Source organism: Pinus tabuliformis, chromosome 8 (assembly GCF_031772625.1).
Source record: "Pinus tabuliformis cultivar Carrire ecotype Pingquan chromosome 8, CPIR1, whole genome shotgun sequence".
NCBI classification, from domain to species: domain Eukaryota; kingdom Viridiplantae; phylum Streptophyta; class Pinopsida; order Pinales; family Pinaceae; genus Pinus; species Pinus tabuliformis.
In genome coordinates this window covers 1,933,664,259-1,933,736,347 of record NC_142294.1, presented here as the reverse complement: position 1 = coordinate 1,933,736,347, position 72,089 = coordinate 1,933,664,259, and the positions used below count along the sequence as shown (strand labels likewise).

Below are 72,089 nucleotides of genomic sequence, written 5' to 3'. Positions count from 1 at the left end.
AAAATGCTCAAGTTGAAAATCCGTTACCTTTAGAACAAACATTACAAGAAGAGGATGTGGTTAGACAACAAACTCATGACCAAGCAACCACTTCTTCTCCCCCATTCCCAAAACGACTAATCATACCGCGCCCAATAGAACATCCTGACTTTGATCTTCTGGGAGAACTAAGAAATTTGTGTATAAAGATCCCACTCCTCTAGGCTATCCAAGATATCCCGATCTACGTGAAAACCATCAAAGAGTTATGTATAAAAAAGCCAAATAGGAGAATAACAACTAACCCAACCATCCAAGTAGTCGGCACCCTATCTGACTTACTATCAGGAAGAGAGGCACCCGTAAAATATGAGGATCCAGGAAATCCTATAGTTACGGTGCAAATCAATGGACACTCCTTTCAAAATGTCTTAGTTGATTTAGGAGTTGCAATCAATATCCTAACAACCACCACTTGTCAAAAGCTTGGTATTACATCATTAGATCCAAACCAAAAACTTATTGGAGCTAGCTGACTGATCTATAGTCAGACCAGAAGGCACACTACATGATGTAACGGTCTCTGTAGACTCCTAGGAATACCCTGCAGACTTTCTGATAATTAATCCCAAAAACCGGCTAGATGGACACCCTTTAATCTTAGGTAGACCTTGGCTAGCAACTGTTGATGCTTACATTGGCTGCCAATAAGGAAGTATGACTATAACTAGAGGGAGTAATGTCAAGAATTTAGCTTTATACCCTCTAGCACAACCAAGCATAACAATAATGAAAACTAACAAACAACCTGTCTCATACCTCACAGACAATATTAGATCACCTTTAACCATAGAATATGCCCTCGAATTTAAAGACCAAACAAAGGACGACATCATTAACAATTTCATTAACCAACCAGAAACCAGATCCCATGTACAATGTCACATGATAGAGGCAGCATTTGATAATGAACTAGAAGAAGATCCCCTCAAAGACACTCATGATCAATCAATACCTACTACCTCTGTTTCAAACAGCAAAACTATAGAGATTGAGCCAGGAAAAACCTTGAACATTAACAAAAACCTAACTCCTGAACAAGAAGAAAAGTTGGTCCAACTACTGAGAAAATACAAGGAAGCTTTTGCATGGAATTACCCGGACATGAAAGGAATTGATCCCTAGCTGTGTACGCACCACATTTATACAAAAAATAATGCTAGACCCGTTCGCCAACCCCATCAGATACTAAATCCTCATCCTAAGGATATTGTGAAATTTGAATTACAAAAAATTTGAGATGTAAACTTTATTTACCCAATATCTGACAACAAGTGGGTCTCTCCACTAGTAGTGGTGCCAAAGAAGAATGGAAAGTGGAGGATATGTGTAGATTATAGATAATTGAACAAAGCAACTCAGAAAGACTACTTTCCCCTTCCATTCATTGACTAGGTATTAGACACATTAGCAGGAAAGAAATTCTTTTCTTTCCTAGATGGCTTCAATGGATACAATCAGATTCAGATTGCCCCTAAAGATCAAGGATAAAACTACTTTTACCTATCCTTGGGGAACATTTTCTTACAGAGTCCTACCCTTTGGCATATGCAATTCCCCTGCCACATTTCAGAGGGCCATCCTCAGCATCTTTTTAGATTTAATAAATGAAGGGCTCGAAGTATATATGGATGATTTCACACCGTATGGAGATGATTTTGAGCCAACACTAGACACATTGGAAAAGGTGCTGCAAAGATGTATTGCCACCAGGCTTTGCTTGAGCCATGAAAAGTGTCATATGATGATGACCGAGGGACTCATCTTAGGTCATTATATCTCAGTAGCTGGAATACAGGTAGATCTAGCTAAAATTCAGATAATTTTGTTAATACCTACTCCTACCACACAAACAGAGGTACGCAGTTTTCTGGGTTTTTCTGGTTATTATAGGAGATTCATAGAGCATTTTTCTCAAATAGCTGCACCTCTATACGCACTAACTAGGAATGTTGATTTTATTTGGACAGATAAGTGTGACCATGCTTTCGAGGATCTAAAAAAGCTTGTATCGACAGCCCTAATGCTAAGGGGGCCAAATTGGGATTTTCCATTCCAAATTTCATCTGATGCTTCAAACATAGCTATTGGAGCAGTCCTTGGGCAGGAAGAAGATAAAAAATCATATGCAATTTATTATATTAGCAAGAATCTATCTCATGTTGAACTAAATTATACTGTAACTGAAAAATAGTTTCTAGCTGTAATACATGCTGTAAATAAGTTTAGACATTATATAATTGGGTATCCTGTAGTTTTATATACAGATCACACTACCATAAAATACTTAGCAAATAAACCTCTTACAAATGGTAGAGTAACAAAATGGTTGATTTTATTGCAGGAATTTGATATCACAATAAAGGATCGACCTGGAAAAGAGAATCTTGTAGCTGATTTTCTCTCACGAATGCCAAAGCCAGTGAATGCAGCAGCAGTCAAAGATCAATTCCCAGATGAACATTTGCTTGTTGTTACTGTCAAGACACCATGGTATGCTGATATTGCAAATTATTTAGCAGTGGGCAAATTACACAAGCATTTAATGCCCAATGAATGGAAACAGATAGTACAGTGCAGTACCTAATTCTCTTGGATTGGGAGCTACCTATTTCATACAGGGGCAGATATGCACATCAGAAGATGTGTCTGTGAAGACAAAATATTTGACATTCTGAAAGCTTTCCATGATGGACCGTGTGGTAGACATTTCGTAGACCGCAGGACTGATCACAAGGTTTTACAAACAGCCTACAATCTTTAAAGATGCTAAGAATTTTGTGAAAGCCTATGATAGTTGCCAAAGAGCAGGATGCCTTGGACAGTCTGATGAAATGCCTTTAAATCCACAGTTAGTAATCGAGCCATTTGAGCATTGGGCGCTCAATTTTATTGCTCCAATTAACCCATCATCAAGTCAAAAAAAATAAATTCTAGTAGCAACAGAGTATGTTACCAAATGGTTGGAACAGAGGCACTTCCAAGAGCTATAGAGGATTTTGTAATACATTTCTTCTTCCAAATATTTGTGCGATATGGCCTCCCGAGGGACATAATCACGGATGGAGGACCGCAATTTATAGGTAATAAAATCACTGCAACGTTAAAAAATTACAACATTTGGCACAAAATTACCACCATGTATCACCCACAGGAAAATGGCCAAGTAGAGACCACGAATAAAGTGATAGAAGCAATACTGACAAAAAAAGTTGCATCACACAGGCGTGATTGGGCTTCAAGATTGCCAGAGGCCTTATGGGCATACTGAACAACGTGGAGAAATACCACCGGCCATTCACCATATCAACTAGTATTTGGAAAAGAACCCATCTTTCCAATAGAATTCGAAATACAAACATTAAGAATAGCACAGGAGGTGGGTTTGAATTTAAATGAAGCCCAGACTAGCAGATTACAGCAAATCAACGAGCTAGATGAAATTAGGCTCTCGGCTCTTCAACACACTGCATTAATTCAACAGCAGAGAGAAAAATGGCACGACGCCCTTATCAAAAAGAAAATCTTCCACGAAGGAGATTGGGCACTCCTATACGATTCCAGGTTTTAGGATTTCCCAGGAAAACTCCAGACACGATGGCTTGGACCTTATGAGATACAGAAAGTGCACGACAATGGCACCATTACATTGACTACCATTGATGGATCTGGACATTCGTTCAAAGCAAACGGTCATCGAGTGCAACTTTACCACAAACTGCTCTCTTGGGAATCCTTTTACCAGCAATTACGGGAAGATTCCACAATGCAGATTCTTGCTGAGTGAGATAACCCCTCCTCAGCAGTAGTTCACTGAATAATTCTTTTATTTCTAAATTTTGTATAAAACTTTTTTTTCTTTAATTTTGCCTGTATAAACTATTTTTTTTTTAAATTGTTACTGTTGTTCCTCTTAAGGAACAACAATTTTGCATGCTTGTATTTTTTGTGCTATTCCTCTTAAGGAACAGTTGCTATTCCTTCGAAGAAATAGCAGTCGCTCCTCTTAAGGAATAACAGTTTCAAGTGCTTACATTTGTTTGTTGTTCCTCTAAAGGAACAGCAGCCGTTCCTCTTTAGGAACAAGCATTTCTGCGTATTTCATAATTTTTGTTGTTCCTTTCAAAGGAACAGCTGGTGTTCCTCTAAAGGAATAGCATTTCCACACCCGTGTTTATTTTTGTTGTTCCTCTTAAAGGAACAGCAGTCGTTCCTCTTAAGGAACAACACATTTGCGTGTTTAATTCTGCTGTTCCTTTTAAAGGAACAACACTTTTGCGTGTTTATTTTTGTTGTTCCTTTTAAAGGAACAACACTTCTGCATGTTTATTTTTTTTATTCCTTTTAAAGGAATAGGACTTCCGCCAGATTGTTTTTGTTGTTCCTCTTGAAGGAACAACACTTCTGCCAAATTGTTTTTGCCATTTCTCTTAAAGGAACAACACTTCCACCAGATTATTTCTGTTGTTCCTCTTAAAGGAACAACACTTCCACCTGATTATTTTTGTTGTTCCTCTTAAAGGAAAAGAACTTCCACCATATTGTTTTTGTTGTTCCTTTTAAAGGAACAACCCCCTTCGCATTTGTTTATCTTTTTATTTTCTGTTGTTCCTTCTGAAGGAACAACAGTTTCAATTTGGAATGTTCTTAGGTTGTTCTGCTGAAGGATCGGTATTTTATTTCACACTTGCTTTATTTGTTGTTCCTCTTAAGGAACAACAGTTTTGAGTGTATTTTTTTCTTTTGTTTGTTGTTCCTCTTAAAGGAACCGCATTTTTGTGTGCAGATGTTCTTTTTGCTATTCCTCTTAAGGAACAACAACTGTTCCATCTAAGGAATAACACTTTTAAGTGCATTTTTTTTGTATGTGTGCTTCTTAAAGAACATCATTTAGAGAATTTTTGTGAATGATGGTTCACTATTCATGATCCCTTCAAGGCACAGATATAAATTTATGCAAGGATACAAAAACTAGAGGATACTGAAATCAGCAAACCAAAGAAAAATCGTTATCTTTAGAGAAATTACTTTGTATCGATAAGAAAAGAGAGGAAAGGACACAACTATTTATATCACTTTGCTATCTTTATTTTCACTAAAACTAATTTGATTGATAACTTTTATTGTGTTGGATCTTCCCTAATCTTCATAATTCTCTTTGATCATTATTATTGAATAAGAATAAGGGCATATTTTCCTCTATTGAGATGTTCAGACTTCTTCCACCATCCCTACTCTTAAGGAGTGTTGAGCCATCCTCTGTATATAAATAGGAAAGTGCTATATAAAAGAAAAAGTAGAAAGAAGAAAAAAAATATATCTATATGATTACTAACAATTCTATGATTTGTGAGATGAAGGATAGGGGGTCTCATCAAGAGCCAGCCTACCATGATCATAAGGAAGCAATGAAGTGGCATTCCCACTATGGCCACCACACCAGGGATATGATCCAAGAGGCACATCAGGAAATTAAAAAAAACCCTTGGAACAAGAGGTCTCATCATGAGCCGGCCTACCCACCTTTCACTCCTTCCTGGTGAATGGCACTGTGATTCATCTGGTTACCAAGCCAACACAATGACCTCCATTATGACATTACAAAGCACTTTCCCAGGCATACATAAAGGATTATGGTTCCAAGGGTGAAAAAGCAACTTTGTCAAGGTTATGAACACCTGTGGGCAACAGAGCTCCGCTGATGGTATTGCATTCATATTTCTTACACATCAATAGTCATTATAAACACTTTTCTTATATCTTTATCTTGATTTCAAATGAGATTATGTTTTAAAACCCTTTCGAACCTCTTAGACATGAACTATTGTTTGAAAATCAATCATAATGGGTAAAGTGGATAATGACCGCATAAGCATTTTTACATAAGACAATTGTCCTCTTCCCTATTTTTCACATCATTTCATAGCATTTCCATATCTATTCGTGATTTTGATCATAAGCTTCGATTTCAGTAAATCACTACTTTTTGCAATCATGTCATGGATCTATACGTCATTCCTTATTTTTTATTGTACAATCGTCGTCTAGTACGCTGCTCCTTCATTTGCTGGTAGAGGACGACCTATCATATTTCCAGGGAGCATAGGTGACCTCCAAAATACACCACCATACATGTCAATTCCCTATTTTGAGGTACTACAATTCCATCAAATCTCGAGAATAGCAAGTTTAACGGTATTGATATTTTCCAATATGCACAGCTTTGTTGTTCCATTGTCATTTCTGTGTTTTTCTCTGTAAAATTACAGTGTGCTAAGCTTAGACGAAATGGGAGGCAGACTAGTATGCAACAAACCGCAGGTGCTAACAATTTCCGACGCTGCACGAGAAATTATAGAGAGAGCAGGATGGATTGCCTACCTTACCCGACTACAGCAGTCCCATGAAACGGTGGCCATTGAATTTCTGCAGAATTTGCAGGAAGATCGTTCCATGGTGAGGGGAAGCAAATAACAGTAACAGATGCAGTAATTGCTGAAGTATCTGGACTACTAGCTATTGGACCAATATGGACCCAAAAAAAAGTAAGACTTTAAGATGCCATAGCTATCTTTTGGGACGAAGGACAGAACCTTACGGTTAAAGGAAAAGGAGTCTTGCCTGAAACCTTGGAAGAACCATGGGCAGAATTAGCTAGAATAGTGGAAAGCTACATCACATGCGATGGGAGAAAAGATATGGTAAGACCACACCATCTCAAATTATTAGCAATATTAAGACAAAAATGTGTTGTAAATTTGCCTGCATATTTAAAATTTTTATTGCATGACGCTGCTCGGAGCATAAGGAAATCACATCATACAGAAATGGTAGTAAGTCATCATGGTTTAATTCGATTAATAGTCAGTTATAGTCTTGCTCAGCAGCAGACTAGTTGGGAAGAATTGGTATTTTCAATAGACGGGGGATTGGCCTTACCAGCCCCGAAAAGAAAAAGAACCACCAGCACATCAACTAGACCACAAAAACGCAGACAGCCCTCCAGATTGAGGAGAAGCAGGGGAATGTTGGGAAATCTCCAAGGTAACAGTAGCCAACCCTTAGAAATACAGGGCTTCGAGGATGAGCAACCCCCACAACTCGAAGGAGGGGAAAACGTGGAAGAAGAATTAGAAGAGGAATTGGAGGAAGAGACTGAGCGCTCTGGTTCAAGTCCACTACAAATTCCATTGCAGGAAGACAAATTGGCCCAAATGTTGGCCAATATCGGTGATTATATTCAACCCCAGAGCCCGCTCAACCTCAATATTGAGGCAGGACAATCACAGGAACACTCTGCTCACAGTAAGAGTGCATCCGAGGAGATGAATGACAAGGAAGAAGAAGAAGCAGAAGTCACTCAAGAAGTGGTAGATCAAACCAGGGTTACCTCCCCTGGAGGACCCAATCAAGATGACGAGAACACTGAAGAAGTGTTCCAAATAGAAAATATGGAACCAAGCCAGGGCGAGGGCACAGTCCCTAAAGAACAAAACCCAGCTGAGCAACCAAGTCCAGTCAAGGAAACAGTTGTTCCTCCCAGGAAAAAGAAGAAGAAGATGAATGAAATCAAGAGGCTACGAAAGGAACATCAAAGGCTACTAAATGTAATAAAACAACTCAAACAGTAGATAAGAGCCCTAAAAATGGGGAAAATCTCAAAAATAACTCTAAGAACAAGAGATGCAGCCACCCGAACGAAACCCCATAAAATAAAGGCCATGGGGACTCAAGTCGAGCCCATATCCATTCAGGACAGTAAGGAACAATATGTGGTTGTTACAGACGCAGTGGCCCAAACAGAAGATACACCAATCTATGATAAGGACATCTAGATAGAGGAACTGTCCTCTAGCGTCACAACCGACCAGATAGTTTATGATAAAGAGACAGAGACTGTAGGAACCAGATGTCGCAATAAGAAGATCCAAGTAGATCTTCAACCCAAAAGTGTTTCTTCAGAAAATGACCCTAAGGTAGTAAAACTCCAAGAGGAGCTGGCACAAGCTCAACAGACTATAGAAAAGCTTGAAGAAGAAATTGTTCCTAAGAAGAAATACCAAGAGCTACAACAGCAATTAAAGAACATCAATGCATTGGAGAGTGAGGCCTTCGATAAATGTCGAAGGGCAGAGGAAAAAGTCGAAAAGGTAATAAATAGACTAAACACAGTCAGGAGTCAAATGGATATTCTCTATTCTCTATATACAGATGTCCTAGCATGTAGGGCCCCTACCAAGAATTATGCTTTGTTTTTATTAGAAAGATATTTGCAATTAAAAATTAAAGTTGTTAAGGCAAGAAAGCCTATAGAATTAAAAACTGTTGATGATTTTATAAATTGTTGTAAACATTATGGAGTCAAAGTTCAACGTTTACTCTGTGAATTTTATTTGCATAATTTTATCTTGGAAGAGGAAATGGAGAAGAATCCCAGTCCTTTTGTGGGAGATATCTAGTTTCAAGCATTCATTTTGTTTGCTACCAACCAGTTAAAGTGGCTCAAGGCCCATAACACCTTTCAGAGACAAGAAAACAGGTTAGACCTTTGGGTTAGGGGTGAACTGAAAAACCCATTACAACTGTGGACTAAGCATAAAAGCCTAATGAAAAAGGAGGGTGTGATCCAAACATTGGGACCCATCCACAAGAACATTGTCCAGCAAGGGGTAGAATATTTCCTGTCTATCAAAGACTATGTCATAGCAGCAACTAAACTCCGATGGAAGACCTCCAATCGAAATATTTAGTACAGAGAGCCGTTCAATTAAAAAAAATTTAAGTTAGTTACCGACCGCCTGGTCATATATAGTAACCTCATCTTGAGGGAAGGATCATATTGGCTAGGTTGTATATTTCGAAGCCCTATTATCTGGTATCCCGCAGCAGAATATAAGGCCATCTATGAATTACCTGAAGGGCAGATAGGATGCATTTTTGAAGTTTTAGCTACACATCATTGTTTTAAACCACTTCATGAAAATCCCTCTCTAGCGTATTCCCTAACTACCTTCCATGTAAATTACGTGGTTTTCATGAGGGCATGAAAAAGGGTAAGCAAGGGGGTGTGTTGAGCGATGGAAAAGGTATGTATTCACAATTTATTTCTTTATCTTTTCCTTTGAATCATAACTCCTTTACATTCTAAAATGGTAATATGTTAAATAATTATGGTAGAACTAAGGAGATTTGTGATTGATACAAAATAATTGATTATTGTCTTTTTCTATACAGAAAAATGAAGGAAATGGAAAACCACTATTCGTGAGGAAAAGACAAAGCAGAAGCAACTACTATTCCTTCCCCGGGAAACCGTATCCAGACAAGGAGATCAATATCGGAGCGCATAGTCTAGGAGAAGAAAGGGAAAGCACGGCATCAGCACAAGAAGACAAAATGATAAACTAGAGATAAAAGATAGAGCGAATCCCTCAGGATCCTTTGATCCTGAGGTATCGCTACTTCAAAACTTATCTGTACTCTTGATATATCCTCCTGGCCATTATAAAAAGGGACAGTGCTTGTAGCCCAGGGGGCATATATTATCATTTTGCAGAACTTACTGTTGTGTTGTTACTTTGATCATCGACTCTTGTTGGTTAAAACATAATACGATTGCTTGTAAACTTTTTATACATGACTAATACATAAATCAGTTGCCATTCCATTCCTTCCTACTAAATTAGCTCGGCGGTGCTTCACTAGCGGTTAAGGACACGACCTTGGTGGATCCACTTGCTACCTGTACCATTATTTTACAGTTCCAGTTGTGTGATGGTTTGATTTAATTTTCATTGCTTTGGATTGCATTGATTTCTAATTTCTTGTTCCTTTACATTTCCTAAAATCATTTCATGCATGAAATCATAATTGGATCGCGTTGCTATTTTCTTCCACCATAACAAGATTATTATTCATTACAACTTAAATTGTTATGCTGTTCATTCTGGTTATAAAGCTTCGCTGTTCACTTCAGACTCTACCATTCATTACAGATTGTTGTTCATTTGGCTTTGCTGTTCATTTACATTAAGATAGCATCGTTGTTCATTTCCATTAAGTTAGCACTACTGTTCATTCATAACTAGATAGGTGTTATTTCTTTCCTGCAATTATTTGGTTTTGCTTTTAAGTATTTTGCAGTGAGTGTTTTTACTACCTTTCTGTTAATAGCATTAGTGATCTATCATTTCTAGTTAATTGCTTTAGTGTGGAGTGTAAGATCAACAACTATAAAGGACATTGATTATTGCTACCTAAGTTCTTAGATTGTGGATCTTGTTTATATTTGATTTCATTTATATCAGTTGACAGAGGAAAGAGTTATCACTACTGCATCCTTGACTGATAAATTGTTGTAGTTTTATGAGTGAATGATTTAAGTTTCAGAGCATTAAGTTTCTTTTAATTGCAATTAGATTTCATTTCAAGCATCTGTTTACTCTTGTATTTAGCACTGTACTGCAAATTAGAAAACATTACTCTTAAAATAAATTGTCTGCCTCAGACTGAGTACACTCTTGAAATAAAAAATCGTACCTAGATTGATAATTAATGTAGGATAAATAGGAGTTCAAAAGACACCTTTTATACCTCAACAATAGGCTTCTCATATGACGGTCACTTGTTTCAGGCATCTATGGTGCTATGATTTTTGTGAGTAGGTGGAAAGCATTCAACATCATCCTGAGTTGACCAGGCATTTTTTAGCCAATCTCCATGATAACAAGGTAACTCTTGCTAGGGTGACATTTACAGTTTCATCCTCCATCATTGTTGATGCTACAGGGATTCCAAATGTGGGGGAGAAATGCTATAAGGCATGAGATTTGGATGAACATTATTATGAGCCATATATAAAATCTAGGTATAGAAATGAAAAGAAGAGGAGCTCTCCTTCCAAGTTCCTTGAAGATAAATATGCCCCTATGATGAGGATCATTATGAAATATTTCACATGTGAGGGTAGATTTTCTAGATTGTACACCTATCACATTAAGCTTCTTATGCATTTTACAAGAGTGAAAATGTTGAGCATCCCTTATTTCTTATTCAGGAATATTGAGAAGATGGCCTATATTGTATAGAAAGAACCATACCCCCAGCAGATGAGTAGTCTCTATCACTATTCCCTAATTAAGATGATTGTGCTACACCATCTCCACCTCCTTAACATCTCTTAGGAGACATTAATTTCCAATGACATCTTCAGGGGTCCTTAGATTCCTCCACTGGTGCCTCAAGAAGCAGAAAGGCCTTGCAGCAGTGTTAAATTAAGCAAAGATGAGAAGGTTAAAGAGACTAAAGTTGTTGAGGAGCCAGAACCCTACAAGACATATCAGAGAGGGGCTTGAAAGTTGTTTGCAACAGATAGGAAAGTGTTTACTACACTTGATGGGGAAGGGGCCTTGCCTTCTTCATCAACAAATAGGCAAATGCTTGCTCCAAAAAATGTGGAAGGGGCTTTGTCTTCTTCATCGACACAACAGGTGGAGCAGCTGCATAAAGGGAAATAAAAGATACTGGAGGAAAGCCTTGATGATGAGGAGGAAAGGGAGTTTGATTTGATGGAAGATGATGAACCAGAAAAGCCACACATCCGTCATGGCATTGAGATAGCTGACTTGGAGGCTCAAGATGAGGCAACAAATGAAAACATGACAATAAGGGAAAAAGATGCACAAATCCAAGCACTGATGGACAACTTGACGATAGCTAAGTATGTCATTTCATACCTTCAGCAAGAGAACGATCAGCTAAGTGACAAACAAGTCCTCATGGAACTGGAACTTCTCAAAGCAAAGAAGTAAAGTGACAAAGTCAAATCAGCAATGCAAGAGGAAGAAACATCGGTTACCTTGACTGCAAAACAAAGAATTGAGAAGGAAATTGAAGAGGATAGAGAAACTTGGCTTGACAGGGTCAATTTTCATTTGAAGAATCTTCTCCAAAAATCCAATAGGGACAATCAAATCCTGAGGCATGTGGCTTGTCATTAAAGGACCCAGAACAAGATTTGTAACATAAGGGTCAAGCGGATGAAAACAAGGCTAAAACAAGCACTCAAAGGAAAAAAGGATGATGATAGGCTTAGGTTGCTTGCTAAAGCTTCCTTGGCTGATCCAGATACTTAATGGTGGTAATTTCCACAAATTTTGAGAAATTTTTGAAGAATTTTTTCCTTTTGAAGAATTTGGCAATTTTTTACACAAAAAATTTGGCTCTATGCGCAGCGCCACTAGCGCTTCGCTTTTCATAGTGGCATCTAATGAGGAAATGGTCAGCATTTTTGGATTTAGAATGATGAGTACTTGCACCTTGAGAATTTTCTAAGCTTTTAGAGTAGAACTGGTCAACCAAAAGGTCAAAAAACACCCACCAAATGACCTTTCTGCCCTTTTTTGGACACACAGAAGTAGTCTTGGGAGAATTAGTTTTGGGGGTCAAATTAGCTCCAAATGAATAAATTCAAGATGTTTTGGAAATAAGACTTGAATATATTTCCAATGTGATATCATGAGCTCAATTTGGACACTGGGAAGGCCTCCAAAATGGACCTGCAAAAAGCGTTGCACATAGGGCTTGGGCACTGTGCATAGGACAAAAATTGTGTTGAGTTTCCATTTCACTGTCCCTTGACTGTAATTTTGTGTTTCCTCTCATAGATGGTGTTTTACTGATGTAAATTATGACTAGGCATTTAAATATGATGGATAATAAGTACTAGAAGGTAGATTCATTAGATTAAAAGTCATCTTGAGGACAGATGAATCAGTTTCCTCACTTTTAGAGGCAAGTAGATGGTGTTTTACTGATGTAAATTATGACTAGGCATTTAAATATGATGGATAATAAGTACTAGAAGGTAGATTCATTAGATTAAAAGTCATCTTGAGGACAGATGGATCAGTTTCCTCGCTTTTAGAAGCAAGTTGTTAGGATGCCTAGATTCCAGTTTCTTGTTCAGTTTTGGTTAGATTAGCTCCTCATCTTAGGGATTCAACCCTTGAGGATGGGAGAAGGTTGAAAAAATGGCTATATCTTCTTCTTCTTTCTCATTGTAAAGAGTTGGACTCAGTGGGATGCTTAGGCTTTGATAGACATCATTTTGTATCAGTTACAGTAGAAGATTAATGAAAAGTTGTAGCTATTTCTTTGGGATCCATGTGGTATGATGCTCAGTTCAGTTTTCCTTATGTTTTCATGTGTTAAAATGTATTGTTGATTCCATTTTATCATTTCGTTCTCTTTATGTGAATGTATACAAGTCTGAAAGGCAGAATCCATAACTTCTATGCTCTGTTTTGGGTAGAGATTTCACATTCTATGTTTTCTTCAGTTTAGGAAGAATCAATGTTGCTTGCTCTTTCTAGCTCCTCACCTATCTTTGAATCACTTCACCCATCAAACCCTAGAGTGTTGAGCCTTGTGCCTACCTTGCCCCATTGAAACCCTACAATTTTGACCTAATTTCCTTGCCGTAATTGTTTGGTTCCTCTTGATCCAGCAAAACCCTTCAAAATAAAATCAAACCTTATGCTACTATACCTAGCCTAATATCATTTTCTTGATCTATTCATATTGGCTGAGATCCTTACGGAGAGAGCCCTCTCCTAGCCTAGTAGGGCTAGCTACTTGGCTAAGCGTGGTTTGTGGTTACCCTAGCATTACCTTCCTTCAACCTAAGGTTCAATCCAGGTGATAACAGAGTCACCATCTCCTCTTCATTATCTATTGCTGCAATAAAGTTTATATCCAAGGCCTGACAATTTGATTCAGCCATGAGTTTGGCTAAACCTTGGCCCTTGATCAACTTCGTAGGTTTGATTTCTATATCATACTCTAAAATAGTAGCAATCCACTTTCCCCTCTTTCTAGCAGGACCATCCTGAGTTAGGATGTCTTTAACTATTGAATTAGGAACGTAGGCTACTATATGAGAATATAAGATGTATACCCTAAAATCCTTAATGGATTTGACTAAAGCCAAGGCTTTTTTTTCCATTATATTATATTTCAAGTGGGAATCTCTCAGGGCTTTGCTAAATAAAGCAATGGGTTGTTCATAGCCCTGGTGATTTTTCTGCAATAGAACTATAGCGATTGTATGCTTAGAAGCAAAGGAAAACAAGATGAAATCTCTGTCAAATTTAGGACTGATTAGTACAAGTGTTTTAGTCAAGCTATTTTAATGTCTTCAAAGGATTTTTTAGCCTCAACAGTCCATTTTATGGTGGACTCCTTTTTCAGCATGTCATTTTGTGATCTAATTAACTCTCCTAGATTAGATATAAATCTTCTAAGAAAATTAATTTTTCCTAAGAAATATTGTAACTCTTTAATGTTCCTAGGGTGTTTTATTTGTAGGATGGCTTCTATTCTAGTAGGGTCTATTCTTATACCATCTTTTGAAATTATGTGACCTAACAAATTTCCTTCTTCTAACCCAAACAACGACTTTTTGGGGTTTAAGGAGATTCCAAATTTCTTGCATTTAATAAAAACTTTCCTTAGATGATCCAAATGTTGATTGTTAGATTTTGAAAATACAGTAATATCATCTAAATATATCACAAGGAAATCATGAATTTCTTTTGCAAAGGCTATATCCATGGACCTCTGGAAAGTGGCTCCTGCATTCATTAACCCAAAAGGCATTTTCACATACATAAACGTGCCCCAAGGAATAGTAAAGGAAGTTTTGGGTTGGTCATCTAGATGAACCCAAATTTGATTGTAACCAGAAAACCCATCCAACAATGAGATTCTAGTTGATCCAACTACTCTCAGTAAAATGTGGTCCATTTTGGGGAGAGGGTAATTGTCTTTTAGTGATACTTTGTTGAGGTTTATGAGATCCACACAAAGTCTGATCTCACCAGTTTTCTTTCTAGTTGGCACCAAGTTTGAGACCCAATCAGACAATCTGATTGGTGCAATTATTTTGGCATCATACATCCTCTGAATTTCTTTTTCAATTGTAAGTAATAAGACAGGGTTAATCCTTCTAAGCTTTTGTTTGAAAGTCTTTTGATTTTCTTTAATAGAAATTGTGTGTTGGATGATATTGGTGTCATAGGATTTAAGGTCTTCATAACTCCAAGCAAAGACATCTTGAAATTCTTTCAACAACTCAATGTATTTTACTTTTTCAGTTGGGGGTAATGATTTTGAAAGTTTGATCAGTTTAGGATTTTCATCAATGCCTATATTACATTCCTCTATATCAGACCTTGAAGGTTCCATTTTAGGTTTCCTAGGAACATCATTTGAATCAAATAAATCTTCCAGAGCAGTTAATCCCTTTGGTAAGAAGTTATCCTTGAGATTAATTACTTCGGTTTCTTCACTTATTATTTCATCAATCTCAATTTTCTCTAAGTTATCTACATCCAATTTGGTAAATTTAGCTGGGTTGAGTCTATCTATTTCATCACCTTCTATCTCATCTTTAGTGTTAGGATCTATTGATGTATCAGTATCTATATTGTTATTGGTAAACTCTTATTCTGAAATTAAAAAGTTACTTACCTGTTTATCATTAGAAAATATTTTCTAGTTCTTCAAATTATCTGGAATTGCATGTCTATGCCTAACTTTAGCAGTGTACTGATGGTTAGGTTGGAAGGGTAATTTGCGGGTGCTGGAAAACATTGCTAATCTATGGGCTTGCATGTTATGTTTTCTAGGAATTACTGCAAGCTTTGTTTCTAGGAAAGTGTTAAGTATTTATACGATAGTTCCCCTATAACAACTTAATCTAGGGTCCTTTGTCATATATACGATCAATCTGTTTTAAAATTATTTCAGAGTCTCCCATGATAGAAACTCTTTTATCTCGTAGATTCCTGACTAACTTAAGACCTAAAATTAATGTTTCATATTCAGCCATATTATTGGTACATTTAAAATTCAATCTATATGCATGGCCTTCTAAGTAATTATTTTCCAAATTATATATCCACACTCCTGCTCCTTCTCCTAACCTATTGACTGACCCATCAAATTCTAGATGCCATAATATCTCATGATCTATATTTACACTATCTGGTGCAACAAACTTTTCATCATTTACAACAATTTGACCATCTTGTTCATTGAACAGTTCTGTAGTTTGGTTAGTTTCATTTTGTGTAGAAACTGCAATTTCTTTTGGTTCTCTATTAGTACTGTCTAAAATTTGGTCTTGTGTTTAATCATCATTATACAGGATAAAAGAATCGATATCTAAGTGTATGAAGTAGATGGGAAAGTTTAGAGGCCGATCATGGCTACTTACCATATATTTCATTAAGGTTTCTCAGTATAGTTTCTTAAGTTTCCCAAAAACAGAGATTGTTGCATATGACATATCTAGTTGTAATGATCCCTGAAGTTTGACTCCCCATGATCTAGATAGCAACATGTCATACTTTGGTGGGATGTAAGCAACCACAATATCCACAAGGATTCTTTTGGAAAGATATTGGACAAAAGTGACACACAAGTCTTTAATCAATCCTAGACACTTTACCTGACTGGAGTCAAATGAGAATAAGTCTTTATAAGGACTTGTAATGTCTAGGTTTAATTTCTCCATTACTGATTTGGGCATTAAATTGTGGGAGGCCAAAGAATCCAACATTGCATTGTGTAGAATTTTGTCATGGATACTAAGGCTAATGTAAAAAGGTGGGACTTCTCCTTCGAATGGTTTTCCATTAACATCTGGACCAAATATGAGTTCTGGTTGGTCGTCAAACAAGTTGACTGAATCTTCATTTTTAGCAATGTTTAAGGTTTGGTTTATCTGTGATTTATAAGTTTCATTCTTGATTAGTTCTATTAAAGGAACTAAAATCTTTAGCTTTGCTATCTTTGTTCCCAAATTGAATAGAAAAGAGACTTTTTCTGTTTGAAGGTTTTGAAATTTTGCAGCAGGGATTTGAGTAGGCTTGTCTTCCTTTCCTTTATTGGGGACCTCCTTACGTGGATTTTCAAATCTGATGTTTTGAGCTTTGTCCACTGGTTCCCTATGTGGAATTTAAGTGGATGGTTGATCAGCAGAAGGTTGATTAGAGGTTATGTCTATGATTATGGGGCAAGAAAGTTTTGGATTTTCCCTGGGGAGAATTTGGAGGATTTTTGAAACAGGGGCTTCTTTTATTTTCTTGGGTTGATTTTGTACTACTTTCTTATTTTGGTCAATGGCATCAACATTCTTTTTGCTTCTTAGATTATACTATTTATTAACTTCAAATATGGCAGAATCATATCCCTGTTTGTAATCAAATGATTCCCCATACTGTATTTGTAATTGCTGCAGCATATACAATTCCTGCTCATCCTGGGTTAGAAAAACAGTGTCCTCATCATTTATTCCCATCAAATTAATTTGTGTATCTTGTTCTGGATCTTCTAGATGGGATGTCTCTGCACAATTTTCTTGAAAATGAGGCCTAATGTTCTGATCTAGTCCATTCTTCCGAATTTTTTGGTTTTTTCTAAAATTTGGGTTTCTAACTGGAGGTGCTTGTTGGTTATCCCATTGGGGTTTCCTCTCCATGTTCTCTATTTTTATCCATTAGTATTTCCATACTTTTGGCTAAACTATCTATTTTAATGTTAGATGGTGAAGTTTCATCCTTAGCAGTTCCTCTCCTTTCATTTCTAACTCTAGCCCTTTTAGCTAACAAATTGGCTTCTACACTAACAACTACATGTTGCATTTTGTCTAATGTTGGGGGATTTCCTTCCCTAAGTTGGTATGCCATATCTATGTCAAAACTATAAGGGAACTTTATTAATGCTAAGTCAAGTGGGGGTCTAAGGTTAACTGGGATTGCATTATATATATTATTGAATCTGGTGCAGTAATCTTGAACAGTTTCATTAGGTCCTCTTCTAATATTCTCATATTCTGAAGGATTTGTAAGGGATTCTTTTTCTTTTCCCACCTATCAATAAACAACCTTTGGAAATTTTCTAGGTCTGAAATGTGGTTGGTAGGAAAGGCTTTAAACCACTTCTTGACATCAGCAGTTAAAGTTTTGGCGAAGAGTCTCATCTAGACATCTACTTCATCTATTTCATGTAATTCAAAAAAGTCAAACATCATGTTTAAATGTTGTTGAGCAGTGTAATGACCAGTAGCATCAAACAGGAATCTCTTACTCTGATAATCTGTAGGCATAGCATTAAGTTGGGCAGGTAAAACGAGAGGAGCATATTTGTTTGCCATTGTTGTAAGTTGGGAGGCGCTAAGATGTGGGGTTGAGGTACTTGGAGATGATGCAGCAGTGGATGAAGAACTAGGACTAGTAGATGATGAATGAGTAATTATAGGTTGGTGAGGGAGTGAAGGTATAAATGGTGGTGAATAATGGACTTCAGAAGGTATTATCGTTGAAGTTGAAGGGAACAATGGTGAACTCAAAGTAGTGGACAATTGTTCAAAAAGCTCAAGGGTCGTGGCAGTATTAGTGGATGATTGTGGAGATTTCAGAATGTACTCATCAATTGATTTGTTGGCCTGTTGAATTTCAAGGTCTACAATAAAATCAGGATCTAGAATAGTTTCATCGATTGCATTTTCAGATTTTGTTCTAAATAATGAAAGATCAAATGGCACATCAAAGGGAAGTTCTTCTAAAAATAACCACTCATTAGGACATGAATTAGATTTAACTAATGTTAATTAGCTAACCGAAATTTATTTTTTTTAGATTTTCTTGAAATTAGGTTGGGATTATCAACTACTGGGGCAAGGTTTGGATCTGGATTAGCCCTAGTAAAATGAGTCTTCCTAGAAGCCAGAATTTCAAATTTTTTAATTGTTTTTGTGAGATTTTTTCAAAATAACTTCTAACAAATGACTCTAAGAGGCTCAAAATGTAGATTTAGAATTTTCTTAAAGCTTTATTAGGACTGAGGATTTAGTGGTCCCCAGTATGGTCGCCACTATGTTATCACTCAGAAATTTCTCTAGAAGTTATTAGAAGAAATAAAATGACCGAGGTAACCACAAACCAACTTTTGAGCATAGGATCTAGCCAACCTAGGCTCAAAGAGGGCTCTTTCTATATGATTTAGCTTTGTTTGCTGGAATTTTAGGCTAGTTATGAATGTTCTGGGTGTTTTTGATTTGTATTGAAGATTGGATGGTGGGATCCTTAAAACAAATGGATAGAAAGATGTCTTTAGACCATTGGGATCTCGAGTCAACAACAGGGCAATAGAACTGGATCAACTCACTAAAGGGAATGTTCAAAGGGCAAGTTAGCAGAGTAAAGCGCAGGTCTTTGGAAGAGGGGAGTGAAATGGTTCTAATCAGGGTGAGAGAGCAATTAAGGGTTCTCTGACTGGGATATAAACGAGGAATAGAGGGTAATCAAAAATAAAGGGCACTCAAGAATCCTTTGGTTTGGATTAGCAAGAAACAACCTAAACTAAGGAGCAATTAAGAATTCCTTAACTTAGATATCAGTAGAAAACATTTATATGCCTAACTGTTAAAACAGAGTGTAATTAAACAAATTCTGAGATATTGTTCTAGTTATAGCATTCATATTCAGAAATAAATTAAAGATTATGGAAAAACATTAATTAAGATAACAATAACATAAGAAAAATACTTGTCTACACTTCACTCAACACATGAATCCTATGAAATATCTTTTCTTTATTCATCAATCCAGCTTGCTGGCTCAGCCAATGATACAATAGCTTTACAGTCTTTTGATCAAGAAGTCTATAGAAATGTCTAAGAATCCACCTTACATACTTCGAATTGTGAAGTATTTATACAAAAATTATTACAAAATATCTCAAACTAACTTGAGATTTAATCTAGGAAATAAAAATATCTTCTTGCAAGAAGATAGAGACAGTTATTGAACTACTTTCATGTTGTCCCATTTATTGTGGTACTGTAGGCCCTTATGGTTTGGTTTTAGTCCTTTATGCTCTTTGTTGTTTGAACTTTCATGCTGGAGGCTTTAGTCACTTTAGGATTTCATCTGATACTCTTTAACTCTGCTGATCTGTCTTCATCTTTTCACTTGGTTGTTTTACTTTTACCTTTTTACTGCATTTTTCTTACAGTAAATCAGTCAATTTTTCCCACATTTCAACTTCAGGTAATTGGATCTTCAACATCCTTTTGTATATTTCATTTGCCTCAGTGTACTTGGAAAAAGTAGGCTTATTGAAAAACAAGTGTTTTACCTCATGCTGGAGGTAAAACAAGTTTTCAAACATGTGGTATAGTACTTTTCCTGTTGGCAAGGCCTTCATTGAAGATGTACTAGCCTATTCTTTTGTTCGCTCTCTGAGTTTGTTGTTGTAATCTTGTTGTTTCATGAGCTTATCATTTATAACTAAGGGACTGGGTAACCCTTTCTCTATCAAAATATAAAACACATCCATAAATCTATTAATGGCTACCTACATATTTTGACATTTGTCCTCCAAGTTTAACATCAAGTTTTTCTTGGAAAGGACCTTCCTTACTTCCAAAATTGTTTATGTTCTATCCTATATATCTAATTCCTGGAGCTCATATCTATTTTTACTGTTAAGGAATTTAATGATTTTGGTTACATCTTCAGGCATCTCTCCCAAATCCTCTTTTACCTTTTGGATGGCTTCTGTAGCCATCTTTATTAGATCTATCTGCTCAAAGATTACCTGAATAGATGGCCAAATATCATTGACAGAGTCAATGATATTGACCCATAGCAGTTCCTTGGCTTGCCCAAGGGGTTCCTTCAGTGTCAGATCTTTCTCCATGGCTTTTAATCTTTCATTCATTCTGGATGCTTTCTGCACTTCTTCCTTGTGCATGATTTTGGCAAGCTTGTAATTTGTTTCCAACCTTGTCACCTTTTCTTTCAGTTTGTTCATCTCTGTAGCCTATATGGACATTTCCTCCATGGCTCTGACTAACTTTGCTACTTCCTCACCTGATGCACCTGCTGATGATGTAGACTTTGTGGAAACTGGTTGTGATGTGTCCATGGGAGTTGTTGGAGACAATGAGGCTGCCAATGTAGAAGGCACTGCTATTGATACTGTTGGGATGGCTTCCACTAAGGTAATGGAAATATCAATCTGCTTCAATTGGATTGAAGTGTCCAATTCCTTCTTTGTTTCCCTTAACTGATCATTGAGTTTGAGGACTAAGTCCATCAACTCTTCATGTCTAGTCTCACTCTCCAAGACTTCCAGTGTCTGGGGATGTTGTAGCTGAGGTATCTTCAATTGTTTTTTAAGTGATGCAATGTCATCATTTTTTTTCTTTATCAGTTGTTCAGTGGCTTTAATTTCTTTGGGATCATTTCCTAATTAAATCACTAAGTCTTCCAAAGACTTAATTCTAGTGTCTTTGGCCTGTGAGGAGGCGTTCTCTAACTGATATTGAGCTAAGATATTGGTCAGTGAATTTTGCAACTGATGAGTAGCTATGTCTTTACCTATGAGGGTGGAGTAAATCATCTCTCCAACCTATTTGTGCAATTCAATTTGGTCAATGGGATGAATATCCCTTGCCAATACCTCAAAGTCAATCTTTTTGTAGTCTGTTGATGTCCTTGGTTGTTGTGCAGTTGGTTTTATGAAGGACATCTGTAGTTTTCCCTCTTTGATGTCAAAAGCTGACATCAACCTGGTTTGATTGGTAGGTGTGAGTTTGAGATATTGAGCATAAGTTTGGGCCTTCAGTTTCTCATTTCTCATCTTGATCTCTTTATATCTATCTTTTATATCCTTATCCTTATCAATAGGCCTACTGAATGAGGATACTTCTACACTTAGCTGCCTTTCCAAAATCTGGGTTTGTGATGTGGATGGTCCCTGTGTTTCCCCAAATGGATCTATGTGCTTACTTTTGTCCAGCTCAGTATCAGTTATTTCTACTGAGCCTTCCGTGTCTTCCTTCTCTAAAACAAGATTTAGCCTAGGCCTTTTTCTCTGACTCATCTCATATTGTATATTTGATGTGCCCATTCCTGAACTTGATGGTTCCTCTCTGGTCCTTTCGGGGTTCTTTTCCTCATTCTGAGGAGTCTACATGACAGGAGGGGTGCTCATGGTTCTTTCTAGCTGTTCAGGTACCTGCAGAAATGAGCTCTCAAAGTTATCTTTCTAAACTAATCAAGGTATTCTCTACATCTACCTTTGTACTATCCCTGTCTACAAGAGTGTTTCCCACCCACTCAGATTGATTGGCATATCTTTCTATCTCTGGTATGCAGTGATGAATATAAGGTACCAACTTGGCCTTCTTTCTCAATCTGGTCATAAACTCCTGGGGGTCATACCTCCACATGAAACTCTTTTGGAACTTCATTTGCTGCAAAATTTGGTCTGCCTCCTCCCTCGCCTCTCTACAATTGAAAATGAAGGGGCCTGACTGGTTTTTGACTTTAAATTGTGATCTTTTCTTAGCTGATACAAAATTGATCTCATCAGAGTTCATTATTTGTATATAGTACTCTGGAGAAAATAATCTCAAGGGGAGGTATTTGGGTAGTTTATATGGTGCAAGCTAGTAACCATAGACTCTTATCTCTGTGTGATTTTGGTAAAGGTACCAATCTCCCACTTTGCTTTGTTTAGACAACTGAAGCACCCTTTTGATATCTTGACTTATTATGGGTGGAGGGCTTCCTGTCAGCATGGTCATGACTGGATGAACAAAAGAATCAATGAAATATGTATAGGTGTATGTTGATTGAAACTTGTGGAAAAGTGGGGTCCAAAATATGATAGACCTGGGCTGGACTTTCATATCCGACTTCTGAAGAGTGAAATAAAATTTGTATGGTTGATAGTATAGGAACATATGGTAGAGAACAGATGAGTATTTAAATACTCTCTCATCATGCATTCTGGTGAACTGTTCATGCATTCTTTCAGCTATGAAATGGGCATAATCATACAAATAGCAAGAGGTTTTCCTAGGGTGTAAATAGATATGAAGGCCAGGACAATTTCATCAACAAATTCATCAATGGTACAACCCAAAACACATGATATCATAGTCACAAAATTCTTTCCCCTTTCATAGAAAATGGTAGAAACATATGGAGTGGCATCTTTTGGAATATGTTGCTTTGAAACAATGAATGTTTGGAATATTTCGACTAACCTAGACAAACATAATTTGGAGTACTAATCCAACAAATCCCCAATGGAGAGTGGGGTTAGGTTTGGGCTTGGTTGAAGCTGTAACATCTCATTAATTGATTCAGCTGTGATGGTAAACAAGATTTTCTGGTCATGGGACATTATTGCTCTCTAGCTAGGAATGTAATAGGAATGGCACATATGGACAATTTCAAGGAAGGCATGTACTTGGGGAAATTGGTATTTGGGTAAATTGGATTCCCAAAGACCAATGTCATCATAATGGTTTAGATATCTGTCCCTACTCAAACAATGAAGTTTGAGCAGGACCTCATATGCACTGGTATCTCTGATTTGGAAATCCTTGTCTACCAGGGGGAGGTGGTTGAGGTCTAAATGGGGAGTTGTGATAGGTCTGACATCCATGGCAACAGGGGTAACCATAATTCAGTTCTTGTGCATTTGAATTTGGCTTTAAAGGTTTATTCAGGGGTTTTTAAACGGAAACTGGAAACTTTCAGAAGGGTTTGGTCGTAGGATTTTAAATTTAAAGTAATTTTCAATTAATTTTACTTAATTAAAATACTTCAAGAGTGAACGTTTTCAAATTTTGAAAGGAGGTCTAGAAATTCTTTCAAAAATACCTAGAGCTTAGGTGAATTGACTTCAAACTGGTGTTCTGGATGACAGTGGAAGGTTGAAAGGTCTCTGAGAGCTTTGTAGGTGGTCCTCGTAGCTTCTTTGAGGACTAAAATGGGGTTGATTGGTAATTTTCAGGTTTTCCGGTGTCGCACTAGTTTGCAGAGGCTTTCAAAGAGCTTGAGTGAAAAAAGATGAAAAAGGGTTTCTCGCCCTTTTTATTTAGCAGCGGTCATTTTTTGGCGGGTAATTCTGAATGAACAGTAGGCGGTTTATCGGGTTGAGTGGAGAGGCGGTTTCCTAGGCTGTCACACCGCTTATGAGGGTCGGGTCGTATTTGGGAGGGGTCACCCAATATACTCTAGTGATTAACACGTAGCAGTCCGGGGGGTGGGAAAACTGCTTTATCGAGCAGGTAACGAACGGCCATTGGGTGCGGCCGATATGGTTGTGGACTGTCGGATGTGGGGGATGGTGATCGGATGGCAGTTAGATGATGGAGGTGCATAGATGAAATGAACTGAGGTGTCGAGGGGGCCCCAAGACTTTAATCTTCGGCGGTTTGTGATTAGTTAAGACTTAATCACGGGTTTAATCGATCAGGCGGGGTTTAATGATGGAGTTAGTTTAGGTTCATCACGCAGGGGTGTATTAAAAGGGTTTTGTCGGTATATGGAGTGAATTGTATAGTTTTTATTAAAACTAAGGGTTGGGATATTACATAGGGGATTTAATTAATATAAGGGAAAAGGTATCATGGGATTTATATAATAAAATTAAAAATTAATATGAAATTGGCGGAGTGGGTATATCCTTAGCATAATGTAAAATGTAATATTTGCGCACTTTATTTACATACACTCAATACTTAGGATAATATGTTTTGTGGGTTTTTTGAATGAAAAGGTATTTACATGGGGGTTTTCACTTTTCCTAGGCAAATGAAGTTTATCCTTAGGAAAAGGTGTTTTATTAGGGTAATGAGGGGAAATGAATTTTATGAAGGGAATTCTAACACTTGATGTCCATAAGTCATTAAGCCAAGGGTCCAATCCCACCAAAAGTCAGAGAAATGCTCTGAGCCTCTTTGAATTGAAGAATTTAAAGTACTAGAACATACTTGTGGATAGGAAAATAGTAAGGGGAAAAATGAATGAGGAGGAGTTAAACATATTAACTTGCAAACCTTTGTTTTTGCTTCCATAGTTGATCATACATATAGAAATATGTGTCTAAGCATGATGCATGCGTTTTGATCCAACCAATTTTATACTTCAGCAACCTTTCTTCTACTTACCCATTACCTACCCTACCATTTTTTCTTCATTTTATTTGGGTGCATTTAGACTAGAAAACCCTTATCATCCATTTTTCGTTTGAAAAGTAATCTATCTAATTCTAACCTTATGTCATCCAAGGGCTCAAATTAAACTGATGAGCTACTTTTATTTTCTCTACCTGTCTAATGATCTGCCAAGATTAAATTGTTTGGTCAAATTCTATTCTCTAACTAAAAGCATAAAATTCAAATCATGATATAACCAAGATTAAACAGTATTATTACCATGGATTGTGGCATGAATAACAGGCTACACACAATCATTATTATGCATAAAAGTAAATAGTAGTGGCATTTATACTTGCACATTTTCATGGTCTCTTTTTGTTTTTGGGGTTCATATATTTTCATTTTTTTGACCTTCTCTTATTCTTTTTTTCCTTTGATATTTCTTTTAGAACACACCCTCTTTACATTTTTTCATTTTTTAATATGGAAAAAATTTTCAGAAAGAAAAGGTATGTACAATATTACAAGGCTTAACCTTAGTCATTCAAAATTATGACTCCTATTGGTATAGGAACCTAATAGGGCCTGCAGGAGTTGGTAAACAAGTGTGCTGGTAAGGAAAATGTTCCTGATGGACATCATGTAGCCAAAAAAATTGGCAAACATAAGGCAAGAATAGGATGCGAGATGAGGCTCACTGCGCAGATAGGAGATTATGAGATGGAACAGGTCATTTTGGATCTGGGGTCCGATGCGAATGTGTTGCCTAAACAGACATGGGCGAGGATGGGGAGACCTACGCTACAATGGTCTCCGATCCAACTTAGAATGGTAAACTAGCAAAATATCATCCCTATGGGATGACTACATGGAGTAATAGTAGATATAGAAGGCACGATCGCACTGGCTAATTTTGAAGTAATAGAAATTGTTGACAACAACAATCCATACCACGTGCTCCTTGGAATCGACTGGGCCATCGATATGAATGGAGTAACCAACTTGAAGAAGAGGATGATGTCATTTGAGAGGTAATTGCTTCAGGTAGTAGTACCATTGGACCCTACAGAGGGACCGAGCTATACTGAACCGGTACGTGACTATGTGGAGAGTGATGATGACTTGGATCAAATCTACAAAATAACAATGCAAGACCAAGACTAGATTAATCTGACAACTGATGGACGGATTGCATGGGACCACGAAAGTTCATCTACCTTGGATTTAGATGAAGATTTGGAGCACTGGAAGAATAGGCTGCATGAAGTATCTATGCTACACTGCAACATGATGATTAAATCGTTGCATTGTGTGTCATCTAAGGTAAGAAATTTACCCTATTATAATGGATTAACTAACATAGATAAGTTCTTGGATGCCTTTGAACGAGAATTCCCTGAGGATCGTCGCTTCCAAGCACCGGTTTTGGCATGCGCACTACGCCCGCACGATGGTGGGTTATGCACAAGGACAACTTTAATGAATGGAGAGATTATAGAGGATAATGAGGTTGCACTTTGGTCATCCAAAATTTTGACTGACTGAGAAATATGATGGGAGAAATGATCCACGCAAAAATTTAGCAAAGTAGACTAAAGTGTATGGAATAGAGCCGCAGTCGGAGTGGGTGAACTTATTCTTTCACACTTTGGATATAATCCCTATGAATTGGTAACTGGAAATGGAGCTCCGCCATGGCACCACAGAGTGGGATATATTAAGGGAATGATTCCTAATGACTTTCAGTTTTGAAGATGGTTTTGAAAGCATTGATGAAGCTCTATAGGAGGTTAAGGAACGATATTCAGAATATCATAGGATCCTTTGGATTTGTTTCAGCCAGATTGGAGCACCCAACTATGTCATGCGCTTGAATGTTATAATGTGACCACTAAGGAGGAGGATGAAGATCCAAGAAATATTAATATTCCAGAGGAATAAGGCCATCACGAAGTGGAAGGTTCGCAAATAGAGAACCTGAACATCAACTCGCCATTGAAAACTAAGCATGTAAACATTGGTACCAAAGCAGAGGCAAAATTTGCGAAGATTGGAGATTACTGGGATGATACCACAGTGCATAAAGTTGTTGACCTGCTCCACGAGTACCAGGATCCATTTTCCACCTAGTTTTCGGACCTAAAGGGCATCATAGGAGATTTGGGTGTGATGAAAATTACTTTGAAACTGAACGTGAAGCCTATTAAGTAGAGGCCATATCGCCTTAATCCCAAATACAAGGAACAGGTTTGCTTGGAGTTTGATAAGATGCTAGAAGTAGGCATCATTGAACCTATTGAAGAGTCCAATTGGGTGAGACCAATGGTGGCTTAAGAGAAGAAACAAAAGGGAGAAATAAGGATTTGCGTAGATTTGAGAAAGCTTAACGATGCCTGCATCCATGATCCCTTTATGACACCATTTATAGATGAGTTATTGGAGAACATTGGAGAGCAGGAGGCTTACTTATTCACTAATGGGTTCACTGGGTACCATCAGATTAAGATCGCACCAGAAGACAGGAGCAAAACAATCTTCGTGACAGAATGGGGTTGTTTCCAGTATATGATGATGCCATTTGGACTCAAGAATGTGTTGGTGATATTCTCTCGCATAGTCATCACAGTGTTCAAGGAGTTTATTCACAAATTATTGGAAGTGTATTTTGATGACTAGAAAGTGTTTGGGTTAGTAAAGTGCCATGTGGCGAGTCTTCGCTTAATGTTGGATATGTGCTAAAGATATCAAATTGCGTTGAACCTGAAGCAGTGTTTGTTTTGTGTCCCCTTTGGAATTTCACTGGGTCATGTGGTGTGCAAGCAAGGGCTGATGGTGGACCCTGCCAAGATCACAGTGATAGTGAATTTGGAGGCCCCAAGGAGTGTAAAATAGTTGCATGCAATGATGGGACATACAAGATATTACATAAAATTCATCAAGGCTTATGCTTAGATTATTTCGCCTATGGAGAAACTATTGAAAAAGGATGCTACATTCTGTTGGGATGAAGAATCTCAGCGTAGTCTAGATGTATTGAAAGAGAAGATGGTCATCGCGTCGATCTTGGTCTTCCAGGATTGGAAGGAATTCCATGTGCACGTTGATTCCTTGTGTATAGCGTTGGGAGCAATGTTGACAGAATCTGGTGAAGAAGAGATGGATCACCCTATAGCCTTCATGAGCAGGAAAATATCAAAGGCTAAGAAAAATTACTCAAGGATAGATCATGAAGGATTGGCTATGGTGCACACACTTCAAAATTTTAAGCACTATCTGTTGGGCGGACATTTCAAGATGTACACGGACTATTCTACCTTGAAGTACTAAGTCAATAAGCCTATGTTGGGGGGGAAGATATGTAGCTGGTTTTTGCTATTTCAAGAGTATTAATTTGAGGTAATCGTGAAAACAGGAAGGATTAATGCAGAACCTGACCATCTGTCACAGATTGAAATGGGGGAGGAGCCTACTAATTTAGAGGAAGGGCTACCCGACATGTAGCTCTTCACGATGCATGTAGTGGATAATCATTTTGCAGACATTATCCACTTTTTGACTACAAGGACGACTCTAGAAGGGTATACAAGTCAACAAAATATGGAACTAGTGGTGCACGCATCATACTTTTCAATGATTGCTGGTCATTTGTATAGGATGGTTGTTAATGAGATCTTGCAAAGGTATGTGCGTTATTTTGAAAGAAATTTCCTCCTCGCGGAAGCCCATGGAGGGACTGCAGGAGGACATTATGTGGGAAATGTGACGATGCAGAAGATTTTACGCATGGGTTTGTGGTGGCCTACGTTGCATAAAGATTCCAAAGTGAATTTTAGGGCATGCGATGCATGTCAGAGAATGGGCAGACCATCATGGAGAGATGAGCTACCACTCATTCCTCAAGTATCATTGTAGTGATTTGAAAAATGGGCAATGGACTTCATGGGACCGATTCATCCCCAATGAAAGAACACAGGTGCACACTATATCATCACAACGATGGAGTATCTAACCAAATGGGCACAGGCATAGTCGGTGAATGATTGTACATGGGCTACAGTAGAGAAATTATTGTTTGAATATGTGTCAACCAAATTTGGCTGCCCAAAAGTGTTGATGAGTGATTGAGGTACGCACTTCCTCAATGAAACGATTAGCGTGCTAACTGAAGAGTTCTAGGTTTATCATCAGAAGAGCACACTGTATCATCCTCAGGCTAATGGAATAGTTGAGGCCTTTAATAAAATCTTGGAGAACGTGCTGATGAAGATTTGCAATGCACAGTGAAATGACTGGGATGTGTGCATACCTGCAATGCTATGGGTGTACAGGACTACTTGCAAAAAGGTGACAGTTCAGACACTTTTTCGACTGGTCTATGGCATATAAGTTGTGATTCCTATGGAATATATCATGAATAGTCTATGGATAGAAACCTTCATAGTGATGGCAGATCGCAGAGCCTTGGAAGAACGACTCATGTAGCTGATGGAGCTTGAAGAAGACAAATTCTTGGCTGGATTCCATAAAAAAGTACAAAGGAACATGAAAAGGCTTGTCTTGATCGACACATCAAGATGCACATGTTCAAGGGTAAATGATTTGGTTTTATTATATCGTAATAAGTTCGCCAAGTTTCTAGGGAAATTTCATATGCACTGGCTTGGGCCATATGTCATCAAAGAGATTACAGATGCAGGCGCAGTTCAGCCCATGAAGCTGAATGGAGAACCTTTTCTGGGAAGGGTGAATGGAAGCTAATTGAAGCCATATACATGAGACCTAGCTCAATGCCTGTATGATGGTATGACAGTCTTAGTGCCCCAGGCAGTTGTAAGGGAGCACGAGACTATTAACTACACTGCTAGGTTTGGAGTACTACGCGACAGATTGGCTACGCAAAAACTGGTGATGGTTCAGTATTAGACATTGCATGAAGGTAGCTGCACCATGGAGGGAGGTGTTGCGCAGCACAGTAGGAAAGTGACCATTGACGTCACTATTCATGATTTGACAGCCAGAAGATGGGTACAAAGAGTGGGCTGGCGGCATTTAAGGCAAAAATCTTTGAAGATCTATTGCCAATACAACATTGATGATCGAATTTTGGAGGGAATGGTCATATTTGACTCTAAAAGCCCCTTTAAATTAAGTGTGTTGATCCAAACACGAATGATTTTCACACTTGGAGCTTTCTCTGAAATTCATTGTTTGTTGATGAGCCGAGCCTTTTCAGAGAGTTCTTTTCCCGCACAGATGTGTCTATTGAGGCTCGTGAACTATTTATGGAGAAGATGAGTATGGATGCAGTAGTATCTTATGCCCCAGGTGAAGCCACACCTGTAATGCCCATGACGCCGAGGTCAACAATGATGACACAATACATGGCTAAAGAAAAGCTAAAGACACTGGTACAGACATGTGCTTCCCCTAAGGGGCATATAGTGACCCCACCCCAGAAAAAAGACAAACAGTCAGCCAAAGGCAAAGAGAAGGTTATTGATCTGGAAGTAGAAGACAACGAGGGAGCTAAAGATGTAGATGGTGAGGCAGCAGAACCCATCACAAATCTCCCTCAGTATGTCCCTCCAAGGAAGGGTAAGGCAAAGATTCCAAAAGACATGGATTCTGACAAATTCATCATTTCTGCACCCCTGCTACCCGAGAAGGTGTCATTTGAAGGTTTTCGGCTCACCTGCGTCCCACTACTAAAGATGGAGGATTGATATTTAGCATATCTCACTACATTCCCACACTTATCAATGGATACCTTCATGAATCATGTAGTCTACGAAGACATGGGTGTGACAACGCTGGAAACTAAGGAATGGGCCTGAGGTGTGGAGCAATCCGAGCTGCTCAACTTGCTTTGGGTTCCACACTACCACTGCACCCTAATTAACACAACGTGTATATGCCAGCTGCTCACACTGGTACATGATGGGTGTTTATGGCTATGCGGGCCTATCCCCCTCACTGATATGTTGATTCATAAGCTTACGCACTTACCGCATGATGGGTTGAATCCAGCCAAGGCGTTTGGCAGAAAAGAAGGAGAGAGCGACCTGGCAGAGCTCATGAAAAAAACTTATAAACTCGTGAAGAAGGCACGAGGATACTCCATCCTGTCCATATATGACCTTGTAGTTCAGTTGGCTATGCAGATATTGGCAGGCAAGGTAATGAGGAAGTGTCATGCGGATGAAGTTCTGGCGCCTGTCATTTCTCTAGTAGCCTAGTGCGTGGAAGGTGTCCTATTCAACTGGTCCAGATACCTCTGCCAAGAGTTCCTCATGAATTGCCACGAAGTGCAGGATGAGACCAGGTCATTCCATTACCCTTGGTTTCTCCTATCTATTGTGTTGGTTGCGTGGGAGCTATCGAAGGACATCCAGTTTCCTTTGTCGAAAAAAGGGTTGTCAGAGGAAGCATAGTTTTCCTCCCTATGGGCTACGAAGGACCCCGTGTAGGTCACAAAAACAAATATCTTTTGGGTCTTAATGGAAATTAGTTTCTCCATGGCCATCCATCAGTGCCCAAGGTTGTCCCCAACATTTTACACACAGATGTTCGCCTATTCCACATTTAAAGCTGACTTTCATAGATTTTATATCCAGGTCCGGAACAACCCCGCACAGAAATGGTACGACCTTGTTGGGTTGTGTTATTTTCTTTCCACAACTAGCCCACATAGTTAACCAGGGGGTTAGAAGGGGGGCGGAGCCCCCCCTTCGTTGCACTGATTGCGTAGTGGGGGGGGTCACAGTGGGTTTGAGGGGTGCAGGTAACCCCACTCTATGGGGTCAGGGGCAGTGCCTCGGAAAATTTTGGTTTTGGACCCTATGTTAGGTTGGGCGGACCTACCTATGATTTTGTGCATGATGTTTCGCACATGGTTTTGGATGCGACGGTTTTCGTTCCATGGTTTTGGACGCGATGATTTTTGGTCCATGGTATTGGATGCTTCGGCATGTATAAATATGTATTGTAACACTGAAAGGAACATAATGAAAAATCAAGCTGGTAGTCCCGGTTTTGGGATCCAGGGGAAAATCTCTGTGTATATGTTTTTTATGTGTTATGCTCTTGCATGTTTTATTTTCTATGTTTTTTGAACTCATATGTAAGTAATTTCTATACAAGGTTAAAACCTACATTTGGTATCAGAGCTGTTTTGGCTTCAAGGGGACACCTTTGTTGCTGAGGAGTTTTTCTCGGGCTTGTGGTAGACCCTGTTTAATGGGAGATCTGTGGGATCGATTCCGGTGGTGAAAGAAGATGGCAAGCAATGGAAAGATAGAGATCAAGAAATTTAATGGTCAGAGTTTTGAGTTGTGGAAACTCAAGATGGAGGATCTGTTGGTGGATAAATATTAGTGGATCGCAGTAGATCCAGGTACTAAACCAACGAGAGTATCTGATGAAGAATGGAAGAAGTTGGATCAGAAGGAAAAGAGCACAATACGATTGTGTATCTCAGATTCAGTATTGCTGAATGTATCAAGGGAAGCTACAATGAAGGATTTGTGGGACAAGTTAGGGAATTTGTACCAATCTAAGTCTCTGGCGAATAAACTGTTCCTACGGAAAAAGCTGTATAACCTGAGGATAATAGATGGAGACTCGATGACAGAGCATCTGAATGCGTTTAATACTGTGGTAAGTCAGTTACCGTCTGTTGATATTAAAATTTCATATGAGGATAAGTGCATCAACTTGTTGTGTTCTCTACCAGATTTGTGGGATAGTCTGGTTATTGCAATAGGTACCAATGCAACTACCTTGCAATTTGATGAAATTGTCTCATCCTTGTTGATGGAGGAGATGAGATGGAAAAATATGGAGAGCCAAAATGGTGATGCCTCGTCTGTACAAGGATGGTCCTAGAATAGAAAAAAAAATTCATCGAGTGGGAGATCTAAATCTAGAGGGAGATCTAAATCTCCAGGAAAACCTGTAAAGGTGGTGTGCTGAAAATGCGGAAAGGAAGGGCACTACAAAAGGGACTGTAAATCTAAAGCTCCTGAAAAAGGAAAGGGATTGGATGATTCTCCTTCTACAGAGGTAAAAACCACCTCAGATGAAGGTGGGGATGTGTACTTGGCTTCTTCAAGTACACATGTAAATCATGAGGCATGGTTGATTGAATCAGGTGCATCCTTTCACTTCATTCCCCATAGAGAGTGGTTCTGCGAGTATGAGAAATACGATGGTGGTGATGTCTTATTAGGGGATGATAGGAAGGCTAGAATCGTTGGTCACAGAAAAGTAAAGTTGAAGTTGCAAGGTGGAAGGGTTAGAACACTTCCGAGTGTTCTACATATTCCTACATTGGCCAGAAATCTGATTTCTATAAGCAAGCTGGATGATGCAGGTGTAAAAACAGTGTTTGAGAAGGATACCTACAAGATGGTTTGAGGAGCACTGGTATTAATGCTGGGAGTTTAGATTGGAACTCTGTACAAGCTGCAAGGTAGCACTGTTGTTGATGGGTGCAACAGCTCTGTGGTTCTTGAAAGTGGAGTAGAAAATCTAGTGGTCTCTAGAGAGAAGACCATGCTGTGGCATCAAAGGCTTGGACATATTGGAGAGAAGGGCCTTGAAATACTTCATGGTAAAGGTATGGTAGAAGGTATGAGTAATAGCTCTCTAGATTTTGACTTTTGTGAAAATTGTGTATATGGAAAGCAGAACTGGGTGAGTTTCCCCTCTGCCAGTAAGAGGGCAAAACAGATATTAGAGCTTGTGCACAGTGATGTGTTTGGACCTGTGAAGGTTCCATCACTGGGTAAGTCTATGTACTATGTATCATTTATAGATGATTTCTCAAGGAATACATGGATATATTTCCTTAAGAACAAATATGAAGTCTTTGACAGGTTTAAATAAATTAAGGCTCTGGTGGAAAACTAGACAAAGAAGAAAATAAAGGTACTGAGGACAGATAACGGTGGAGAGTTTTGCAGTAAGGAATTTGAAGAATTCTGTAAGAAGTGTGGTATAGCATGGTAGAAGACTACTCCATATACACCTCAACAAAATAGAGTTGCAAAAAGAATGAACAAGAGGTTGATGGAAAGGGCAAGAAGCATGCTCAGTGGTGCCGGGTTAGGACAGGAATTCTGGGCAGAGGCTGTGGAGACAGCGTGTTACCTGGTCAATAGATCATCTTCATCATCATTGGAGGATAAGACTCCACAAGAGGTATGGACTTGTAAGAAACCATCTCTTTCACATCTGAGGGTATTGGGATGTGATGCATATGTACATGTTCCAAAGGAGAAACGAACCAAGTTGGATAGTAAATCTAAAAAGTGCATCTTTATTGGGTATAAAGATGGTTTAAAGGGTTATAAGATTTGGAACCCAGTAACAAGGAAGGTTTTGTACAGCCAAGATGTGGTGTTCAGAGGTGAAAGATGTTATTAAACATGAATTCCAACCAAAGGAACCTGAGAAGATAGAGTTTGAGCTAAAGGAGGAAGAATTAAACTCTACAACAAAAGAGGAATTAGAAGATGAAGAGCCACAAACTAGAGGTGTGAGAAGATCAGTTCAAGAAAGAAGGTAGCCAGAAAGGTATAGCCCATCTTCTTTCTGTTCAAATTTTGCTTTATCTATTACTGATGATGATCCCAGAACTATGAAGGAAGAAGTAGATTCAGAGGATGGAAAACTCTGGAAAGGGGCCATGGTCAATGAAATGGCATCTTTACACAAAAATGAGGCTTGGGAACTAGTGGAGTTGCCGTCTAGAAGGAAACCTATTGGCAGCGAATGGGTGTTCAAGAAGAAGACAAATGCAGAAGGAAAGGTGGAGAAATACAAAGCTCGATTGGTAGCAAAAGGTTATTCCTAGGTGCTGAGAATTGATTTTGGTGATATTTTTTCTCCTGTTGCCAAGGTAGCTTCTATTAGATTACTTTTATTTGTTGTTGTTGGTTTTGATTTTGAGGTAGAACAGATGGATGTGTAGACAGCATTTCTTCATGGAGATCTGGAAGAGGAGATCTACATGAAGCAACGTAAAGGCTTTGCGGTGAAGGGTAAGAAAGAACTGGTATGCAAGTTAAAGAAGTCTCTGTATGGGTTAAAACAGTCACGAAGGTTGTGGTATCATAAATTTGATACATTTATACAGGGACTTGTCTTCACTAGAAGAAAATCAGATCACTGTGTGTATTTTAAATTAATTGGTGACCATATTATTTATCTGGCCTTGTATGTGGATGATATGTTGTTGGTTGGAAATGACAAAGAAATTATCTAGGATTTGAAGACCCAATTGTCCTCCAAATTCGACATGTAAGATCTTGGTGTTGCAAACTATATTTTGGGCATGGAAATTAAAAGAGATAGGGAAAAGAGGAAGCTATGGTTAAACCAGAGGAAGTATGTCGAGATAATATTACAGAGGTTTAATATGCAGGATAGTAAACCGGTGAAGGTTCCTATTCCTGTAGGTGTAAAGTTATCTATTGAACAGTGTCCCAAGACACAAGAAGAGAAAGAGGATATGTCCCGTGTTCCATATGCAAGTGCAGTCGGTAGCCTGATCTATGGGATGGTCTGTACTAGACCAGACATTGCACATGCAGTGAGAGTATTGAGTAGGTTTATGTCAAAACCAGGGAAGGAGCATTGGACAACAGTGAAGCGGGTTTTTAGGTATTTGCGTGGCACTAGTGATTATGGTTTGTGCTACCAAGGAAGACCAGGATTGGATAGAGTGTTCGATATTCATGGCTTTTTTGATGCAAACTGGGCTGGAGATCTAGATTAGAGAAGATCTACAAGTGGGCATGTGTTTAACCTATTTGGAGGTGCAGTCAGTTGGATGAGTAAGAAACAATCTGTAGTGGCACTATCAACTACAGAGGCAGAATACATGGTAGCCACTCATGCAAGCAAGGAAGCAGTTTGGTTGTAGAGATTGTGTTCAAGTATGGGGTTAGTACAGGGAGCTATAAGGATAGACTGTGACAACCAAAGTGCAATTTTCTTGGCAAAGAACCCTGCATATCATTCAAAGACAAAGCACAATGATGTTCAGTATCACTTTGTGAGGGATATGATAGAAGACAAAAAGGTGTTGTTGGTAAAGGTGGACACTTTGAAAAATACTGTAGATGCATTGAAAAAATCTGTGAGCTCTGAGAAGTTCTCTTGGTGTAGAGAAACAATGGGTGTTGCAGGGCTGGATAAATGACTAAGCTCTCTTGTGGCCCCTTGTGGAAAGAAAACAACAAGTGGGAGAATGTTGGGTTGTGTTATATTCTTTCCACGACTAGCCCACATAGTTAATCGGGGGGTTAGAAGGGGGCGGAGCCCCCCCTTCATTGCGCTGATTGCATAGTGGCAGGAGTCATAGGGGGTTTGAGGGGTGTAGGTAACCCCACTCTATGGGGTCTGGGGCAGTGTCACAGAAAATTTTGGTTTTGGACCCTTTGTTAGGTTGGGCAGACCTACCTATGGTTTTGTGCATGATGTTTCACACATGGTTTTGGACGTTGTTAGACTCCGTCTTCTCAAGTCCTCTGTCAGAGTCCAATTCAGACAGGTGGCTGTCAAAGTCTCTTTTCAATATGCTGGCTAATGTCAACCAGCCTTCACCAACCACAACTTAGATGTTTGCATAGCTAATGTTTCAATAACATGTGCAAGTCAGCGGAAGGTTCAGTAAGTTATTATTTCAGGGGTTTCAAAGATCAAAAGGATAATTCTTCTCCAAAACTCTGTTTTGGAGAAGAAATTGTCAAATTAGTGGTTTGCAATAAGTATGTTTTTAAAAGTCTGCCCTCATGAAGAATGTCAAAGCAGGCCCTGGTCACCTTGCCAGGATTCATCAGCTCCTATCCCTGCAAAAGCACAAACAAAAAGAACATCTATTTCACATCAACACCTGATTTTGTTTCAGATCAGCGCTATAGCATAAAAAGGCTGTTAAATTCATTGCTGGAGTTTCTTCCAGAACGGCAGAGCGAACAGTTGAAACAAGTGTCAACTTTGGTTTTGACTAAGCACAATGTTGAAACTGTGGATTGCATGAAACAAAAAATAAGAAGGGTTTTGACTAAGCACAACGTTGAAGCTGTGGACTGCATGGTAGCTTGAGCAATATGGAATCTTCAAATTATGAGATTATTTCTAATGACTCAAGCATCTTGCTAAAAAATACGCCATGTCTAACTCTGGAGTCTGTTCCCAGTGAGTCTAACACTCCACCTGATGATCCTTAGCTTAACTTATGAATAATAACAAATTCAACAATGGATTCTCTTTCTAATCGGCTCAAGCTTGAAACGAAGCCCAGCTTGGAGATGAGCGATAACTCAAGTTCAAAAATGAATTTTTGGATCGATCAAAGGATGAAGATAAAAAAAATTATTGTGACTTGAGCAAGGCATCTAGCACGAAAGGGATTCTGTTATGGGTTAGAAGGGCGACATCGTGGTTTTCAAAACTGAGGAGCAGAGCTAGAAATGTGCGCTACGCATTGAAGCTGTGCGCTATGCACCGGGCAGTGCACTATGCACTAGGCATCAGCGGCTAGTGTAAAAATACACAGGCGCTACACATCAGGCTGTGTGCTACGCACTCAATCCATCACACAATTTGTTTTTATTCATGCGCCCAGATCGTGTCTAATCGCCTCCAAGTCTGCAAATTTAGATCCTGATCGGCCTAAAAATGACAAGGCAACGATTCTTGGAGATACCATTCAGATGTTGAAGGAGTTGACTGCTGAAGTAAAACGCTTGGAGAAAGATCAAACGTCTCTGGCAGAAGAATCTCGTGATCTTGCACAGGAGAAGAATGAACTTAGAGAAGAGAAAGCTACATTGAAGGCAGAAATTGATCAGTTGCAAAGTCAATATGAACAACGTGTACGAGCAATGTTCTCATGGACAGCTATGGATCCGACAATGATGATGGGGGCACCCCCTTTCCCATACTCTGTGCCAGTTCCCCATCCAGGATCAACTACAGTTCCTGATTCACACCCTACCCCACTGCAAGGTCATGCACAGGCTCCTCTCATGGCACCTCCTTTTGTTCATGTTCCCGTTCCTCCAGGAACTATTCCCATGCACCCCTCTTTTCAGACATATCCATTCTTTGGAAATAGGAGCACTGATGGAAGTAATCCATATCTAGCATTTCCACCATATTCTTCTCCAATAAATTCACACACTCACGTTGAAAGACCATCACCACAGTATCCTTCATCTGTACAACCTCTGCCAGGCTACCTTGTACAATTACAGCAACATCCAGGGAATCGACCTTAGAGCACAACTGGTACATCTCAGTCTATTGGTGCAACAATATCAACTCAAGCTTCTGGTGAAAATCTTGAATCTCAACAAGAAGGCAAGTCAACGGCAAGTGATATATCAAATGGTCATCGAATAAATAATGGGCCCAGGTCATCTTCAAATCATTCTGGTAGCAGAACTGACCACATGGATGCTAACCATATTGTTTTGCAACTAAAGACTCCGGGTTCAATGCCAGAAGCCCCTCATCGTCAATCTAACCACTCCTATTATGCTTCCGAGGAGCAAGAGCAGATGCAGAACTTACAGGAGGTGTCATCTGAAGTCAGAAAAGGAAAGAGCTCACCAAGTGATGACAGCTCTGTTCGTGTGGGTCACAAACTTTTGGAGAAGGTTTGTGCTAGGGGGCTGTCGCTTTGTCATTGTGTTCACGATGCCTCTTCTAGCAGCCATGGAAATGAGGATTCGGTGAAAACCAAAAGCAGTCAGTCATCAACAGGAAAAGAGTGACATATTGCATACAATCGGATTATGTATGAAGATGAGGTGCATGATGTATTGTATCACGGGATGCCCTCTCCTTTGTCACCTTTAGAAAATTTCGATTTGATCTTTGGAATTTTCTCCTTTTTCTTTATTATTTTCTTTTCTGGTTCGACTTAAGTGCAATTAGAAAATAGTATACATGGACATTGTGCTTTAATGGTATTGGAAAGGAAGCATTTTTGGCCATGAATGCAAGCAAAATGAAACGCTTCTAGAGATATGACACTTATCAAAAGCCAAAATAAACAGAGACATCTGTCATAAGCAGAGATATAGGAACGAATTCGCCTATTTTGATCCTCAGTCCTGATTCTATGGGATCTGCGCTCCAGTTTTGCCTCTTAATTAGCCAGTCATCAGAAGATTTAGAGGGACGCTGTTCTATTTTTAGAATAGATGAAACGCTCTTTTCTAATTTTTTTTATTTTAGTTGAAATAGCACCTTTGTGGTTGGGTCGATTTTTTTTCCCACAGAGGCTCTTATTTATTGTATTGCAAATTATTTGTAAAGAGGGAGAGTTCTGAGAGCAGTGCGTGGAGAAAAACAGAGTTTCATTATACAGTTTTGACAGAGAGTTTAATGAAAAATACAGCTCTGACCCCTAAGATTCCCGTGGTATGACATTTGACATATGTTTCTTCTCTGTCTCACATGTATCTTGTAATGTTTTTCATTTCATTCCTAACTCATTTCTGTTGAATACTTTTAAGTGAGAAAGGCAGAATTCAATTTATTTGCTCTGTCTTGAGGAAGTATTCATAGTTAATGTTTTCTTCTGTTTGACAAGGATCCATCTTCTATGCCCTTGTCGACTTCTCCGCAGTCTTGCCATTCCATTTATCTCAATTTAATTGTTAAATTTCTTGCCTACCTTGCCTCAGGAGATAATCTGTGTTTTTGATTATATTTCTTTGTTCAAGCTGTTTCTTTGCCCCATGTAGCCCAGAAAACCCCATCATCCATTAAAACCCCTTTTCCTATCAATTTACTAGCCTAAAATCAGTATTCCTTATTGGTCATCTCAGCTCCTTTGAAGACTTTTCTGCCAAGATAGACCCGGAGAGAGCCCTCTCCTATCCTCGTAGGGCTAGCTACGAGGCTGAGCTTGGTTTGATGTTGCCTCGAGTTTTGCCTTCCTCAGCCTGAGGCAGATTCGAGCGCTAACAGATGCGATGGTTTTCGGTCCATGGTTTTGGACGTGATGGTTTTAGGTCCATGGTATTGGATGCTTCAGCATGTATAAATATGCATTGTAACATTGAAAGGAACATAATGAAAAATCAATCTGGTAGTCTCGGTTTTGGGATCCAAGGGAAAATATCTGTGCATATGTTTTTTATGTGTTATGCTCTCGCATTGTTTATTTTCTGTGTTTTTTGAATTCGTATGCAGGTAATTTCTGTATGGGGTTAAAACCTATAGACCTACCCTATTTGGTATCAGATTCTGATGTGGAGGAAGTAGTGTCATGCTAGCCAGTCAAATGGTGCACCCCTTATGATGTGGTTGTCGAGCCAAGCATCGATGCAAAAAGTGGGGCCGCAGTGAAAAGAAAGGAGGCAGCTAAGAAGGGCACACAGCACTTGGCTACATAAAAGGAGAAAGATGCTACAGAAAAAGCACGAGTCAAGGAGTAACGTGCTGCAAAGGAAAAGGTAGAACACGAGTAGCGCGAGGCCCAAAAAGGTGACAAGTCACCTTCAACAGCAAAAAAATTGAAACAAGGCAAGGCGATGAGGCAAGGTAGTGCACCCCCTCCAATTGGAAAAAGAAATAATTGGAATAGTTAGGAGGATCGAGGAAGAAGCAGAAGGCATAGAAAACGCAAGTTGATCCTCTGGTGATTATGGAAAGTGATCTGGAAATAATTGGTGATAAAGTCAGAGATGTCGCCACAGAGGTACTGATGTAGTTGGGGCAGCAGTACATACAAACTTCAAGGAGAGTCCAAAAGGACCTTCGTGAGTTGCAGCTTCAGGTAACTAAGATCCAAATGGAGGTAGGTAAAGCGAGGGGCACAGCGAGCAGCTTGGCACAAGAATAGCATGCTGGCACAGAGTTAGTTCTATGGCCGATGATGGATGTGAAAGTATTTTACTTGCCTACAAGGTCAGTCTGCGCTAAGACTGAGGAACAACATGCCCAACTAGATAGCATACCAAAAATGGGCCTAAACCTGACCGCAATCAAACTAGAGACATTGCATGAATTACTACATGCAATCGCAGGAGAGCTTCAAGACTCAGGTTTTGGAAGAAAATGAGGTGCTCTAGGCACATAACTCACGATTGGAGTCCGCGATCAGGAAGGCATGCCAAATAGTACCAGAGCTCCATATTCTGGAGGATGCACATCCATAGGCAAAGGTTAGAAAATTGGATGCTGGTGTGCGTGAGGCACATGCTGAGGATAGTTGAGTTCAATTTGAACTTAATGTGACAGTAATCGAGCTGCAATTGAAGGAACATCCATCGACTCCACTGGAGGTCTGGGAGGAGCACGAAGCCGTGATCAAGGAAGGACTAGCCACTCTGGATGCCACCATTGCATAGTGCACAACATTATTCGAGCAGGCGACAGAACTGGTAACTACTCTACAGGAAGACCCAAACCTACAGAAGTTGAATACAAAAGCTAAGGAGATGTAGAAGCAGTATGAGGAAGTCAGCGCAATGGTGCACTCTATCGTTCTAGTACAGTGCCTCACCAAGTTGCATGAAGGGAAGTAGCTCCTCACACAGGTTGAGGCAGCAAAGAGGAAGGAGGTCGTGCTTAAGGCCAGATTGAAGCCCTAGTTAGATGAAGCCTACCAGGTCGCGAACAACATTCAGGAGAATTTGACGGGCTTGCAGCAAGTACAGCAAAAGATCAAGCTGACCACGGAATGACTAGCTACATGACAACTCGTCGAAGAGGTTAAGGAAGCATCTAGGTAGAGCATTGCCGAGGTTGCAGTTGTACAGGTGGAGCTGGGGAATATTTGCAGAAACATCACAACACCATTCGAGTGAATCGAGGGTGAGTCACGATCTTTATGTTGGGGGGCTTGTTGGGACAGGAACCCCTGGGTCCATTTTGGGGTTAAAAGCACAATTTTTGATGTAAATTTTGTAAAAATATGTAAAGTCTCCACGATTTGTGGAAGAAGAGCATGTAGGTAGTTAGGAGTCAAAAATGGTTTTTACACTTGTTTATGAAAGGTTAAGTCAGTATTGAGATCCACCCATGGTCCGCAGACCATGGGATTGTATGTAAAAGGATATAAATAGGTGTGTCTTAGAGACTCTAAGGTAAGAGGTTGATGGGTAAGAATGGATGGAATCTTAGAGAGATATCGCAGAGACATGAGCATTGAAAGAGGGAAGAGGCTTTGCAGCTAAGTGCACGGATGCCTAGAGTAGAGTCTCCAGCTCAGTGTGTAGACCCCTGCAGCTGAGTGCGAAGGGAAGTTTTGAGTTTTTAACCTTATATTGAAGATCAATAAAGAAGATTGTTGGATAACTTCATGTGTTTATCTGTTTACTATTGTTATTTATGTTTGTGATGTATGTTGTGATTGAAATAATATCTTTATGAATTAATGATGTATCGATGTGTGAATCTATCAGATAAGTCTTATTAACTGAATGCAATACATGTTAAGTATTTACACGAAGATTATAATACATTCAGTTACGTTTATTGAGCACTTAAGTATATCTGTGTAGATTTCAATCTGAGGCTAGTTTAGGGTTCACGTAAATAGAAAATCCATATGTTAAAGGTCCACAAAAGCCAATTATAGACCTTCATAGATGTCTAGAGGCCGTTTGAAAGAAGTTACAGTACCAAGCCATAAGGGCTTATAGGTCTACACAAAGCAAGATCTAAGGCATTAAAAGACATCGCACTGATCGCTCAATGCAGAAACTTGGTTCTAGCATCCCCCCATACTGCTTCGGGTGAGAATTCATCCTGTGCTATGTAGGTTGATGCTGAAAGGGCCAATAGTGTAGGTTTTTGTTTGGCCTAACTAACTTTGAACCTGGGTCAGGACCCACTAAGCCAACACATTCTGTTTGTAAGCTTATTTCAGTATTTGATATTAATGAAATGAAGTGTTATTTATACTACATCATTGTATTTATGATTATATCTATAAAAGAATTGTTCCTATTTAAGTTCAAATCAATTCTTGCAGAAGACACCAAGGAGAAGGAACAAAGAAGAACTTGTAAGGAAGAAGCACAAAGAATAACCATCATGAAGCACATCCTGAACTAAGACATATTGATGACATTTCGTGATGACTAAGAAGGTCCCAATGATGATCCAAGACCAATTGGAGGGTGAATTTGAATATAAGGAAATAAGAGAGTATGCAACATCATCATGAAGTCCTATGTCATCAATGTCAAATCAGCCCTACGCAAGTGTCATCACAATGTCATATGTGACAATGTGTCTTGCCACATCATTTGTGTATGTAGTGATGTATTATCAAACGAAAATGAAAAAATGTAATGTGTGGAAGTCCAAGAGTCACATTTGGAATATGAAAAGTCACATGTGGAAAAAAGAGCTTTATAAAAGTTGAAAGTCATTTAGGATTCCAAAGGTCATGAGGGTAGATGAAGAATCATAAGGGGAGATGAAAGGTTATTCCTCTTCTTATAAAAGAAACCTCATAACTCAAGAAAATGGATTTTGGAGGCTTCATCTTTGGAGAGATATATTTGGCTTCTCTATCTTGACATAGGAGAGAACATCATTCCTTGGAGAAGAAATAAGTGAATTAATGTTCCACTATTGGAGCTAGTGGCTCACCATTGTAAATGTGTACTTTTATCTCTCACTTAATTATCAGGAGCACATTGATCCAACACATTTTCATGCATGTATCATGAATGTTGCAAGACTATTCTTGATATGTTTTATGTTCATACGTACTAAAAGAATTGAAATATTTCATTTTCTTTGGTACTCATCTTGTTGAATGTGTCTTGTGGTTGCTTTAATGATCGTTGTAATATGTGAACTATTTTACTAGATAACTATCAAATATTTGCTTGCTGTCATGTGCCTCTCTTAGGCTAGTACTATTACTTTTATTCCAGAGACTTACTCTTTAGTCTCCCCTCATGAAAGTCTCCTTTTATGTGTTACAATTTGTGTTTCACTATGTGAACTTACTCGTCCATTTCAAAGGATATGTGTGTAATATCTTATGTTATACCTTGAAGCCAAGGAAAACCTTAGGATTATGGTGGTCAGGTCAATACTCCAGATGGGGCTCCTACTCCAAATGGTGTGAGGTTGAATTGGGACTTCACATTGGGGAGACCCCCTGTATGTTGAAAGTATTGAGCACCATCAACAGGTTGATATATTATGACATTGAGTTTGGTTCATCACATTATGATGTCAGATTATGTTTATCACTTTAGGACACTAAGGTATGTTATTCATATAGTATTGTTGAGTTAGATTCATCACATTTCTATGTTGGGGTTTCTTATGTCATGTTGCAATACCAGGTTTTGCACGTCACATTGTGATGATAGGTTATGTTCATCATATTGTAATATTGGGGTATGTTCTTCACATATGTTGTGTTTATTTGTTTAAATATAAATCTCAAGAACTTGAAACATTCAAAAAAATTCACCTACTCCTAGCCAACCTTGGCAATCCATCTCCATGATTTATATGTCTTGCCTTCCTTCTACCTGTTGAGAAATCTAAGGGCTTGAGATGTTAATGATTTCTCTATTATGATAACTTCTTGTGAAGTAATGTCAAGCTTTGAATAATTCAAAGCCATGAAATTTGATAGGTTATTGATTATTAACTTCAGCAACCAACTATCATGCATAAAACACAAAATAACAGTAACACAAGATATAGGAAGTAGCCAGGGAAAAACCTCTCCAAACCTGAGAGGAAAAGCCACAGTAATTCTTCTTATAGTTTTTTCTCTTGAAAAAATTTCCAAGACCAATACAAAGACCCTTGAGACAAAGTGACTCCAAGATGAAGGTTAGAATCCCTTCTTACTCTTCTCTTCACTTGCTGCAATACAGATCAGATCGACTACTACACATGGATGATCTGGCTACCTTCTCCCTTGTCCTCCTCCTCCAAGCTTTCCCTTACTCAAGATAGTCCACTAGCCTATAAAATATTCTTTAATGTTGCCCTTGAACAAGATGATCTATCCTTTTGAAATGTATGTTCAGAAACCTTAACTATAGGTCTAAAACTAATACCTTTCTTCATGTGCGAGTGATTTCTTGGCCTAGAAATCTTCTCCTTCCTTCACTAGGCTAGTAGCCTTCTTCTAGGAATCTAGACGAATTCTTTAGACTTCACGTTAGACTTAATCATGACATTTTCATGGACTACAACTCAATCCTAATTATGCATAGCACCTTCGCACATATGGAGGTTTTGGGGCTCTCCTAGCCCTCCCAAGCCTTCACTTTAGCAGCCAAACTTCCTCGCATAAATCTTCCTTCAAAATAGACCTAAAACCGAAATGTTTCCTTGGAGATGATAGCAGATTGAATGATGCCTTAACTTTGCATGTGAGACAAACTTTTGCATCTATGGAAAGCCTCCTCTGTGATAATGAATAGAATTCTACTATGGCTACATTTCCTCACTCTCTTGGACAGACTTATTTGCTTGGAATGAGACCTAATAGACTTCGTGATATAGTAGATGAACCCACGTCAAGTTTTGTGTATCTGAATTGGTATGAGAGGAGGCCTATTTATAGTGTATGATGCCTTCTTGTCAAGTTGACGTGATCTGTTCCCTAGCTGAATTGAAGCTGACATGATCATCTATTATAAATATAATATATATGTTGAAAATATATTATTTCTTTTGCATTTTTTTGGAGGTATAATTTCGTATCTCTCTTGGTCTTGCCTTTGAAGGAGTTTTTCCTCATGATTCTAACCTTGATCTTGATTCATACTTGTACATTTCAAGTGTAAACATTAATGACACAACCTAGAGCTCATAGTGAGAGCTACAAAGATAAATACATTTTGATGATGAAACCCATGATTCAAGTTTACATTACATCATTGACTTGTGTCATTATGAATACCGAACCTAGTTACACTTTCTTAAACACTCCCTCCTAACTAGGGAGGTATTCATACATACATGATCATTGGAAAATTTTTCAAGTTCACAAAAGAATCATTATAAGAAGATCGGATTTTCAATCCATCTATTATAGCATCATTTCAACCAACATCATTTCCATATAGCAAGGCCTTGAATAACAACTCTATCTCTTACTTAGATTAGAGCACACAATTTTTGTGAGACCAACGACTAATAGAAACACATCATCATTGTCTCCCTTAGGGTCATACCCACCTAGGTGTTATCCGAGTATGCCCTACTAGGACTATTCTAATATTGGGTTCCTAGCCCTCAAGAATATCGGTCCTTTTGCCCACTCTTGTCTTGGATGCCCTACCACATCCTCAAAGAGTGTTGTATGCCAGATGATTACACAATCCTCCATTGTCTATTCCAAACTGAAAACAAGAATGTCATGTCTAACTCTCCCACTTAACTAGGGATGAGTTCCAAGTTTCTCTTTACTCGGAGACTTTCTCGAGTTCCTTTGCTCATAGGAACTTCCCAAAGCTCCCTCTTACCCAAGGACTCTATCATCCATGCTTTATAGGGTCTTCTATTTGACTGACGATTCAAGACTTTGATGTCATCAATTTCTTCACATGTAGGGCTCAACCATCCATCACTTTCCTCCGTCATGTCATTCCTTCTTTTCCCGAAAAGTGTCTTCCTTGGCTTTATTTTTGGGGCTTCCTTCATAGGGCCATCTGTCTTTCCTTTGATGATAATTTCTATCAATCATGTTATCACTCAAAACTTTTCCCTAGAAGTTTTCAAAAGAAGGAAAGGAACGAGGTAACCACAAACCAACTTTTAATCATAGGCTCTAGCCAACCTATGGCTCAGAGAGGGCTCTCTCTATATGATTTAGCTTTGTTTGCTGGGATTTTAGGCTAGTTCTAAAGGTTCAGGGGGTTTTGATTTGTATTGAATGTTGGATGGTGGAATCCTTAAAATAGATGGATAGAATGATGTCTTTGGACCATTGGGCTATGGAGTCAAAGAAGGGCAGCAGAACTAGAATTAACTCACTAAAGGGAGTGTTCAAAGGGAAAGCTAGCAGAGTAAAGTGCAGGTCTTTGGGCCAGATGGGTGAAATGATCTTAACCAGGGTGAGAGAGCACTTAAGAATTCTCAAACCGGGATTAAAATGAGGAACAAAGGATAATCATGAATAAAGGGCAATTAAGAATCCTTTGCTATAGATTACAGGGAGACTACCTAAACTAAGGAGCAATCAAGAATTCCTTAACTTAGATAATTAGCAAAAAACATTAAAATGCATAATAGTTAAAACAGAGTGCAATGAAGCAAATTCTGAGATATCATTCCATATTATAGCATTCATATTTTAGATAAAAGATTGTGGAAAAACTTTTAAAGAAAGATAACAACACAAGGGGGCGTTGGTCGAGCCTGCTTACACATCCTTAACAGTCGAGCCTGCTTACGCATCCTTAACAGTCGAGCCCCTGCTGGTCCTTGATTTCCTAACGTCAAGCAAGCAATAAATTCCTCACCATCAGAATGGTGAGTCCCTACCGGGCCTCTCCTTAGCAGTCGAGTCGATGGCGGCCTTATTAGTCGAGCGTGCTACGCACCCTGCAGAGAAAATACTTGTCTGCACTTCGTTCTACACTTGAATCCTGTGAAATGTCTTGTCTTTATTCATTAATCTAGCTTGTTGTTCCAAATAGTGATACAATAGCTTTCAGTCTTTTGATCAAAAAGGTATATAGAAATTTCTAAGAATCCACCCTACATACTTCAAATGGTGAAGTATTTATACAAAAATTATTACAAAATATCTCAAAACAAACTTGAGAATTAATCTAGGAAATACAAATATCTTCTTGCAGGAAGATAGAGACAACTATTGAACTGTTTCATGCTGTCCCTTTTTATGTGGTATTGTTGGCTTTTATGGTTGAATTTGTAGCCCTTTATGATGGCTTGCAGTTGTGGTCTTTTACGCTGGAATCTTCTTCAAATTGTATCTTTCACCTGATACTATGTGACCCTGATACTCTTTAACCATGTTGTCATGTTTTCATCTGTTTACCTGGCTGCTCTATTTTTACTGTGTAATAACTTTTTTATTGTAAATTTCTCACAGTAAATCAGTTATCTTTCCCCACCATTCTGCATCATGTAATTTGACATTCATCATCCACCTATATATCTCGTCAACTTTGGTATACTTGGAAAAATTGGGTTTAGTGATGAACAAGTGTTTAATCTCATGCTGGAGAAAAAACAAGTTCTCAAACATGTTATACAAAACTTTGCCTATTGGCAGTGCTTTTATAGATGAAGTGCTAGCTTTTTCTTTAGCCAACTGCCTGAGTCTATTATCATAGTCCAGCTGTGTCATAAGTTTTTCATTAATGAACAATGGACTGGGCAATCCTTCCTTCCTCAAAATTTGGAATTTGGCCATGAATCTATCAATGGCCACCTGCATGTTGTGGCACTTTTCTTCTAAGTTCAGCATCAGGTTTCTCTTGGAAAGGACCTTCCTTATTTCCAAAATGGTTTCAATCGTGTCTTCTATATTTAGCTCCTGAAGCTCATATCTGTTTTTTCTATTTAGGAAGTGGATGAGTCTATTGGCATCCTTAGGCATGTCACCCAATTCCTCCTTGACTTTTTGAATAGCTATTGTAGCTATATTTATCAGTTCTGTCTGCTCAAAAATAACTTGAATAGATGGCCAAATATCCTTGATGGAGTCAATGATATTGGCCCATAACAGTTCCTTGGCTTGCCCAAGGGGTTTCTCTAATGTCAAGTCTTTCTCCATAGCTTTGACTCTTTCACTCATTCTGTTGGCCTTTTGTGCCTCTTCCTTTTGCATAATTTGGGCAAGTTTGTAGTCAGTTTCTAAACTTGCCACCTTTTCCTTCAGTCTGTTCATTTTTGTAGCTTGAATTGACATCTCTTCCATGGCCCTAACCAACTCTGTTGCCTTTTCTCCTGATGTACCTACTACTGATGTAGACTCTATTGTGACTGGAAATGTTGTGGTAGGTGGAGTTGTAGGTGCTAGTGAAGTTGCCAGTGTGGAAGGGACTGCTGTAGATACTGTAGGGATGACATTTATAGAAGTTGTGGCAATGTCAGTTTGTTTTAATTGGATCAAGCTATCCAATTCTTTCTCTGTCTCCCTTAGTTGATCATTGAGTTTTAGGACCAAGTCCATCAACTCCTCGTGTCTGGTTTGGCTCTCTATGACTTCAAGTGTTTGAGGATGTTGCAGCTGGGGTATTTTTAATTTCTTCTTAAGTGCAACAATATCATCATTCTTCTTCTTTATCAGCTGCTCAATAGCCTTTATATCTTTGGGATCATGTCCCAACTCAATAACCAAGTCTTCTAACGACTTAATCCTTGTATCCTTGGCCTATGAGGAGGCCTTCTCCAACTGAAATTGTACCGAGATGTTGTTCAATGAGTTTTGTAGCTGATGGGCAGCTATGGCTTTACCTATAAGGGTGGATTATATCATATATCTAGCCTATTTATGCAATTCTATCTAGTCTATGGGATGAATGTCCCTTGCTAATACTTCAAATTCAACCCTCTTGAAATCTGAAGATGTCTTGGGTTATTGTGATGTAGGTTTGATGAAGGACATTTCAAGTTTTCCTTGATGTCAAAAGCTGACATCAGTCTTGTTTGATTTGTGGGAGTAAGTTTCAGATATTGTGCATAACTCTGAGCTTTGAGTTTCTCATTCCTCATTTTGATTTCTTTATACCTGTCCTTTATGTCTTGGTATTTGTTAGCAGGCCTACTAAAGGAAGACACTTCCACACTAAGCTAGCTTTCCAACATCTGATTCTGTGATGTGGAAGGCTCTTGTATGTCTTCAGATGGAGTTGTGGGCCTGCTTCTATCTACCTCTATTTTGCTTACATGTGTTGATCCTTCTATACATTCCTGTTCAAAGGCCAGATTGAGCCTTTGCCTCTTGTTGTGACTTGTTTCCTGTTGCAGAATTCCTAAAGTGGAAGCTCCCTCTCCGTTTCTTTTAGGATTTTTCTCCTCATTCTGAGGAGTCTGCATGACTGGAGGGGTGCTCATGGCTCTTTCTTGCTCTTCTGGTACCTGCAGAAAAGAGCTCTCATCAAGCTACTTTTCCAAATCAATCAGAGCATTTTCTACATCTACCCTTGTGTTGTCTCTGTCTACTAAGGTATTTTCCACCCAATCTATCTGATTGGCATATGCCTCTATTTCTGGTATGGGGTGGTGGATAAAAGGTCCTAGCTTGAACTTTTGCCTTTTCTTGGTAATGAATTCTAAAGGGTCATATCTCCATACAAAACTCCTTTGGAATTTCATGCTTTACAGGATCAGGTTTGCCTCTTTCCTTGCCTCTCTGGAATTGCATATGAAGGGACCTAACTAGTCTTTGATTTTGAAATAGGCCTTCTTCTTGGCAGTGACAAAGTTGACTTCATCTGCATTGATGATCTATCTGTAATATTCTAAGGAAAACAACCTCATAGGGAGGTATCTTGGCAACTTATATGGTGCAAGCAGGCAACCATATATTCTGATTTCATTGTGGTTTTGGTAAAGGTACCAATCTCCCACTTTGGTTTTCTTGGAAAGTTGGAGGACTCTTTTTATCTCTGGACTTATCCTAGGTGGAGGATTTCCAGTGAGCATAGTCATGATTGGATACACAAAAGAATCTATGAAGTCTAAGTATGTATATGGTGATCTAAACTCATGGAAAGGTGGGGTCCAAAAAATGACAAGTCTGGGCTAGCCCCTGCTGTCAAGCTTCTGGAGAGTAAAAGGAAACTTATCTCACTAATAATACAAAAATAGATGGTACAATACATAGGAGTATTTGAATACTCTCTCATTGCCCATTCTTGTGAACTGCTCATGCATTCTATCAGCTATGAATTTGGCAAAGTCATATGTGGTTGCAGGAGGCTTCCCTGGGGTATAAATGGACATGAAGGCAAGAATAAGTTCATCAATGTATTCACTTTTAGTGTAACCCAAAATACATGATATCATGGTTACAATGTACTGGCCCCATTTAGAGAAAATAGTTGATACATATGGAGGGGGGTCCTTAGGGATGCGTTTTTCCTATCTATTGAAGTTTTGGAACAACTGGGCCAATCTTGATGCCCTTAGCTTGGGATACTAGTCCAACAGTTCTCCAATTGAGAGTGGGGTTAAGTTCGCCCCTGGTTGGAACTGCAGCATTTCATTAACAGACTCAGCTATGATAGTGAATAGAACCTTCTGGTCATGAGACATTATGGCTCTATGGCTAGGGACGTAGCATGCATAGCACATATGAACAACTTCTGGAAAGATATGAACTTGGGGGAACTGGTATCTAGGTAAATTGGACTCCCAGAGGCCAATATCATCTGTATGGTTCAGGTGTCTATCTTTGCTTAAGCAATGAATTTTGAGCAAGAGCTTTGTTGAAGTTGTATCTTTAATTTGGAAATCCCTGTTAGCCAGGGGAAGGTGGTCCAGGTCTAAGTGTGGAGTGGTAATGGGACTAATGTCCATGGCGAAAGGGGCAGCCATAATTCAGTTCTTCTAGATTTGAGTTAGGCTTTGGGGTTCTATCATCGGTTTTGGGATTTTCAGAGGGTTTAGGCAAGCAGTTCTTAAATTGGTAGTATTCTTAATCAATTTTTAAATTAAAACACTGCACAGGCTAAAGGTTTCAAAATTTGAAGGGGTAAGAGGTAATTTGTGGTGAAATACCTAGAATTGGGTGAATTGGCTTTAAAAATGATGGTTCACGGTAGCTGTAGTGGTGGCACAATCTTGGTATGGACTGAAAGGTCAGCTGGGTTGTCTGCAACGTCTCCTGGAGCAGACTTGGAAGTCTGTTGGTAAATTTGGTGTTTGCAGGGATTGCAATGGTTCACAAAGTTTACAAAGAGAATGCGTGGAAAAAGGGTGAAAGAGGGCTTCACGGCCTTTTATGGAGAAAATGATTAGTTTTGGTGGGTTCACTTTTGGATGAACAGTTGATGGTTTTTTGGTTAAGTGGGGAAGTGGTTTTGGAGGGCCATCACACCGCTTTTGTGGTGCGGGCAGTTTTTGTGAGGGGTCGCCCGATGCATCTTACAGCATGACACATAGCAAACAGGGGGTCAGGGAAAACCACTTTATCGGGTGGTTAACGTTCAGTCATCGGGCGTGGCTGATATGGTTGTGCGTCGTTGGATGAGGGGGGGCGATGATCAAATGGTAATCGGGCAGAACAGATGCGTAGGGGGAAATTAACGAGAGTTGATGGAGGGCCCGAGGGTTTAATCACGGTGGTTTGGAATTAGTTTAGGGATAAATCACAGGTTTAAAATGATCTTGTCGGGCTTAATGAGGGATTAGGGAGTCGAGTGAGGTTAATAACAGGATTAACTTAAGTTTACTGAGATTAGGTAAACTAAGTAAAGTTATATCGGGGTATGGGTAATTTCTATTAGTTTTTAGTAAAACCAAAGGTTGGGGTATTTTATATAGGGATTTAATTATTATATGAGATAATGGGATTTCAGGGATTTTACATAATAACAATAGAAATTAATATGAAATAAAAAGGGAGGAGTGGGTTTTTTCTAAGTAGAAAGGTGGAATGTCACATTTGCACACTTCTCATACCTTCAATACTTAGGATAAAGTGTTTTTTGTGGGTTTTTGAGTGAAAAGGGATTTTCATGGGGGTTTCCACTTTTCCTAGGTAAATGGTGTCAACCATAGGAAAGTGGGGTTTTATTAGGGAAATGAGGGGAAATGAAGGGAGATGAATTTTTTATGAAGGGGATTCTAGCACTTGTCCCCCTAAGTCATTAAGCTGAGGATCTGGTCCCTCTAGAAGTTAGAGAAATGCTCTGAGCCTTTTTGACTTAAAGGATTTTTAAGTACTAGAACATCTTGACGGGGGAAATTAATAAGTAAAAGGGGTGAAGTGAGTGGGGGGATGCTAATTAAAACACATTTGAAAACCATTGTGCCTGCTTTTTTTACTGTTTTATGCACATCGAAAGATGTATCTAAACATGACATAACTGCTTTTATGTAATGAAATTAATATGTCTACAACCTTTCTTCTACTTACCCATTCACTTACCCTACCATTTTTTCTTCACTTTATTTGGGTGCATTTAGGCTAGCAAACCCTTATCAATCTTTTTCTTTTCTTTTACAAAGTAAACTATCTAATTCTAACCTTATATCATCCAAGGGCTAAAATTAAACTAATGAGCTCCTTTTATTTTCTCTACCTATCTAATAATCTGCCAAGATTAATCTGTTTGGTCATATTTTATTCTCTAACTATAAACATAAAATTCAAAGCATGGTATAATCAAGATTAAACAGTTTGATTACCATGGATTGTGGCAAGAATAACAAGATACACAATCATTATTATGCATAAAAGTAAATAGTAGTGGCATTTTGACTTGCTCATTTTCATTGTCTCTTTTTGTTTTTTGGGGTTCATATATTTTCATTTTTTTACCTTTTATTATTCTTTTTGTCCTTTGATTATTCTTTTAGGACATACCCTCTTTACATTTGTTAAATTTTTAATATGGAAAACATTTGCAGACAGCAAAGGTATGTACAATATTACAAGGCTTAACCGTAGTCATTCAAAATTATGACTCCTATTGGTGTAGGAACCTGATGCAAGAGCATCTATGCCTAGCCAGCAATGTGATGGTGTGGTCGCATGTTGTGGCTAACGAGAGTTTGGAAGAAGCATTGGTTACTTAATTTCTATAAATTGTAAAGTATGTAAGTAGTTATATTGTTGCAAATACTAAGGAAAAGAGAGAATAGGTGGCAAGTTGATCTTCCCTGCATCGAGATCAAACCAAGTAGTTTAGTTTGTTCAAATTAGGATAGGATTTGATTTCTAAATGTATAGTCTATCCCTTCAATTGTGGAGGAGATGATTAGCTTAGATATATTGTATTTCCTTTCCTTTCTGAAAAGACAGAGAGGGATGATTCAAGAGGATTCATGGTGGGATTGTAAGCCTACGGGAAAATTAGGAAACAGAGGCTTTGATTAGAAGAATCAGACTAGAGAGGAATGGAGAGCCTCAAGATGTAATTATGTGTTTATATGCTTATATACAAAGAATTAATTCTAAGTGTGGAACTGTTTATTTATGCATTTTTTTTACTTATGTTTTATATATATGCTTGATTTTTTAAATCCCATTTACAGGCATGTTGATCGACCATTGATCACTTAAGGATTGATGGTGATCCATTGATAATCGAAATATTGTTATATGTAGAGTTGTGCGTGCTTAAACAAGGTATGGCAGGAACCCTGGATGAGGCATAAAACCATCAAATGTGAATGAAACCAAGTTAATGAGGAATCGATTGGAGTATGCACAGGAGTCATCAGATCTCATAGATCGACGGTTAGCATTGGCAATCTATGGTGTAGGCACAAGGAGTAAGAGCCATTGGATCTGGACAATCAACAAACCAGATCAAATCGCGAAGTAAATAGATGTCGATCGTCAGATTGACAGATCAACGGATCGACGATCATTGCGGGAATGAGACGCACAGGTGTTAAGTAGCGAAGGCATTTTTCAATGGTGGTAAGCGGATTATCGGGTGGCCTCAAAAGCCGTAAATGGATTCTAGAAAATGGACCCGATGACGTTATGATTTGGGATTTAATCTAGTTGAAATCCAGAGGTGATTGGACCGTCCGTTAAAAGACAGATCAGACAGATATCAGGTGCGAACATGCGCAAAGGTTAATTCGGATTTTGGACTCGATGGGGTTTTATACAGCAGGGTGAAGTCTATTTTAGATCCGATGATCTTGGTCGTTCATCGTAGGATCTATCAAATGGTAATCACATGGAGAAGTGTGTTGGTTAATGGCCCAAGGGGAACTAATGGAGTTTTGAATGCGGGTGTATAAGTTTTGAAGTCCGGCTATGCGTAGCGGAGCGAGGTTTCCCATGTATATCCATGGTTTCATGCATTTTCGATATAATGTTGTGGTCCCGGGTTTTAATGAAAAAACACCAAAGCACGCTTTCGATAGCATTATTGACCTCAAGGATTGTGATGTGCAATAAGGGATGCCTCGAGAACCGTGAAAACACTGAAGGAAAGCGTGGAAGAGGTAAGATTTCCTATGTTGTGGAGTAGTTCTATTATAAAATGTTTATAATAGAAAAAGCACCGATATATGAATTGTGGGTTAAGTCTGGTATAGCCAAAGTAATAAACGTTTTGTGAGGGTTAAGAGTCCTGGTAAGGTATTTTGGGTGTGGCAGCCATATGCTTGCATCATTTTACCCTGTTTCTTCATTATGCCAACATTTCTGACAACTTCTTTTCCATATTTGTCATCCGTGACAACTTCTTCATTCTCATTCAGCTCTGGTTGTGCAGTCTGATCACTTATTCGTTGTTTTTCTTGCCTCTTCTTCCTCTTCTCCAAAAGACTAGACTCGTGCCACAAATCTATCACCTCATTTGGAATTTCTCCTAAGAGCTCTGCACGATCTTGACTAACTTCATTATCTACAACATCTGTCTTTAGTCCTTCTCTACTCTAGCTTTCTTCAAGGTCAATAATATTCAATAACTATTTAACATATATAAAGTCTTCTATATCAACCTTCAGTAGCTTCTCACCTTTGGCTTCAGTCCTCAATAGTTGTCCAATATCTGCATAATTCACTACAACTATGTTTAACAGCTGCTCTTTCCTCTGCATCACAAGATTATGTGAATTTCCTTATTCTAACTTCTGAAAATCATATCTTTGTTTTTCCTTTCCCTTATGAAAACCTTAAACAGTTGACTTACTTCATTGTATCCTGCATTTACACACAAAATATTAGTTTCAAAACTATGAGACACCAAGGTCTCCTTAAATAATTTCATCATCAATTCTTCTGGTTGACTCCCACTTCCTAAATACACCATTAGATTCTCCATTTGGTTTGTATTAGCTTCATCAGTTTTCCTGAGAAAGCTCTTTGTTCTATGTTCATAAGAATGGATCTCTTCCTTTCCAAACACTTCTTTGATCTCAATAATTCCTTTGCCATTCTCCTTCTGACTTATCTTTTGGATGTCATCTGACTGGACATCTTCCTTCACTTGACTATAATGTTTCTCTTTATTCTTCATATGACTGTGGGTAGTCATCTTTTCACATGTTGATATGACAGTTTCCAATAATTTCTTGTTTTTCCCTAAGCTTACATGACCTACAAGCACACAACAATCATCAGTTTTAAAAATACAATACCTTTCATCCTCTTTTGATGCTTCAACAACCAATCTTCCATCATAGATCTTCTAGATTTTAGAAATCCTTCTTCCTGCGACTCCATTTCTTTAAGTCTCTCCTTCTCTAACAAATCAATATGAATTTGTTCAAGTTCCCTGAACTCGCTTATCAGCTTGTCATTCCACCTCTATTGCAATATCTTCCACTTGACCCATTTCTTTGTTCTTCATCTGTTTCTTCGGTCTTCACTTGTCTTTCTTTGTAGGTCCCCTATTATTATATTTACTTCTGCTCTCATTACTTCCAAACTAATCTCTTGTTCTTCATTCTACTACCAGTTCTTAGACTCCTGCAATCTAATGCCTTCCTCAAATTCACTCTCATGTAGCTGATCATCTCTTTTAAATTGTTGGTTTCTTGCATCTTTATCCCACTGGATTAATACTTTTGTCTCCTTCATGTCTCTAAGGACATAACTTCCTTGTTTTTCTCGATCTTTCATCTCACCTTCAAATAATCTCTGCTCAATTTCTCTGATTTCAGCATCATATTTATAAATGTTGTCTTCTGTACCTATAGTCACATCATTAACTAAAGAGTCTAAACATTTACTTAACTCTATAAATGTTAAATACATTTCATCCTTATCATGCATAGTAACCATATTCTTTTCTTTATTAGGTTCTGACAGCTTCATTTCTCCTTCAGGTTCCTTGAGCAATCTTTCCATGAACTTTGTTTCCATGTGAAATCTTCCCAACAGTTCATCACAACTTTTATTATCAACTTCATTCTTTCCCTGGCAATCCTCCTGAGTTATCCTATTTTCTGCACTATCATATTGCAAAGTTCTTTCATCAATTTCTTCAGACAAATTCATTTTCATACCTTCTTGGAATACCGCCATGGCAATTTCATTAGACTTCTGGTCCATATCAACTTCATCTGACTGTCTTACACCAAACAGAATTACATTTATGAACTCTTTCTGCTACAATAAATCAGCACCTTCTTACTCTAAAAGGCATTCTCCATCATACTTCACCTCAAGAGCTTCATTCCTGTTTGTGACAGTTTCACCAGACTATCCATCATCCTCTGCATATCCTACAAACATACACAAACTATGAGAATTAAAATCACAAGGCTTCATTACCTCATCTACTTCCCTTGTCAACATATCTTCTAATTGTTCTGAACTATTCCAATAGTTCATCAGATCTTCAGATGACCTCTCATTATCCTCTTCACCTAGAATTTCTCCCTATTTTGGTCTACAAATGGAAACTTCCATTTCTACCTCTGCTTATCTAAGGTTTTCCATCAACCACTTTACCTGTCTTTGTTGTAGCCTTCTCTCCAACTTAGGCCACTTCACTGGCTTCTTCTTCAAGACCCAACCTATTCCTTGGTTCTCCTCCAATAGCATTACTAACGCATCGAGTTCTTCTCGTATCTCAACTATTTCCTTGTCAAGCTCTGCTTGACTCATCCGTTTCCTACAGATTATTTGAGCACCCTTCTCCTTCATCTTGTATCCTTCTTCTGAACCTTCCATATGACTTTCCATAGCCATCTTCTCTTCTCTGGGAGCTCTACACCTGCAACCATTCAAATTCCTTCTAAGTTGATCTTCTCACCAAGCTTCTCCTCTGCCTGGTCTCCAAGTCCTCTTTCCGTAGAACTTGCACTGAGCAATCTTGCTCTCTCTCTGGTTGCTACACTCACTACTCTTAAGGACTCCTCTATCCCTATCTATTCCAAGCCTCAGTTGGAATGAGGTTCTGCTATAATTTCTAAGAACTTCCAAGAGTTCTTCCTACAGTCTTATTACTGTAGTCTGGTGCCAAACTTTGTCATTCATTCAACCACTGCAACTTTCTTACCTTTGTAATCATAATATTCATAAGCATAGCATCTCTGCTCTGATACCAAATGATGCAACCATATGGCTGCCACACCCAAATTACCTTACCAAGACTCTTAACCCTCATAAAACTTTTATTACTTTGGCTATACCCAAACTTAACCCACAATTCCATATATCGGTTCTTTTTCTATTATAGACTTTTTATAATAGAACTACTCCACAACATAGGAAATATTACCTCTTCCACACTTTCCTTCATCCTTTGCATAGTTCTTGAGGCATCCCTTATCGCACATCATAATCCTTGAGGTCAATAATGCTATCGGAAGCATGCTTTGGTTTTTTTTCATTAAAACGGGGGACCACAACATTATATCGAAAATTCATGAAACCATGGATATACATGGGAACCCCCACTCTGCTACACTTAGCCGGACTTCAAAACTTATATACCTGCATTCAGAACTCCATCGGTTCTGCTCAGGCCATTAACCAACACGCTTCTCTGCGTGATCACCATTTGATCAATCCTGCGATGAATGACCAAGATTGTCGGATCTCAAATAGACTTCACCCTACTTTATAAGACCCCATCAGGTCCGAAATCCAAATTAACCTTCGCGCATGTTCGCACCCGATATCTGTCTGATCTATCTTTTATCGGGTGGTCCTTTCACCTCTAGATTTCAACTAGATTAAATCCTAGCTCATAATGTCATTGGGTCCATTTTCTGGAATCCGCTTATGGATTTTGAGGCCACCGATAATCCGCTTACCACCATTGAAAACCACCTTCGCTACTTAACGCTTGTACATCTCATTCCCATGATGATCATCGATCCGTTGATCTGTTGATCGGACGATCGACATCTATTTACTCTACGATTTGATCTGGTCCGTTGATTGTCCAGATCCAATGACTCTTACTCCTTGCACCTACACCAGCGATCGCCAATGCTAACTATCGATCTATGAGATCTGATGGCTCTTGTGCATACTTCGATCAATTCCTCATTAACTTGGTTTCATTCACATTTGATGGTTTTATGCCTCAACTAGGGTTCCTGCCATACCTTGTTTAAGCACGCATAACTCTACATATAACAATATTTTGTTTATCAATGGATCACCATCGATCCTTAAGTGATCGATAGTCGATCAACATGCTTGCAAATAGGGTTTAAACAATCAAGCATATATATACAACAGAACTAAAAAATGCATAAATACACAGTTCCACACTCAGAATCAACTCTTTGTATATAAACATATAAACACATAATTACATCTTGAGGCTCTCCATTCCTCTCTGGCCTAATTCTTCTAATTGGAGCCTCTACTTCCTAATCTGCCTGTAGGCTTACAATCCCATCATGAATCCTCTCTAATCATCCCTCCCTGTCTTTTTAGAAAGGAAAGGAAATACAAAATATCTAAGCTAACCATCTCCTCCACAATTGAAGGGATAGACTATACATTTAGAAATCAAATCCTATCCTAATCTAAACAAACTAAACTACTTGGCTTGATCTCCACGCAGGGAAGATCAAGTTTCCACCTATTCTCTCTTTTCCTTATTATTTGCAACAATATAACTACTTAAATACTTTGCAATTTATATAAATTAAGTAACCAATTCTTCTTTCAAACTCTTGTTAGCCACAACATGTGACCACACCATCACATTGTTGGCTAGGCCTAGATGCTCCTGCATTAGAACCTAACAAATCACAAGGTACATAGTTGTGACATCCTTTACAACTCTTCTTACCAGGGCCCTGCACACATACCCAAACTTAACCAAAAAGTCAGAAACCAAAAAATAAATTACATATTACCTTTTTGGTGATGTCATTTTCTAGTGACATCTCCTGGTAGATATCAACATCCTACATACATGTTGACACATCTCCTTAGATATATGTAGCCAAGGGTATTAACTTTTCAGACTTCTATCCAAGTCTTCATATCTTTTTGGGAGATTTCCTCGTCAAATCTTCTCTGGTTGTTGACTACTTCCATCATGGTTTCATATCTCATGATCTCTTACACCTTTCATTCTTAGGGGCTTCCAATTAGAGTTTCCTAATTGTAATAAAATACCTCATGCTCCATATGAGGACATATTATGTTGATTTCATCTTTAAACCTTTCAGAGGAGTAGACCTTGATCATGCTTGATCCATGGTACCTGCAACATTGTGACATGATATTATAATATCAAACAAAATATACACACCTCATTTGTCTTGAATCATATCATGATTCTTGCAGTGGACTTCTTGAGGGATCTTTCACCTGTAGTGTAGTTGATAAGTACCATTGACTTGGATTCTTTACAGAGGATATTTGCTTGTAGAAATTCTTCAAATATTTGTAGAACCAAGATGTTCTCATCCTATAATTTCCTATGCATAACAATTTCATTTCTACCTAGAATCCTTACATAAAGAAATACAATGTACATTAATCATAACCATTAATAGTATTTCCAGAGGATTCAACATATCATCATTCATCAATAGTTCATCCATGGATGTTACCAAATCCATACTTAGTTCATTCTCTAAAAGAGTTATTTAAACAACACATAAGAATGTTCATGATTCATAACATGCTACGCTATCTAAGACCTATGAAAGAAAAACATGAAGTGATCTTTTAATCATAGTAAAGATCCTCAGGCTCCTCCTTCTTCAGCTTCTTTTCATTGTCTTTTCTTTCCTGAGCAACATGAGTTGCTTCATACTTCCTCTACCCATTCTTCTTTCACTTGAGCAATCTCTTCGGTAGTGTCCATATTCGTGACATTCAAAGCATTGGATCTTTGACATGTCTTTATTGGGATGTTGCTGTTGACTAGATATTTCAAGCTTTCTAAACTTCGCTTTTCTTTTAAACCTCGTAGAAAATGCTTGCTCTTTGGATCCAATAGCAATATCTTCCTTGGCCTTTAATCATGCTTCTTCCACTTTTCATATTTCCCATAGATAATTAAGTGAGGATTCCTCCTTCTTGGCCCACGTGGTTGTTGTTAAGTTTCCCCACTCCTGAGGTAATGCATTCAACACAATCGTAATCATCTCTTGATCAGACATGATTTCTCCTCATTCTTGCAACTGATATCTTATTTCATGAAATATGAAGTTATATCTTCTTCTTTGCTGATATTCGTTTTGTATAATTCGTTCCTTAGAGAGATCCCTTCTCTTGCGGTGCTGATGGAGAATAAATCTATCAGTTTTTCATAGATCTCTTTGGTTTTTTCAAGCTTGCCTACATAAGGAATCAGAGAGTCTTTGATAGATTCTATGAGGATCTTTTGAGCTCTCACTTCGTTCTTGTTATGCTTAGCTAGTTCTTGACTATCAAAAGGAGTAAAAAATTTATTTTGTACTTAGTCAATAACTTCTTATTCTTTCAAAGTGAGATCAGTCCTCCTCTACCAAACAAGGAAGTTGGCAACCCCAACTAACTTATTGCTTTCCTTGCAAGAAGACATCCTTTTCAAGATTATATTTTCTCAAATCAATAAGATAATTACTTGATGTAGTGATCCTTGAAATTTTATTGTATATGGCTGCCTTGAAGGAGCTTGAGGAAGCTTGATTACACTTGACTGTTATAGCTCCAAATCTCACCGATGCTACATTTATGGCCTAGGGCAACCCCTCCTTCCAGACTTGGTCCAAATACTTAAAAAATAGTGTTTTATTCCCTATACAAGACATTACCCTAAGATAAATGCTTGTGTATGCGGGTCAGTCTATACCCAACCCATGTATATGTCTTAAAACACTTAAAAAAAATTAAATCTCCTTAATTTCAGGTGGAGATCATGGGTTTTACCTATTGATTACCTATTTGTTCCCATGGCCCAACTATTCCCAACGAATTCTCAACTAAAAAACTACTTTGGGAGAAGTATAAAAAGGCTTCAATAAGAAGGCCTTAAGGAGGAGAGAATATACAGAATTACTCTGCTAAGATTATCCCTAATCAAGTCTGAAGATCTCTGTGCTTCCAACACTTCCCCCACTATAGGAAACCCTTGTTTCCTTGAGAGTTGATATCCTTGCACTTGTTAGTGATATCCTTTCATTTGTGTGAGTCATGGAAGGAACCTTTTGAAGAATTAGGATTGGACGGATCTAGAGGACGGTTTCGCTTGGAGCCTACAAGAGGAAGATTCAGGTGATATCATTCCTTGCTTTGTTTTAGTTATCTACAATAAAGAAACATTTGTCTTGTTCCCGAAATCAATATTCTTTATGCATATGATGTTATTGTTATGGTTTACATATGAATAATTGTTTCAATGAATAATTAACCATCTTTCAATAAGTTATGAAATTGATTTATATATGATACTTTGTCTATATATGGCTATGCTTCTTTGAATTGGCTATTTTGTAGGTTCAAGGATCAAAAGAAACTCTAAGAGGGTTTGAACCCTGGCTAGATCTACCCGAACAAAGGACCCCCGGGTGCACCTCTTTTTGCGTAGTTTGCCTATTTAAGTATCATGGCTGTGTGGAATGCTTGTTTTTTTACTGTAGATAACCCCTGCTCTGCTAGGGTGTTGACCCAAAACCCTAGGGGACTTTGTCCCTAAATAGAATTGGGGATTCCACTGGGGAAAACAGTATTGTTGTTCCTAGTTTGGGTTATTTTAAGCCAATCAAGGCTCAGCCATTGGCATTCTTGCTGTAACTGGTTTGTCTGTTCCTGTAGGAACTCAGACTTTAAGTCTGAGCAGTTTCTTTAGACCTCTTTTTTGTTTTTTCTTGTGAACTGTCATATACACAATTTTGTCAGGTTACAGTAGCATATGTACGCAAGTTTCCCCATATGAACCCGCGTATACGCAGGTTTCTTTGGGTTGAATCGCGTATGCATGCAACTGTGTATTGACATAGTCATGTCTACCCTAATTTTCCAAGATTTTGTTAAGTCTTTCTATTTCAAAAGATTTGTTTGCTGGTCTGAGTATTTCCTAAGCAGTCAATTTTTGTTTTCAGTCTTTGGTTTTGCAGCAAGTTTACGATTTCGAACTCTCTCCTGTTGTGGAAAGTTTTGGTCTTGTTTTGTTTTGTTGCAAGTGTCATCATTTGTGTTTGAGCACACGATATTTCTTTCTAAGAATCTTGGCTATTCTAGTCTCCCAAAGCATAAAGATTGGTTTCAATCTTTGTGACAAACTCTATCTTTGTGATCTTCTTGCTTTGTGTCAAAACTGCATCTTGTGGCCATTTGCTTCTCTCGCTTTTTGAAAGTTGTTGATTGACGATTTTGAAAGTTGTATTTCTTGGTATTTTGATCATTATTACCAAACTCTTTTTGTTGCTTTTTGGTCGTTCAAGGCGTCTTGAAACACCTATTTTGTTGATTTTTCGCCCATATTGAGTTGATAACTTGCAAAGTGTTTTTGTGCCTATTTTTCAGTCTTAAAGTATTTAATAGTATTTGGAGCGCTTTTGAAAAGTTTTTTTTTTGCTTTTGTGAAAAAGAAAACTTCTTAAAAACTTGGTTTGTGCTTTCTTTTGCCTTGTTTTTGGTTTCTTTTTGCGAGTGAGAGTAAATTTTGTTTGTCTTAAGATTTGCTTTTAGTGTTTGGACAAAAATTAGCATTAGGAACTTATATTCTATATAAACAACTAAAGTGGCTAATTAGAAGCGATAAACAATTTGCTTTCATTCTTTGCTTTAGAGTAATCTTAAGTTTTTGCATCAGCATATACTCATTGCATTAGGGTAGTTTGTGTATTTTTTAGAGCATCCAATAATTTTTGTTAGTTTTTGTGAGTGTGAAGCTTGTTGAAAGAAAAGAAAAGAGAAAACTATTGCTTTCATAGAAGTTCCTTAGAACCTGGTAGAAATTTCTTTCATCGAATAACGAAACAAGTGCATTTGCATATAGTTTGGTTTTTATTAATTTCTTTTGCGTCAAAGAACACCACAAGTTTCACTTTCATTTATCCCTTGACTTAAGAACAACCCATTTAAAAACAAGCGCTAACTAAAATATACTAGAACTTTTTTATATTGTCAATTTAGACACACCAACAAGTTTTAGGATATTTAGGGCCTTGGATTAGGCGAGTGGAGAGAAAAATCTCCAAGGCCACTTTAAACTATCAAACATAGAAGTCAGAATAATGAGTGCAAATCTAATAGTGTTAGGGAGACCAGGAAAGCTCCAGATCTGGGAGTTAAGCACGAGGGTTTTTGAAGATAAGGAAGAGAGATACCCCCTCTCCTACTTGTCAGATCTTACCTCAAGACTATTCCACCTAGCTTCTGAGACGAGTTGGTAACCTTAGTTGCTTATCCTAGGGATCCACATAGGTGGCTACAGAGGGGAATCCCATGGCACCTGAGGTCGATGTTATATCACTCTCAACAATACTTCTAGAGGGCACCCTTGCGAAGCTGAGGTCGATGTTATATCACTCTCAACAATACTTCTAGAGGGCACCCTTGCGAAGCTTGTGGGCTTGCACTAGCACAGGCTATTGTTTGGAGGTTAGCATAACTTCCTCTGATACCTTTGCTAGTAGGCCTGGGCCGTCATTATCCCAGACTATCTTTGGAAGGCCCCCACTTCAATTTCTTGTATTTTGGTGTCCGTTCCTCATCACCCGGAGCGGAAATACTTCAAAGTTGTTTAACTGGCTGATATATTTTAAGGACATTTTTAGTGTGTGCTCTGTGCTCTTAGTTGGCCTAGCTTTCATTTTTTCTTGAGTCTTTAATTAGATCTTAATAAAAACTTCAAAGTGGCTAACCTATCGCCTAGACAGTCTCGAAGACTTCATGGTCTTTCACCACCTAGTTTAGAGCCTTCTCCTAGAAGGAGCAGAGGCAATACTACCAGTGGTTTTCACCCAGTGGAAGTCAATGCATCAGGGATTGATCCTCCACTTGGGGGCAGTAGTGTACAAGATAGGCTTGGTGCTACCATAGAGCTAGAAAGGAACACTCCAGTTCTTTCTCGGGTACTTTTCCAGTCGGAAGATAATATTCAGGTAGAAGAGCTCTCAGAGTCGATTGCGGCTCCGAATTCTCCTCTCCCTTCTGATTATTCGGACGTATTATTATATGTTGGGACTCTGACACATAGACCTTCAAGTCCAGGTCACCTCATGCACATCCCTTCGATGACCACAGCTAGGAGCATGGCATCCACCGCAAGTGCTACAAGTATGCAGACTCCTATATCAGTACAAGGGGGAGGAACCATTTCCATCCCTTCTACATATTTATTTGGGTCTACTGCTAGCACATCCTTGTTTGGGTCTACTTCCATTCTATCGATGAGTGGAAGTTCCCAAGTGCATGCATTCGGTACTGGATTCTTCCCTTTTGGCATGCCTTCTCTAGGTATTCCTTCAGTTCCATTAAGTGTACCATTAACTGCCTCCACATCCATGATGAGTGGATCGACATCTTTTTAGGGTTTTCCTTTTGGAAGTGGTCATATACCACATTCCAATCTGACAGTAGGATCTATGCCTTTTTCTTTCATGAATCAAGGCAAAAATCCCTTTCAGGGTTGGAATAATCCTGCAGTTAGTGGCACGGGAGCTGGGAATCCATTTTTCGGACAACAAGGGAATATGTTGTACTCCTCGGTTAGTTCATTTCGAACTTATCCACCCTTAGCTAATGCTTGGAACCCTTACCAAGGGTTGTCCACTCCTTATAATAATGCGTTAGGGGGGAACTTCACCAGTTACGAAGATGTTTCGGCCAGAGTTGGTCAAACTCCGAGTTTTGCTAGACCAAAAGGGTCACCTTTTGGTTTAGTGGGTTTTGCTAGTTACTTCGGGTAGCCTAGTGCCTTTCAAAATCCAGGCCAATCTTTTCAGAACTTTGGGAACTCCACCCAATCTTGGTGGAATCCCCAAGGTCCTCCTAGGCTTCCTTTTTTGGCAATGTTGAATTTGCCAGATCTCACGAAATTAACAAATGATCCAATCAGATACAATCCAGCCTGGCCTCCGGTCCCAACCAAACTCCCATCGAATATTCCAAAATTGAAAGGTAAGGGTGGTGAAGACCCGGGCGACCATGTAACCACATTCCATTTGTGGTGCTCATCAAACTCCCTCATCGATGACTCGATTAGGTTGAGACTTTTTCAACGCACCTTAACTGGTAATGCAGCTAAGTGGTATATAGAGTTTCCAGGGGGCAGCTTTACATCTTTCGCCGATTTGGCTAACATTTTTCTAAACCATTTCTAGTTTCCCATCCGTTATGATGCCAGAACTAAACTTCTGGCCAATTTCCGTCAGGATACAGCAACTCACATCTCTGATCATATTTAAGAATGGAGACGAAGAAAGAGGCTCATTAAAGCCAAAATTCCTCCTGAATACTGTCTCGAATGGTTCTTGAAATCATTACAACCTAAGATCTCCAAGGATGTCTCTTTGTCCAGAGTCTATTCCAAAGAGCAAGCTATTTTTTGGGCCCAGCAGTTAAAATTGATTTATTCTCAATCTGGGATCCTTCAAAAAATCTTGCCTGATGCTCCTAGGGCTAAGGTTGATATAGCCAAATCGAAGCCAGGTCACATGCGGACGGTATTGTTGGATTGATTGAGGCGAATGTGGGGAACCTTCTAAGCCAATTGCAGTAGTTGTCTTTACAAACTGCTTCTTCCAATCAAGCTGCATTGTCCACTACTCCACCTTCTCAACCTTCTTCCATAAACGTCGTTCAAGCTTCTAACCCCAAAGGGAATCAAAATTCTGATGGGAAGAGGAAGGGACAAGGTAAAAAGAATAATCAAGATGGGAAGGGTAATGCGAAAAAACCTAGCAATGGTGCTGGTGAGGGTGGAAAAGAGTCTAAGAAGAAAGTTAAGTTTCCATGCAAGCTATGAAATAGGGAGCATTTGACTCATCTCTACCCAAAAATTCAAGATTCTCAGTGCTTGTTAGTGCATCAAGGGTCTTATAGCTCCCAGGCTATCTTAACTAACCCTTTCCCCCAAGGGCAATAGTTGCTTGTTGGCGCAAACTCAAACCCTGGTACCTCTACAGAGGGTAACCAGGAGGGGGACAATTCCACAAATGTTTTCATGATGAATTCTCACGTCAATGTGGCCACACGGTCACGTGATTATGGTGAAGCTGAAACATCCAAGGATAAATCTGTTCCCAAAACTATGGGCCCACTTCATATTGAGCGACCCTCTGTCGAGTCTATACCTCAGATACCAAAAGGTTCCAGCAAGTGCGCCACTATCAACCCTAATGCTATGGAAGCCTAGAACTACTCCATTGTAGAAGATCTGGCTCCGAGTCCATGCGTTATGTCTGCTTTAGAGGTACTCCAGTCATGTCCAACTCAAAGAAGTGTGTTGCTTTTAGTGATGGGGGCAGTAGATCCAAATAATTCTTTAGCTCTCACTTTTGATATGCACAATGTCAAAAAGGGACTTCCTCATCATATGGATTTCTAGATAAGGTCTACTTACTGGAAAACCAATATTTTTTGGATAGTTATAGATGAGGGAGCTTCCACATGTGTCATTTCTATGTCATGTTGGAAGGCAATTGGATCACTTGCAGCTATTCCTTCACCCACTCTCTTGACAGCATTTGACGATCATTCTCATAGGCCACACGAGATTATCCTGGCCTTTCCTATATGTGTTGGAGGAAAGGTTGTTAATATCGAAGTAGAAATCATTGATGCCAACCTAGATTACAATCTCCTCTTATGACAAAATTGGATTTATGAAATGGACTTTGTTTTCCTCATGAGGGGAAAATTGTTAAGGTTGATCAATTGGATTATTCTCCAGTTGACCCTTGCGCAACTTTGGATTCTACTGTGCCGATGGTGGATAACCCCCATCAACCTATCAAAAACCTTGGAGTCGGGATGTACTCTTCCTTGATGGGAGTATTTGATCTTCCCCCTCCTATAGCTAGAATAGATACAATTTCATCCTCCAAGGAACCTTTAGGAAAAGAGTTTGTTCAAATTCATTATTTTTTAGATCCTAGGACCCTACATTCATCTACAACCACATCAGATGAAGGGAAGGTGGGTGGAATAGAATCTCCTGTGTCTGTAGCGGAGCTTAGATTTGAATCTATCGATAACTCTACAGACAACCATCCTACTCCTTCTTTGGAAACAGAGTTAGATGGTGATGTGGCTCCAGCTGGGACCCATGACTCTACTTCTGCTATGGATTGTTTAGATATGGCTTTACCATCTAACGAAGCTATTTTCAAAGCAATGACGATTGTAGATCGACCATCGGAAGATTTACATCATCATTCATATTTTCGTCCTCCTTTGCACGAAATTGAGTCTAGGTCCCCCAATATGTTTACTAGCGATGTTTATACGGTTCCTTTGGCTCCAACGCAGTTATTTGCCAAGGGTAATATATTGATTGGCTCAATGACTGTACCTATAAACATCTCTAGGAACAATCTGGTGGAGCCCCCTGATAGGCTCTACCTTATGAGGCATTTTGCTTAGGTTTCGGCTGAGCAATTAATTTTTGTATATATTATATTTTTGTGTGCATATTTTATCGGGAATTTTTGTGATATCAATCATTCATCAAGATAAAAATAAACATCAAAAAATGGAATTGTATATATATCTATATCTATATATATATATATATATATATATATATATATATATATATATATATATATATATATATATATATCATAAAGCATCCCGAATGTACATAAGTGTGTCAAAATAATATACAAAATTGGGACTCAAATGCCCATAATCATGTCCAGTACATCTAATGACCCGGCTCAGGATGAGCAGCCAAGTATGTGACTACAGCCTTGGCCACAAGCTAAAATAGGCGAACCCAGTCACGTGGCACTCCCACCACACAGCGTTGCATATCTTCTGGTAGATCTTCTATGGCCTCCATCGGTACCCAGTGAGTTAATCTCACCAAGTTCCGCTGAACTACATATAAGATTCTCTCAGTCTCCGCAGCCGCCTCCTCGGCGCCTCTTCTGCGACGCCTCTGTCGCTAAAATCTGTCCAGTTGCACCGGGCCCACATCTGGAACATCATCATTATATTAGTCATTTAATCCCATCAAAAATATTTTTCAAGTTCATTTTCATATTTGAAAAATCATAAAAATCATAAAATCAAAAAACATTTGTTACCTATATCTCCCCATGCCGCGTCTGGTGGTAATGCTAGATCAGGATCTCCCCGGAAGTCCAAGCTGGCATAGGGGTAATAATCTACTGTGATGATTTGCTGCTCCCATCTGGAGAAGGAATCATCATCAAAAGTTGTTTGCAGTACGTCCCCACCTCCTAGTCGTTTCATCAGGTCAGCCCACCTACCCATCCGTGGATCTCGCGGGCTACTGATTGGAACTAGTACTCTAGGGCATAGTGCTGGGACCTTCTCGAAAAAGAAGGAGCATAGAATAGTCCCATACCTAAAGTTTTTGGTCTGGCCCTTTTTGATAGATGATAGCTGGCTCTTCAAGTTAGTGAGAAGAGGTGTACACCAATCAAATACTATGGTGAGATAGTCTACAGCCAAGCTCATGGCAAGTCGTGAAGCTTGGTGTAAGGAGGCTGATCCATTCACTCTAGCTATAGTGAATAGGATGATCCTAAATGACAAACTCTCTACGTGCTTGATTGGAATTTGGTTTCCAATCTTTTCTGGATGGCCTGGGCAGTATATATGCACATAGTCCTCGATAGAAAGGCTACCTCGTAATTGGCCCGTAGAATGTACTACCTCTCCCCTCCGAGAAAGGCTTGTGATAAAATAGATATCCTCAATCTCTATCCTCAGTGGCATTTGATCAATCATGAATGAGTCGTCCTCGATGCTCCAGTAGTGAATGAGCATTTCGATCAAGCGAGTATTTGCCTTCATATTCAGCATTTTGAAAATTTTTAGCAAACCGCATCCTCTTAAGGCATCCAAGGCCTATTGATCGTTCATAACCTCATCATCCACAGTAGCATTCTCCCTTTCCCTCCAGGTGATTGTCATCGTGAGGAAAAAACAAGTTTAGACTGTTAGTTTTTTGTTTTGAAATCAAAACGGCGTATACACGGGTTTGTTTTATACACAGTCGCATCTAGGGCCTGCGTATACGCGGGTTTCATATAGCCAACCCGCGTATACACCACGACAAAATTTTTGACATAAATTCAACAGTGAAACTTTAATTAAAATTATTAAAAAAAATCACAAATTGATGCAAGACAAGTTTGGGGGTTACCTGGTGATTTTGGGAATATTTGAACGGTCGGATTCGGCAAAAGGCAAGCTTGCTTCTTTTTCTCCACTCCTTGTGCTCTCAACTCAAACGGTAACAATGGTGAGTCAAAAAACTATTTTATAAGCCTTGAAAATGTCGAATTTTTTCAAAGCTTGATTTTTTTTTGCCTCATGTATCTTTTAACTTGGAAGCCTGGAATGTCGAGAAAGGATTGTTTTTCAGGACTTTTAGGATGTTTTTTTGATAGTTTCGAGTCGGTTCCATGATTGCTGACCTGTCATAGCAGGTATCATTTTCTCACTAGCATATAGGTTAGGGAAGCCATTTTTCCATTGCATTTGCATACTAGCCTCCATTTGTCGATACACTTGCCATAGGGTCGATCCCATCGTGTTATGGTTCGTAAACCATCTTCACTCACCAATTTTTTAAATCATGACACGATGGTAGAGCCATCCTTTTCATGGGCATCGTAGTTAGCACCTCACTGACATTGGTTGCCCATGCTGCTTCATTGAGTAGGCTCGGGAGTCCTCTGTAGTCCCGCCATGACTTATGCATTGAAGACTCATTCCTTTTTGCTTCTTCGCTTCGTTCTGGCCTTATACCCTAGAGGATCTTTTGTGTTGAGTTGTACTACTGCATTGCATTTTGACCATTTGCACCTTTTGGCCTTGAGTTGACTTCACTTGGACTCATGTTTAAGCCACTTTTTGACCATGTCATCTGCAAAATAAAACTTGCAATCCCTTAACTTTTGCAACTTGACACACTATGACCCATGGAAGGAACACACATTTGAGTATCATTGACCAGTTTTTGCCTCCCTGCATTGAGCATAGGATCGTTCCAATCCCAAGAACTAGATCATCTGCTTCACCAACACTCGTTCTTTCCACTGTACTATAGCATTCTTTTATTCTTTTTCTAGCTTAAAGAAAAAGACAAAAAAAAATATATATTCCAAAAAGAGCAAGAATGGGACAATATTTCCATTTTTTTTTGGCAACTAGAGTCAGTCGTGTCACCCTTGAATAAAGCACTCAAAAGAAAGTCTCTCCTCCATTTGGGTGGGATTTAGTTTGACTTAGGTACGCCTTAACCTTGTTATTGAGTCAGTTCTCCTCCGATTGGTTATCTCTTCCAATCATATGGAGAGTTTGTTCATGCCTCCTGCACGACAAACTTATACAGAGTCATCATATGCTGCCACATAGTCATCATTGAGTCGTGATTTTATTCAAGGGAAGTTAGCCTGAGTCGGCCTCTCCGCGGTGTCTCTTGACTCACTTTTCAGTCGGCCATCCCTGATTGTCAGTGTCTTTTCTATCATCACATTACTTATATTGGTCCTTTACCCGTGCCGGTTTGAGAAGGTCTCCATTCACTTCTTGTTGGCGGGTCTTGTCCTTATCAAAGATGACATCTTGCTCTGAGGATAGGCCTAGAGCCACACCCTAGCCCTATTTTCATTATTGATAGGTCACCTTGTGCTCAGCATTGATCAATATCATGGGTCTTTGACTGAGTGGTTTCCCTTGTGTTCGACGTCAGCTTACATTATCACACATTGTGATTCGTGCAATGCCTTGGTTTCCATTTGACCCTATTGGTGTATTCCTCGC

At 38.8% G+C, this 72,089-nt stretch overlaps 1 pseudogene; it reads left to right on the top strand.

Moving 5' to 3' along the window:
- Positions 1-20,935: 20,935 nt before the first annotated feature.
- LOC149244240 (uncharacterized) lies at positions 20,936-38,947 on the top strand (annotated as a pseudogene).
- The last annotated feature ends 33,142 nt before the right edge of the window (positions 38,948-72,089 follow it).